The 72,089-nt window shown below is 44.9% G+C and overlaps 1 non-coding gene across 1 annotated transcript; it reads right to left on the bottom strand.

Moving 5' to 3' along the window:
- Nucleotides 1-35,620: 35,620 nt before the first annotated feature.
- On the bottom strand, nucleotides 35,621-35,819 carry LOC145351406 (U2 spliceosomal RNA). Its single transcript, XR_013888395.1, has one exon. It is a non-coding gene; the product is annotated as a U2 spliceosomal RNA (small nuclear RNA).
- Nucleotides 35,820-72,089: the final 36,270 nt, after the last annotated feature.

The raw sequence follows: 72,089 nt of genomic DNA, 5'->3' as shown, positions 1-72,089 counted from the left end.
CAGCAATAGATATCTACCAATATCCATTACAAGCCCACTGACTCCCACAGCTATCTGGACTACAAATCTTCACACCCTACATCCCGTAAGGACTCAATCCCTTTCTCTCAGCTTCTTCACCTCGTCACATTTGATCTGAAGTTGCCATTTTCCAAAGTGGGGCTTCTAATATGTTCTTCTTTATCCTCAACCATGGATTCCCATCTACAGCTGTCAACAGGGCCCTCAACAGTGTGTGGTCCATCTCCCACGCCACGACCCTCACGCCCTCCCATCCCTTCTAGAACAAGGAAAGAGCCCCCCTTGTTCTCACATTTCACCCCACCAGCCTCCGCATGCAAAGCTTAATCCTCTGCCATTTCGCCAACTCCAGCGTGATACTACACAAAACACATCTGCCCTTCACTCCTTCTATCAGCATTCCGCAGAGACAGTTCCCTCCAGGATAACCTAGTCCATTCCTCCATTATACCCAACACCTTTCCTGTCACTCATGGCACCTTCCAATGCAATCGCAGAAGGTGTAACACCTCTTCTATGCTCACCATCTTAGGTCCAAACCATTCATTCCAGGTTAAGCAGTGTTTCACTTGCACCTTTCACTTTGGTGTATTGCATTCACTGCTCCCAATGTGGTCTCCTCTATATCGGAGAGACCACTTTGCTGAACACCGTCGGTCTGTGCGTAATCAGGGCCCTGACCTTGCAATTGCTTGCCATTTTAACACACAATCCTGCTCCCATGCCCATGTGTCTATCCTTGGCTTGCTGCAACGTTCCAGTGAAGCTCAAAGCAAACTGGAAGAACAGCATCTCATCTTCCAGCTCGGCACTTTATAGCCTTCCGGTCTCAACATCAAATTCAACAGCTTCGGATGATTTGCTTGATCCTACCTCAGCCCTCTTTGTTTTCATTCTATTTTATTTAATTTTCTTTACCTTTTACTCCTTTATTGTCTTTCTTCATTTTTCTTCTGCCCCCACTCTTTCCCCCTACTTCATCCCCCTTCCCTTACCTTTCCTCCCCCTGCTTCCCCTTTTCTACATTCTACCTTTGTCCCATTCCCACCACCCCACTCCCCCAACCAACATCTTCATCTGTCACAGCTTACAGCTTCTCTGATGTTTGGCCAGTCACACCCTTTATTCTCTCTGTGCTATTAGCAACCTTTTCCCCTGGTTTCTACGGCTATGACTCATCTTTTATTCCCTCCCCCTGCAGTATAAATATCTCTCACTTTTTATACCTTTTAGCTTTGACAAAGGGTCACCTGGACTCGAAGTATCAACTCTTTTTCCTCCTTACAGATGCTGCCAGACCCGCTGAGATTTTCCAGCATTTTATCTTTTGGTTTCAGATTCCAGCATCCGCAGTAATTTGCTTTAATTTTGTACAAGGATTGGAGCCAAGACTTCCAGAGCTTTGGGATGGAGAATACAGTGATGGTGGTATATGACAATAGGGAAATACAACCTTAAGATATTATCCAGTCAAATATTATCCAGATATTATGCTGACGAATTTATTGGAGTTCTATGAGGATGTGTCTAGGGCGGTGGATAGAGGGGAGCTGGTGGATGTGGTGTTTCTTGATTTTCAGAAGGCGTTTGACGAGGTGCCTCACGAGGTTATTACAGAAGGTCAGGGGACATGGAGTTGGGGGTAGGGTGTTAGCGTGGATAGAGGATTGGTTGTCAAATAGGAGGCAGAGAGTGGGGGTTAATGGGTGCTATTCGGATTGGCGGTTGGTGACTAGTGGAGTGCCCCAGGGGCCGGTGCTGGGGCCTCAGCTATTTACCATTTATATAGATGATCTGGAGGAGGGGGCCGAGTGTATGGTGTCGAAATTTGCTGATGACACCAAGATTGGTGGAACGGCAAATTGTGCGGAGGATTTGGAGAGTCTGCAGAAGGATCTAGATAGGCTGGGCGAATGGGCCAGGAAATGGCAAATGGAATTTAATGTTGGCAAGTGCGAGGTGGTCCACTTTGGTAGGAATAATGGTAGGAAGGACTATTATTTACGTGGCGAAAAACTGCAGCAGGCGACGGTGCAGAGGGACCTCGGGGTCCTTGTGCATGAGTCGCAAAAACCCAGCCTGCAGGTGCAGCAGGTGGTCAGGAAGGCAAATGGGATGCTGGCCTTCATAGCGAGGGGGATTGAATATAAAAGTAGGGAGGTCTTGCTGCAGCTGTATAGGGCACTGGTGAGGCCGCAGCTGGAGTACTGTGTGCAGTTTTGGTCGCCGTACTTACACAAGGATATTTTGGCCTTGGAGGGAGTGCAGAGGAGGTTTACTAGGCTGATACCGGAGTTGAGGGGGTTGAGCTATGAGGAGAGGCTGAATAAACTAGGCTTGTACTCGTTAGAGTTTAGAAGAATGAGGGGAGATCTCATTGAGACATAAAAGATGATGAATGGGATGGATAGGATAGAGGTGGAGAGGCTCTTCCCGCTCAGAAAGGACAGTAGGACTAGAGGGCACAGCCTCAAGATAAAGGGGGGACGGTTTAGAACAGAGTTGAGGAGGAACTTCTTCACTCAAAGTGTGGTGAATCTCTGAAATTCTCTGCCCGTTGAAGTGGTGGAGGTTGCCTCGCTAAATATTTTTAAGACGCGGGTTGGTAGGTTTTTGGTAGGCAAGGGGATTAAGGGTTATGGGGAGAGGGCGGGAATGTGGAACTGAGCCACGACAGATCAGCCATGATCTTATTGAATGGCGGGGCAGGCTCGAGGGGCTAGATGGCCTACTCCTGCTCCTATTTCTTATGTTCTTATGTTCTTATGTTCAGTCTCTGAACTGTGAGAATTTACTGGTAAGGTTGAACAATACACACTTCCAAGGATATATTCTTCCTCCCTTCAAGAAAGGCCAGCCTCTAGCCAACAATCATTGGTTAAGTTACCTGAAACTACTTCCTGTGGTTATTGGACTCCCTTGATCATTGACTGAAACTGGTCATTGGGACCTCTGGTCAAGCTGTAGGCTGCAGGTTGACTGTGGTTTGACCACTTTTTTCTTAGCGGGATCTAGGCCAGCATCGAGGAGATATACTGTGCCATCTGTTGTAAAGACGTTTGTTGCTGACATACACAATGGATTGGCATAAATCAGCTGCAGCCTCAGCCTGTCTCCACCACTTTTGAGCCCTACTTCAATGCAATGCTACATGGCCGCAATGAACTGGCAAACTTCGACACCCTTGTCACAACATTCAAATGTAGCACCAGCTGAATGCCAGCAGCTATCAATCTGGGACAGGAAGGTTGACAGGAGAGGCGGAGAGAGGAATAGGGCCATTGCTGGCCTGCTACCTCACATTGCTTTGAACATATGCCTGTATTTAAAGTTTCCGTTTCTTTCTCTGCTTTCAGCTTGTCGAAGACTACCAAATGCATTGAGCTGTGATGTTGAGATTTTCCAATTATTTTTGTTTTTCTATTCTGCTACCTCCCTTTAATTCTCCATGGAGTCAGTTTTACTACATCTGATCACACTGGGTGAGAGACCAATGCAGTGAGATCACTGACTGTTTAATAGAAACAGTCAAAGTCCCATACTATATTCATTTTCCACTTCAAACCACCCACCCTCCACCCACACCTAAATCCACATAAAATCCCTACTCCTTGGTTGCAGTGTGCAGAACATGTACAAACTCTGAAATTACAGGTTGTGGGTGGGAAATGCATCATGTGAATCTAATTTCCTGCTGTTTGTACTGGCGTAGCATGGGAGGCTATGACCTTGATGCTATGACCTTGAGGATTAGTTTAGTATGTGAGTAAACTGGTGCAAGATTCACAATCCCCCTGGCACATCAGGAAATATCAACTTTGAACTTCTCATGTAGAGATTGAGCCTTCTGAAGCTGAAGTCCACCTGCATCATGTCTGTCCATTACTCACCACAGCTTCTTTCTCCAGACTGTGTGCACCAGCTTGTTCAAATCAAGATGTGAGCTAAGAACACATTTTTCAAAGACTGTTTCAGTTTCCATATTGCCCAGGGGTTGATCAGAATCATTTAAGGCCCTGCATGATTCTAGTTGCTATCTATTGATGAACAGGCCCCAGACAGATGAAAGTAAAACATTTCAAAGCTAAATAGCCTAGAGTGGGAAAGAAATGAACTGATGGACTGCAAACAGAGAAAAACAAATACTCAAATGATCTGTGTGCAGAGACAAGAAAAGTAATTAAATATTAATGATGTTTAAGTATCTAAAATAAAGCAGTAGCTGATTGATGGATATCCAAGCATATGCTATACGTTTCACACTTCTCAATCTTTAGGTTTGTGAGCTTTTTGAAGGAAGTATATACTTCAGTGAAGGACTTACAGACAATAGGTAGCCTTTCAACTATGGACACAGAACAAAGTGCACTATTCCATCTTTCCCCCTACCCCTGGTTTCCAGGAAAATTCAGTTCCTGGAAGATGATGCTACAGAGAAATTCTTGACACGAACGGTAGAAATAAAATGTTATTTTGATAGCACTGACCTCCTTTAACCATACGAAACATATTTCATGCAATGCAAATAGTAAATATTGATCTGGAAGTTTAAACCAAAATCATCTGTCAAAAAGACAAAATAATGGCTTAACCTTGTCTTGTTGTTGTGGTGGGCTCATTAAAAATCAACTATTAACAATTCACACTGACAAAAAATGGATTTGCAATTCCAGTGATAAAGACAGAACTTACTGATGACCTCTGGTGCTGAATCCATTAGAGTTTTTGGGGACAGTGGGAGTTTGCTTCATTTAGAATGGCCCCTATTGATGCATTTGCCACTTAAGGCGAACCTCCAGTGCCTACTTTGCTCCACACACGGGAAGTCTGGTAAAAGTTGCTTGCTACAAAGTTGGGTAGAAGTTAATAACATACCCCGTCCCCCAAATAAAACACAAAATCTACAGTACTCCAGCAGACCAATACTTTCAGGGCTGCTGTTATATAATAATAAATTAAACTTTCAAACTTTTAGTGGATAATGGTCTGGACCAGTTGGAGCTATTTCCCTTTTTGGTTGGTTAGTACTCCTGACAATCAACCTTCTTCCCTGGGTTTATCTGGGGACCAAGAGTACTAGAACTCCCCTGGTTGGGGGAGCTGGTATCAATAGCCTTGTAATGTATGGAGAGATTGGGAGATCCTTACATGGGGAGAACTGAGAGGAATTGTTATGCCAATAGGTGGAATTGTGGGGGAGAGAAGTGCTGTCTAGAATTTGCAGTGGGAAGCAGAAAGGGAACCTGAACAAGTGAATGAATGTTCATTACTTTCAACTAGATTGGAGGGAAAGAAAATGGCAGATTGAATTGAGGGAAATTTCCAGTTTCAGTTTAATTGCACAGGAAGGGGTGATAAGTGTTAGTCCAAGCTGGTAGAGGTGAAGAAGAAAAGTGTGGCCAGTTGGACTGGGGACATTGACACTAGATACTAAACCCAGAGAAGATGAGCTGCCTGTATGAACTTGGGGTTGATGGAGCTGAGATTGGATGTGAGAGCTACTATTGAGTAAGTGATTGTTCAGTTGGCCTTTTGAAAATACAAATAACAATTTTATTAGTTTTGTGATGTGGGAAAAATAAAAAAAATAAATTTTGAAGTCTAAAGTTCTTTGTGTTAACTAGAATGGGGTATACCTTTGATACTGCTGACAATACAATTCTAATTTCACACTTTCAATACTTCTAAGGAGGCTGCAGTGAATAATTAGGGCTGTTCTTGTGGTGTCAAATTTCGAAACTGTTTTCAACTTTTGTTAGTTTTCTCAATTGCAATATATATGTGTAGGTGCAAATCAAGGAGCTTTTCATTCCATATAGAAAGTTTAAATCAATGTACCCACTTATATCTAAGATGGTGATACTAACAGATCCTGGTGCTTTGATTAAAAATTCATCAACCGCCAAGACAACAGGTGTAGTAGGATCCGGCTTTTCAAAACTTTCACAAAGTTCCAAATAAGACCAACCAGTGTAAAAGCAATGTAAGTGCAAGTAGAATACGATCTTGAAGTTAGTGGATTTGGTATTGTGTAGGCCATGATCCCAGTGTTTATACCAGGATAGCACACACAGTGCCCTCCATCACTGTCCTGCTGGAATGTTAGGGTCAATGAGAGGGCACTTCATTTCAGCCAGTGCTCAGTGTACCATTCCCAACTTACTCACATTGAAACCCCCTGGTATAAGACAGTTGACAATAAAATATACATTTTTATGTATATTTTATACGTGATTCGGAGCAATTCAACTTTCTGACCAGGGCATCTTTTGCCCAGCAGTTTGGCTCACTGGTGTTGTTCAACAGGTCCATACATCTCATGTGCACCAGACTCCAACATTACAACAGCTTCCACTCAGGTAAGAAGTAAGAAATCCCAAGTGTGGGAGTGTTCATTTCCTCTAATGCTGGTGGCATTTCTGGGGAGGACTAACGTTCTGTCTAGACAAAGTTACTTAAAATCCTTTCACCTGATTCTGTGACTTGACCTTCCCAATCCCTGGCCCGGACTGTTCCTCTTTTTCCCACTGAGGAGGCAGTGGGAATGTGCTGAAATGCACATCCAGTTTCCAGACCATTATGTGGTATTATGATTCAAGTGTTAAATGTGCTTGTCTCAAATTCTTCTCTCTGACATTTTAACAGTTGTGCAAATCAATTCATTTTAAACTCCTAATCTATAATATTCCACACAGTTACTTCCAGTTTATTGCCCAAAATTGCCCAGAATATTCAAATTTCTGCTGGGCAATTGTCCTGCAATTGGAACCATCTGCAGATAAGATTTAAATGATAATCTTCAGATGGCTCTGATTGTCTTCCAGTAATAATTACCAGGAAAAATGAGAGGAATTAAAACCATTATAATTCCTGGGTAACCATAACACTGATCCCCTCCAACCACCCAACCCCCACTCTGAACACCTGAACCCCCCCAAACTGACTACTCCCTTATTGACCAATCCCTTAACCACCCAGTCCCCACCCACTCAATGACCACCTGACCACCCTACTCACCACCTAACCATCCCCAAGGACAGCCCAAGCATTCCAGAACACATGAGTACATGGGATTTAATGGGATTGAGAGTTATAGATAGGCCTGGTAGACATGGATATGATCAGCGCAACTTGTGGACCAAAGGGCCTGTTTGTGCTGTAGTGTTTTATGTTCTAACACCTGATCCCCCCCTCACTGACCACTCAATCCCCACCTACTTGAACAATTGACCCTTTTAACACCTACGCCACCAACTGACGCCCCAATGACCACGCAACCATGCATGACAAAATGTCTTGATGATTCCCAAACCCATTCCCAACTTTGGGAGGACATGAACACCCAGGTCATTGGACAGGATTTACTGCACAACCCGCTGTGTGTTTTGCGGCAGCGATAGGTGGCCCACTATTATATGGCGGCAGGATTCTCTGGTCCCACCGTTATCAATGGGGTTTCCTGTTGAATGTAAAGCTTGCTGCCAGGAAACCCGTGGCAGGGATGTGTCGTCAGCAGGGTCAGAAGATCATGTGGCATGAACGGCCAGAAAGCTCCAGCCATTAGTTATGTTATTTAGAAACAGTGGTGACCCCAACACCATGCACTGGGTTATCCCACTTGGTAATTGCCCACATACAGTCACAATTCATTTTAGTACCTGCTTAGTAATATTTCCTATTAATATCCATCAGGCAGTTTCTTACCCATTCCCAATATTGAATACGTCCCACTGTTCTGTCACTGATTTAGCTAAAAGAAAGCAAGTAATAGAAGCAGGAGTATGCTGCCAGGCGTTTCATATCTCCTCTATGCTAGCCTCAATTCCTTTTCTGTTCCATTTCCCCATAGTCTTCTATTCCTTAACCTATCAAATATTAATCAAATTTTGCTTTGAATACTCCTAATGATCCAACCTCTTTCACCCTTTGGGACAGAGATTTCTAGAGATTACCACTCTTTACGAGAAGAAATTTCTACACACCTCAGTTTTATCTTTACCTTATAGCTATGTCCCTTTGTTTCCCATTAGGGATACTACCTCACCATCTACCCCATCAAAGCCACCTCAGGATTTTATATATTTGAATCAGATTACTCTTCACCCTTCTAAACTCCTAGGAATACAGACTAGACTATTTAGTATCCCATGATAGGAGAACAATCTCATCCCAGGAATTAGCCTGGTGAATTTCCTTTGGGCTTCTCCAATGTTACTGTATGCTTTTTCAGGTAAGGGGACCAAAACTGTGCACAGTATTCCAGGTAAGGTTCACCAGCACCCTGTACAATTGCAACAAAATCTTCCCATTCCCAAACCCATTCCCAACTTCGGGAGGACATGAACACCCAGCTCTCTGAATCCAAGTCAGGATTTACCGCTCAACGTGTTTTGTGGCAGTGACAGGTGGCCCACCATTACATGGCGGTGTGACTCTCTGGTCCCACTGTTGTCAATGGGTTGCCTGTTGAATGCAATGCTTGCTGCCAGGAAACCTGTGGCAGGAGTGTGCTGTCAGCGGGGCCAGGAGATCATGCTGGCATGAACGGCCAGAAAGTTCCAGCCGTTGATTATGTTATTTACTCACTCCAATCTCTTTGCAAAGCCAAAATGCTGTTTGCCTCCTTAAGTACTTGTTGGACCTGCCTACTAGCTTTTTCATGCACTAGAACACCTAGATCCATCTGTACTTTACTCACCAGCCGTCTCTCTCTCTCCATTTAGATAATAATCTACCTTTTGTTTCTCCTATGGAAGTGCATCACCTCACGGGTTGCCATATTAAATTCTATTTGCCAGGTTTTCACCCAGTCATCCAATCTCTCTGTATCCCATTGCAGAATCATGATATCCTCATCACAACCGGTCCTTCTACCTAACATTGTATAATCAACAAAGTGTCTGCTCCCAGTCCATTCTGGCCAAATCATTTCTGATCTTATTAAATTCAGCCTACCCCAGTTATGTATGGATCTAAATAATAATTATTAAAAGACCACAAAGTGGATCGGTATAATTCAAACAAAAAGCATTTTATTGAATGTCTTAACAGATGCGCAGTCAGCCTAAGACTGACTCCCACAAGCTTCATCCTGGTTGTTCCCCAGGTCACCTGAACCACTCTCTTAAAGGGACCACTCTCTTAAATGCCCCAACTACATACATAATTATTATTTATTTCAAAACTCCCATTAATAACATATACACATACTTTAAATAACATTGAACCCAACATACATACAATGTCAGAACTATACACATAAAAACATGGAAACATGGAAAAACATGGGAATCACAAAAAACATTCAATCTGTGTTTATATTGATGTGATCGGTCTATTCAGGGGATGATGGTTTCTAAACAATCATCTCCTCATCCGAGGAGCCTACTCAGATATCATCTCCCAACTTTCCAGATGCTCCTGCTGTTCAACAGTTGCTTCTTCCTCAGGTTGATTTCCATTGTCCTGGGACGTTGCCACCATCTTCTCCCTGGGTAAGACCACCACTGGCTCGGGGACACTTGGCTCAGTCAATTCCCCTGGCTCCATCCGAAATGATTCGGAATCTTGGAGAACTTACCTCCTTTGATGAGGTGACCAGTTGGTCTGTGCGTTTTCTCCAGACCAGCTCCCTGGTCTGCACCATATACAATGATGATCCTGTTTGGGCCATCATCCTCATTGGGATCCATTGTTCTCCAAGCATGTAATTCCTGGCCAAGCTGGTTTCTCCCTTCTGGAACATTCTCAATTTGGGAATTTCCTGCCTTTCTGGCCATCTGTCTTTCCTGATTTCTCTCCACCACCTCTCTGATCTCTCTGGGCCACAGTAGGTCAAATGTTGTCCTCAACTAGCAATTAAACGTTAAAGATGCTGGCGAACACTGGGTTGTTGTGCGTGGCGTATCATGGTACATACTGAGGAACCCGTTTATTCATCGTCCTAGTGAACCCATACCTTGTGAAACTTTCAATGCCTGCTTCAAGGTTTAGATTAATCTCTCTGCTTGGCCATTTGTCGCAGGATGATACAGAGCTGACCTCACCTGGCTGACTCCATGGTGGTCAAGGAAGACCCCAAACTCTTTTGCCACAGGCAGTGCCCCATTGTCATTCATAACTTGTTCAGGGTTCCTGAATCTGGTGAATATTTCTAGTTGGTCTATCATTCCTTCCTCTGGCACTGACTTCATGACTGCCACCTTAGGGCACTGTCCTTCAACTAGACCTGCAAAATCAACATGGATCTGTTGCCATGAGATTGAGGCTATTTCCATGGGCGAAGGGGCGATAAGAGTAGTGCCTTCCTTACTAATACATAGGACTCACAAGATACTGCCTACTCCGCAATTTGGGAGTTTACATTTAGCCACCAAAAGTAGCTCCTGGCTAGCTCCTTAATTCGCACCTTGCCAAGGTGTCCTTGTTGTATTTGTTACAGTGCCTTCCCTCTTAACGGGGGGAGGAATAACAACTCTCATCCTCCACGATAGATATCCATCTGATTTGGACAACTTCCATCTCCTGACAGGTAGGGTCGTAAATCTGACTGGTTTTTATGACTCCTCACTCTCAGGACTAAGTCCACTACTTGGCATAAAACTAGGTTATTCTGGGTAGCATTCCGCACCCAGGTCATGGACACTGTTACCCCTATCTCCATGTAAGAAATACATGATTTTTAGCTTCCAATCGAGAACATTTTTCTCCCCCTGTACAGTCAGCTTTGGCAGGGCATCTACATTGCCAGCTTCTCAGATTGTCAGTATTTTATCTCATAACAGCAAGCAGATAAAGCCAGTGCCAATCTCTACTAGGCGTGCTGCTGCCATTGATGGTATCCCTGTATACTGCCCTAAAATGGTGATTCGTGGCCTGTGATCATCAGCAGCACAAAATGCTTGCTGTAAAGGAAATGTGTGAACTTCTTTACACCAAACACAACATTCAATCCTTTTCAACTTGGGCATTGTTTTCCTCCATCATCATCAAGGACCTCAAAGTGATGGCAATGGGCCTTTCCTCTCCAGGTAGGTCAGTATAATTCAAACAAGTCTTAACAAGAGCACTGTCTGACTAAGACTAAGACTGCCTCCCCCCAGGTTCCACCTAGGTTACCTGACCCACCCTCTTAAAGGGGCATAACACCCCAATTAAATACATAACGCTACCAGCAATGTGATTGCTCCTTTTTCGTTTTTAAGTCCTACCCATATGACTTCATTTAAAGAACCTTCTAAGATGTCTTCCCTCCTTACTGCTGTAATTGATTCCCTGATCAACATTAAGATACCCCGTCCTCTTTTACCTTCCTTCCTGCCTCGCCTGGAGATCCTATATCCTGGAATATTGAGCTGCCAATCCTGACCCTCTCTCAACCATGTCTCAGTGACAGCAATGACATCATATCCCCATATTTTAATCTGTGCCCTCAGCTCATCTGCCTTGTTCATCATTAAAATAAATACCATCCAATCTTGCCAATCTCCCTTATGCCTTAACTGGCATATAATTTCTATACCTTCCTGATGCACTAGCTGTCACTTCAAATTTTGACTGTTCATAGTCCCCCTGCTGAACCTTCTCTTAGGACCCACCCCCCCCGACAATTAGGTAAACCAACCCCAACAGCACTATAAACCTCCTTGAGTAGGCACTGCACTGATTCAGAGGAAAGAGTGATACCAACAAAGTTGGGATAACATGCTGACACTTGATTCTCCCACTGGAGGTGTTTGTTATAAATTCCTCACTGCAGGTGACTTCCTACTTGGTATTGCGTCATATCATTGTCTACCTTGCTAATGATGTGATCTTAACCTTGTTGCGTATCTAATTTATTTACAAAGAAATTTCAGTTATTACACTTAAATTAAATATTAAAATATGAACCTACAACAAGCCTTGTTTTACCATATCATCACATCTAATATTCAAGCCTGTGACATACATTAGCTTCCTGCTAATCACTTCTTTAATCTAACTGTTGCAGCCTTTGTCTAGAACTGAAATCATAAATTAAGCTGATTTCCAGCTAAGAAAATATTTTTGAGCCAGAAGTCTGGAGATAAAAGCTGAATATTGTCTGATCTGGAGGAAGAACTTTCTTCCTGTTCGAACAATTCTCTCTGTCTGACACCCAGCTTGAATCATTGGAATTATCTATATATCAATTGGAGGGGAAATAGCCAGATGCAGAGAGCCCTTGCTATCAGATGAATACTGATGAATCTCTCTAGCAAAGTTATTGATCAGCTCCATTACTTTCATCTATTATCTTTCTGTTTGAAAGCCAAAGTAAGGAAAGTATAAATATTGGAAATCTGAAATAAAGACAGAAAGCACAGGTGACCCATCAGATTCACATTTTGTCTCAAGATATCATTTGCTTCTTGTTTATTCACAGAATTTCTTATTTTCCTATTTTAATGCTTTAATACTTAAAATAGTGATTACATTGTGCTTTTCTGTGAAGATTTCAAAAGCACAGTTCCCATTTGCAAATCTTCCCATGCTCTGGTCCCACCTCAGCTCTGGAATCTCTGCTGGCTTTCATTCCTCACTCACAGCTCCACCATCCCCAATCAGAACGATTTTTTTGTCTCCTGTCCCTCAGCTCCATTTTTGATACCAAAGTTTAAAACCAGTACTTTCTATACTTTGCTGAAACTCCTCTACTTTACAACATCTTGCACACCTGGATGCAGGACTACCTTTGTGGAACCAAAGCAGATTGTGCCAAGACTCCTCTCAATCTGAACCAACTGATTAACGTTGAAAGTGTTGAGGGAAATGATAATATAATCTATGGGCAGAATGCTCTGAAGAATAAGTGTGGCGACGGATGGGATTAAATTTAGAAACATAGAAAATAGGAGCAGGAAGAGGCCATTTGGCCCTTTGAGCCTGCACCATCATTCATTATGATCGTGGCTAATCATCCAAATCAATAGCGTGATCCCATATTCCCCCCATATCCTTTGATCCCTTCACCCCAAGAGCTGTATCTAACTGTTTCTTGAAAACGTACAATGTTTTGGCCTCAACTACTTTCTGTGGCAGTGAATTCCACCAGCTTACCGCTCCCTGGGTGAAGAAATTTCTTATTACCTCTATCCTGATAAGATTCCCACTAATCAGTGGGTCAGGAAATTGTGCATAATCTTACAGGTAGAAGCTCATGTCTTATGTATTGGTGAGTAGCTCTCCAAATCACATGGTAGGTAGCCAATGATTTATCTACTACCTCCTAATAGGGTCGAAGTTCCCGGCATCATTTATAAACACCAGCTGAATGCACACATCACTCTCTGTAACCCCACCATGCAGACGACCAAGGTTGAGATGGCTCCAAGGAAAAAGAAGGCAATGCCAAGATTCAGCAATAAATCCCTTGAAACCCTTATTCATGCTGTGTACCAGAACTGGGATGTCCTCCACCACGGGATGGTTCCAGAAGGTCCACTGACTTCATCTCACCATCCTGGGAGATGGTTGCAAGGAAGATCAGCTCATCAGGCATCCACATAAGAAATGTCATCCAGTGCAAGAGGAGGATGGACAATCTCATTTGCACCACCAGGGTAAATCATTCATCTGACTCCAAACACATGCCCTCATCATGGCATTATACACTGAGAGCGTCACTCAACACAGGGATCTCATAAAATATTAGCAGGGTAGATATCAGCATTAAAAACCTACTCGCCAGCATCTCATCTATTCTTCTGCACTAACAGCATCTTCAGCCTTACTGGGGAGAGCTCAGCGTACACAGTCTGCTTTCCAATCTCTGCTCCATCCCTTCTCATCACATTCCATCCCTCTGTCTTTGTGCAGGCCAAGCTTATCCACAACAAGAGGGAGAGATCCCAGACTGGAGGGAGGATAGCAGAGAGCAAGGATCTTTCCATGTTTGAGGAGGATGTTGCCAAATTGACGGGCATGGACAGCAATTGTTCTTGTGGGGAAGGAGAGGTCAACCTTTCCCAGAAAGATAGTAAGGATGAGCCCTCTATGAGTCGTTCACACCCTGACATTCACAGTGAGGGAAATGCAATGTTGTATTCAGTCTGTTAATAACCTAAGCCTATCTTCTCTCTATCACAGGCAACAGCAGGTCCAGATAGATCCAAGATTGTGAGTACCTCGGCAGCATTTTCATGTACCTCTGAGTCAACACCCCAGCCGAAAAATCAATATTGCTCAAGGTTGAAGACACATTGTGGAAACCACTGAGGTGTTCCTGCATTAAAACACCAAGCCTTTTGAGCTCTGCTGCTTCAAGGAGACTAGGAAGCTGTCTCTATGCCTGTATACCCTGTGCTGAGGGCACTGCCTTCCTCTAATGCCTGGCCCTCAGCCATCCAGCTGCATGTTGGGGTCTAACATGCTGCAGCTTTTTGGTGCTGCCTTCCCCCAGAGATTTCTGAGGTGGCTCATGCTCAAGTTTTCCTTGATGAGCCTCAGAACAGGTGAACATCATTGTACAACCCCAATGGCACACTGTCTTTATTCCAATGGGGATGATAGATTATTCTGCAAGGGGTAAGGGGTTTGATAAATCTTTTTCTCCACAATAGTTATAGTAGCAGCAGTCTCACTATGCTTTCGATCTAATAAAATGGTTCTTAATTGTATCTTTAATGACTTCAATTGCTTTCCTGCCACTTGTTTATTCTTTACATGTACATAGGCATCACTGGGAGACCAGTGGCAGGACCAGATCAGCAAAAAACCCAAAACACTTTCATTTTGTTTGTCCCCTCTCCTCCAAATCTGTTTCCAAGGGTCTGAGGAATTGTCCCCAAGGTGGTTCATAGTAAATTCTAAATTTTATTTAGTTCATAGGGTAAATAAATAACAATTTATATACCAGTAGAAAGAAAATAATGATAACTTCATTAATGTATGGGCCATTTTTCAAAATATATTTGAGATGGAATTTTAGAAGATGGGTGCCCATCAGAACCCTCTACATCTGTATCGTCTGTTGTAAGAACTTGTCCCATTAGTGCTGTTTAGCTGCCTATTGTATGTATTATGGAGGAATGGATAGATTCATAGATTCATCGACATTTACAGCAAAGAAGGAGGCCATTCAGCCTGACTACACCAATTTTCCAGCGCTTGATTCATAGCTCTGGAAATTATGGCAGTGTAAGTGAATACCTAAACACTTCTCAAATGTTAGGGGAGTTTTTGACTCAACTATCCTTTCAGGCAGTGAGTTTCAGACTCCCATCATGCTCTGGATAAAAGTTTCCCTTCAATCCCCCTCTTAGTTTTCTACTTCTTACCTTTTGATTATTAATCCCTCTTCTAATGGAAAAAGTGCCTGCCTATCCAGCCTATCTATGGTCCTCATAATCGTATTGTCGAGCAGTGTTCATTCATCCGTTGTCGTAATGTCTGCATAGTCTTCCAATGTACCATGCCTCAGGACATCCTTTCCTGCAGCGCATCAGGCAGACAACGGATGACAGAAATACGACAATGGATGAATGAACACAGCTTGACAATCACTAGGCAAGACTGTGCTTATCCTGTTGGCGAACGCTTCAGCAGTCAAGGGCATTCGGCCTCTGATCTTCGGGTAAACGTTCTCCAAGGTGGCCTTCACGACATACGACAGCGCAGAGTCGCTGAGCAGAGACTGATAGCCAAATTCCGCACACATGAGGACAGCCTCAACTGGGATCTTGGTTCATGTCACACTATTTGTAATCCCCATGACTTGCTTGGGCTTGCAAAATCTCACTTACTGTCCTGTCTGGAGACAATACACATCTCTTTAACCTATGCTTAATGCTATCTCCACACCCATTGTCTGCACCTTTAAGATTCAATTAGCTGTAAAGACTCACATTTAATCAGTATTCTGTAAACTGTGTGTGTGCTTTTATCTGCCCTGTTTGTGATCAGAACTCTCCACTCACCTGAAGAAGGGACAAAGCCCTGAAAGCTAGTGGTGTTTGCTACCAAATAAACCTATTGGACTTTAGCCTGGTGCTGTGAGACTTCTTACTGTGTTTACCCCAGTCCAACACCAGCATCTCCACATTATCTCACCTGACGCCAGAGAGAATTTGAAAATGACTGGTATCTTTGATACCTCCTCCCTTGCCTCCCTCAACAGCCTGGGATACATGGCACCCAGGCTGTTTAATCCACTTTTAAGACTATTGGACCTGCCAGTACTTCCTCTCTCAATGATAATTTTCTCTAATAATCCAGTCCTCTATCCTGATGTTGACACTGGTGTTGTCCTTTTCCATTGTGAAGACTGATGCAGAGTATTCATTGAGGTCTGTACCCACATTTTCTGGATCCAAGCTATTCAGCCAAGTATATCCAGCCAGCCCGTTTACTGTAATGTAATAATACTATTGATATAGAACATTGAACATTACAGCACAGTACAGGCCCTTTGGCCCTCAATGTTGTGCCAAGCTATGTCCAATCCCAAGATCAAGCTACCCACTCCCTATAATTCTGGAGTGCTCCATGTGCCTATCCAATAACCGCTTGAAAGTTCCTAAAGTGTCCGACTCCACTATCACAGCAGGCAGCCTATTCCACACTCCAACCACTCTCTGGGTGAAGAATCTACCTCGGACATCCCTCCTATATCTCCCACCATGAACCTTATAGTTATGCCCCCTAGTAACAGCTACATCCACCCGAGGAAATAGTCTCTGCACCTCCACTCTATCAATCCCTGTCATCATCTTATAAACCTCTAATAAGTCGCCTCTCATCCTCTTCTGCTCCAAAGAGAAAAGCCCCATATCCCTCAATCTTTCCTCATAAGACCTACCCTCCAAACCAGGCAGCATCCTGGTAAATCTCCTCTGCACTCTCTCCAATGCTTCCACATCCTTCTTATAGTGAGGTGACCAGAATTGAACACAATATTCCAAATGTATATAATTAATGGAAAGCAGTTTGGAACATTTCCTAATTTTTGCTTTCCAAAACTGTGAGGAAAGGGCGAGAGGTAAAACTCCTTACCTCTATGCTGGATGGACCCCATTGTATTACAGATCATGAGATATGTCAGTTTGTTTTATTTTGCATTTTATTTCAATGGTTCGATTGGACCATTTGTAAAAGTATTTTATTAATGGTGCTCTCAGTTAGATTGAGAGGTTTTGTTAATTTCCAAGTTGGGGCCATTGGGTCAACCATTGTCATTTGGAGAAATTAACACAATCCTGACCTATTTGGCTGTAATGTCTGCAAGTCACAAAAAAAAACTTTGCCCCACAGTAAGGGTTGTTGATGCATGGTGGCATGATGGAAAAAATCCATGGGTAGACTTTCCTGTTCCTGCACCCAGACACTTTGAATCATCCGGGTGCCATATTTTGGGGAAGGAGGGGTGTATATACTCAAAAGCAATTTACAAAACATCCCATCCGCTTATATCAGTGAAATTGGCAAGCTCCCTTCCCAACCTCTGCCACCACCACCACCCCTGCCAATTTCCCTCAATTCCTGCATCTAGCTAGTGACTCATGAAGAAGTAAGGTTTAGAGACAGGGGAATTTTAAAAAAGAAGATTTGAACAAACTACTTGGACAACAAGTTTGCGTCTTGTTGGCAGATCTCAATGTCCTGGATTCTCACTATTCTCCTCTCAGTCTCTTGAGCCCCTCTTTCGCTGAGAATAACTAAGTCATTTTGCAATCCACTGGTTCTAATGCATTCCTTGGCAGCCTAATCCATATGTCAATTCATTTTTAAAGGAACTGCCAAAATTACAATTTCTTCCCAATTTACTCATTTTGCTTTATGTAATTTAGTATTTTTATGTTTTATGCACACCCATATTCTCCCATCATCATTCACAACTGTTACTGATTTTTTTTCTGGTCTGCTTCTCTAAAGATCTCACATCACAAATTGGACCATGAATTATCCCGAAAATGAAATGGTGAGAAAGCTGAACCTTCGTCTCAACAACGCCTTGTTTTCCACGCTTAGGGTAGAATTTTCCCATCCTATCCATGGTGAGTTTCTTGGCAGGTGGAAATGGTAAGATAGGAATGGGACCAGGTTGCTTTTTGGCTTGGGTCACTGTGCAGAGTTCGCACATTCCCCCCTTGTCTGTGTGGGTTTCCTCCAGATGCACTGGTTTCCTTCCACAGTCTGAAAAAGTTTATTAATTAGTCACAAGTAGGCTTATATGAAGTTACTGTGAAAATCCCCAATCGCCACATTCTGGCACCTATTCAGTACATTGAGGAGGAATTTAGCACGGCCAATGCATCTAACCAGCATATTTTTTGGACTGTGGGAGGAAACCAGAGCAGCCAGAGGAAACTCATGCAGACACGGGGGGGGATGTGCAGACTCCACACAGATAGTGACCCAAGCCAGGAATCCACCCTGGGTCCCTGGTGCTATGAAACAGCAGTGCTAACCACTGTGCTGTCTCTGTGCTGGCTAGATGCACTGGCCATGCTAAATTCTCAAATAGGCTCTGGAGTGTGGTGGCTAGGGGATTTTCACAGTAACTTCATTGCAGTGTTAATGTAAACCTACTTGCAACAGTAATAAATAAACTTTAAACTTTAAAATACTTTAAAGTGGAGACTAACAGGAATTGGAAAAAGAATCAGTTTCCTACCAACATGAAAAGAATTTGCAATTCTCTTGATGATAGGTTCATGGTTGATCGGGTATCCCACTGGTGAGTGACACAAATTGTATTTGCATTCATTACCGTCTCATGAATGCATATTAAACACGGTTCTCATCAAATTATGTGGCACCTTCCAATCTTTAGTCACATCAACTGACACACACAGAGGGGCAAAGGAGCAGGGAGGAATAAAAGGGGCTGGAGGGGAACAATGACAGGCAAATGGGAATTCAGGAGTTGGAAAGTTGGAGCCTGACCAGGAAAACTGAAATGCTGACAAACAAGGGGGTAGATGGTATAGCAGGATAGTGCATGTATCACTGGAAGTGGATGCACACAGACACCAAGCAGGAATGGTGGGGGGGGGACGGGGAGGGCTGTATTAGTGTGGCGCTGGATTGATGTGTCATACTGAGCCTCATGAAGGGGTGGAGGATGGGGTGTGAAGGGAGACAGTGCAGTGTTCAGTTATGAGAACAATGGGGAACTCATTGAAGGCTGGAGTGATAGAGTAGAGACACTCTTTGGGCAGACTGCCCTTTGACTCACAGTCAGACTGAGGGAGTGGAGCCCTTAGGCTCTGTGGAATCTCAGTCAAGAGTGAGAGAGTTCAAACAGTCCAGGGTGGCACAGTAGTTAGCACTGTGGCCTCACTGTGCCAGGGACCCGGGTTCAAATGCCGGCTTGGGTCACTGTCTGTGTGGAATTTGCACATTCTCCCCATGTTTGCATGGGTTTCCTCTAGGTGCTCCAATTTCCTCCCACAGATGTGCTAGTTAGGTGCACTGGCTATGCTAAATTTGCCTTCAGAGTACCCGAACAGGTGCCGGAGTGTGGCGACTTGGGGACTAGTAACTTCATTGCAGTGTGAACGTAAGCCTACTTGTAACTAATAAATAAACTTTGACTTTAAGTGCTGTCGGCCATGCCACAGAGCTGCACATGGTACACACATTGCAATCCCATTGCAGGGAGGGGCTGTACGCTCATATGGGGCAGCCTGATGCACAGGGCATTTTCACAGTTCATATCCATTGGCTTGTCTGTGCACATCAATAGTAATGGGCTCAGGGAAGAGAGTAGGAACATTGAACACAACAGCAATGGGATTCAGTATTGCTGGGAACACTAGGGAAAAAAGGGAGGGAAATCTATTTGTATTTTGTGAGTACAGTAAATCTGAGAATGGAGAACTGAGCAAAGTGAGGTCGCACATGTCATTTAATCTTTCTCCAACAACTTCAGGATTGAGTTGTTAATTGTCAGGGATGGCATCATGGACACCTCAATGTTCAAGACTGTGAGTGTCACTATTTTCATCTATTATTCTTTGATGTATTCAATCATTTCAGAGGAGGAGCCCACAGCTCACCCACGCAGTTTCAATCTGCTATGCCAACATTGAGCACTCCTCAACCCACTGGCCAAGGCCTTAGTGCCAAAAATTGGCACAATTGCTGCCTTGCAGGGAACCTGGACTGCAGCTGTGGTGCATTCCAATCAATGAGTCACATCATCGAAAACTGTCCCCCTGACAGAATTCAGCAGAAGGTCCCAGGAGCTCCATTTAACCACTGTGGGAGCTATCGTCTGGTTTAGTGATTAATGCATCTGCTAAAAAAAAAAGGACTCAATAATATTGGTTCCAGGGGTCAGTGATGCCTTCTTGAGGATTCTAATAGAAGAAGGGACAAGCGACACTGAGCATAGATTCAGGAGGGGGTCCTGCCTGAGGCCTAGGGTTCAGAGGAGTCACAACAAGAACATGAGGATCAAGAAAATAGACCCAGACCACAAAAGCAACTCACTAAGACAAGGGTCTGCTGAACACTCTCTTTTTTACAGATGAGTGAGAGACAATTCCGCACACATTTGCACTTGTCCTGAGCTCTGGTAGATCACATCTGCCACTATGTTCAGGAGGCACTAACACTCCAAAGATTGGGAACCTATCCATTGCTAGTGGCCTTAAAGGTGACCACTGTGCTCAATTTCTTTGCATGTGGTTCCAGGGATCCACAGGGGCCCTGTATGACATCTTGCAGTCCTTGTATGGTGATACATTCATGCATCAAAGAAGTGACAGGTCCCGTCTACATCAAGACACATTACTATGTGAGATGCACACTCAATGAAAATAGCCAGGCTGAGAGATTCAATGGGTTTGCAGCTATTCCAGTCTTCCCAAGTGTGCAAGCTACATCCAACTGCACCTTTGTGGCTTTAAGGACTCCATGACAGCAGTCTCTAATGTTTATCAACCGTAAAGGCTTTCATTCCATCAATGTACAACTGCTGTGAGATCAGTTTGAGCCAGGTACCCTGGGAATTCCCATGACTCATACATTCTGAATCATTCCCAGATCCCTCAGAAATTTGAAGGGTCTGAATGACTGCAGAGTTGGCTGCTTGGAGATAAGGAGTACCCACTGAAATTCTGCCCCATGGTATGTGTGCATCAGCCTCAGAGTGCCTCAAAGGAGAGGTACATCGCAGATCACGGCTCCACACAGTTCCTATTTGTGTACATCATAGGCATTCTGATGTTTGGATCACTCAGATGGGGCTTTGCAGTGCATTCTAGATAGGGTCTCCTGCTTCATCATTGTGTGTTTCCCTTTCATGACCTGACACTGCAAAGGGGAGATCCCTTTATATAGAGGAGAGTAAGAGCTCCTCGGAGGATGATGAGCAGGAGGGTGAGGAAGAAAGAGATGAGGGTCAGCTTCCAGTGGACGACACCAATGAGGAAACACAATGTGGAAGACATGTCCGTGTCACATTAATTGCTACCAGATTCCAGGAGGAGGAAAGTGAAGGCAGTGGGCAATGGCCACATTCCCCCGGTCCTGAATACTGTTCCATACATTAAAAGGAATATCAACATTGAGAACAAATTCAGCATTCAGACTTGCACATTCCAAATTCACCGGGCCATGATCTCTAAGGATGTCTGTGGTGTTGCATGTGCTCAGTCTGGAAAGTGAGAGTTAACACAACAGCGAGAACACTGCATCAACTTTCTTGGTGCAGCCATTGGCACATTAATGAGAATCTACAGTAATCAGAGAGATGAGGACAGGGTTGGGGAAATCATTCTCACATCCAGCTCTTGTCTTTTGGCACTAGCACTGAGGGGATACAGCTGCTGCTAACATCATGAGGTTGCTGAGCTGCTCTCACACAATGATGTATTGTGAGGAAGAAGGATTAGAAAAGCACTAAACATAAAGAATATAACACAAGCATGCAGATATCACCCTTTACATCATATGAATGTGAACCTCACAGAGGGAGACTATCCCTGTCTGGGAAGATGGCCAAACCTCAAAGTAAGAGGATTCATATGTATATAATCATAACCCCTGCAGCTGTCCAAACCTGTCTTATAATCAAATGTATTAACAAAACTGCAATACTTTTACTCTGGTTGTACATCATCCAAAAAATAGTTCAACATTTCTTAATTTTCCTAACCTCACCATTACATCTGGGTGAAGCCCTGATATCAATAGCAGAGGCGGAGGCAGCCTGCCGACTGCTTCGTCCTGATATCTGGAGTATTGAGGACAGTATTGGTCTCCTTATTTAGGGAAGGCTGTAAATGCATTAGGAACAGTTCAAGGAACACTTACCATACTAATACCAGGAATGAGTGGATTGTCTTATGTGGAAAGGTTGGACAGGTTAGAATTGTATCCATTAGAGTTGAGAACAATAAGAGGTGTCTTGATCGAAACCTTTGAGACCCTGAGAGGTATTAACAGGGTGGATATGGAGAGGATGTTTCCACTTTTCGGAAAATCTAGAACTAGGGATCTGTGTTTACAAATAAGGGGTCACCCATTTTTCTCTCCAAGGGTTGTGATTCTCTGGAATTCTCTTCTTCAAAAGGCAGTGGACGCAGAGCCTTTGAATATTCTTAAGGCAGAGCTAGATAGATTCTTGATTAACAAGGGTGTGAAAGGTTATCGGGGTAAGCAGGAATATGGGGTTGAGGTTAAAATTCAATCTATGATGATTTTATTGAATGTGGAGCAGGCTCGAGGGTCCTATTCCTCCATCTAATTGGTATGTTTGTATAACTTTGACTGACATTCTTTGGTGGCCTAAAACCTGGAGGGCTCCATATTGTTCAGGGTCTCCTGCTCAGAGAATAGCTGGAGTGGATGGGGCCACTGCCAGTGGGGATTCTGAGTGGCTGCAACTCCCTTACAGTATCCTGAATGGAGGCTCCCGGGGTGTCTGGTTGGTGGGTTCTCCTCATCCTGGGTACCTGAGGGCCTCTCCCTGACTCCTTAAGAAGAGAAACGCCTGAAGAGATCATAAATACTTGGGTTGAATGGAGTTGATACCAACCAAAAAGGCATAATGGACTTTTCCCACTGTTGTTACAGTCCTAATGCACAACAAGGTTGATTTGAACGATAAGTGACTGTGTCTGTTGGGTGCGCCATCATTTTACTTTCTGTTGAAGTCAGATTCAGTTGGGGATATAATGCGCTGCCCATTCCACTATCATCTGTTTGTTATCATCGCCCAGAAGATAATCAGTGGAAATACACAGATAAAATAGACTTGATAATATGAGCCTCCAGCTCGGCAGTTTCAAATAATGCAAAGTCCAGATTTTTGTTAAGTCTCTGAAATATGAAATTAATACAATCATTTATCTCAAACAGCTGGTGGGAGTTTTGCTGCTTTCTTCTTTTCTGAAATCTTAAATATCAACATGTGAGGTCCTGTTTCTCTACCTCTGTGAACCTGGCAGTTGTTCAGAAAGCTTTTGCTGAGCAGACTCCTTGACATCCTGCCAACTTCTTTTTTGGGAGAGATTTTGTTCAATTGCTTTACAATGTCTTCCCACACTTTGGACTCTGGGCTTGGGGATTTGGAATGGTTCAAAGAGAGAGTTCCAGCTCTTCATCCTTTCATTACACCTCTGACCTGCTGTTCCTCTAGTCCTGCTTCTTCACTTCCTAAAGAGATATTTTGCAAAATATTGCAAGTGCTGCTTTGCATAACTTATACAATCATATACATTTACAGGACAGAAAGAGGCCATTCGGCCCATTGTGCCTGTGCTGTCTGAAAAAAGAGCCATTGAGCTAACTCCCACTCTCCAGCTCTTAATCTATTAGCCTTTTAGATTATGACACTTCAAGTCAATACCCCAAATTTTCTTTAAATGCAAAAAGAGGTTTCTGCTGTACACATCCATTTAGGCAGTGAGTGAAATAATTCGTCCCCAACTCACCTCTTAATGTTCTACTACTTACTTTAAATCCACGCCTCACTGCTTATTGACCTCTCCTCGGAACTCAATTAAATCTCCTTTTAGCCTCTTCTGTTCCCCAGAAAACAACTCCAGCCCATTCAACTTTCCCTAGAGCCAATATTTTCCATTCCTGGCAATATTCTTCTATAGTTCTTCTGTACCGCTCCTAATGTAATCATATCTTTGCTGTAATGTGTTTATTATAGCTTGCTTTCACTCTGGCCTAACTAAAGCTGCAAACAATTAAACATTACTGCTCTCAAATTCTATGGCCTTGGCTAATAAAGGAAAACATCCCATAATGCCTTATTGACTACATCATCTACCTATCCTGCTAATTTCCAGGATCTTTGGATGTATATGTCAAGGGCTGGGATTCTCCCAAAACTGCCGAATTCGCGGCAAAACTGGTCCAGATCACACTAGTTCTGACAGTTCAGCTTCTCACCTGAATCTCCGCACTCTGTGCAATACAGAGGGCCCAGTCATGAATCTCATTAAACGTTCGGGGGGACGGGGCCAAAGAGCCTGAAATTGGCAGGATGGAGTGGGAAACTGCGCATGCGCACATCGCCGGGATATTGCGGAAAAGACCTCCCAACATCCAAATCAGTGCCATCAAAATCCCACACACATCCCCGGCCTCATCACTGGCCCACACAAACCCCCCTCCCCACCACCCTACATCACTGGCCCACACAAACCCCCGTCCCCACCACCCTACATCACAGGCTCCCACAAACCGCCCCTCCCCACCACCCTACATCACAGGCTCCCACAAACCCCCCTCCCCACCACCCTACATCACAGGCTCCCACAAACCGCCCCTCCCCCCACCCCTCTCCCCGCCTCCCACCGCATCACTAGCCTCATTGCTGGCTCCCACAACCCCCCACAGAGACATCGCTGGCTTCATCACTGCCTCTCCTGCCCCCACCCCCACACCCACACTCACCTGACGAAAGGACAAACCCTGAAAGCTTGTGGGTTTACTATCAAATAAACTTGTTGGGCTTTAACCTGGTGTTGTGAGACTTCTTACTGTGTTTACCCCAGTCCAACGTCGGCATCTCCACATCATGTCTCCCCTAATAAACCAGGATTGTATATAAGCTGCAGGAATGGACACACAGCCAGTCACACCACAAAGATGTCTGCACAGAAACTGGCTCCCAGATTTTCGGAGACAGACCAGGAGCACCTGCTAGATGCCGCGGAGGAGAAGCGTGTTCATCTGTTCCATGGCCAGGGCCCTAACCCAAGGGGTGCATCTGCCACGGCATTGTGGGAGGAGGTGGCAGAAGTGGTGAACGCCAGGAGCCTGACACCGTGCTCTGACAGGCAGTGTCACAAAAAAAATGTATGACCTTCTTCGAGCAGCAAGGGCAAGTGAGCGTCCCACTTGGAACCCATGCTTGGCATGGATCTCCAACCCTACTTAGACACCTGAAAGGAATGCAACAAGTGACCCTTCCCCCAGGAACAGAATCTAACCCCTTCCCCTCACCTCTCAACAAGCACCCTTCAGTGGTAACCGCTTTCCCTGAAACCGTCAGCACAGCGCCTGAGACACAGGCACACATTGTGCACCATGCTCTGCAATATGTTAATGCTTATTATCCACCTTATGTTCCCACAGGAAAAAACATCCACAACTCACGGGAAACGACACAGACTGGTGGTGGTGTGCCTGGCATGTGGCAGCTCAGTAGCATGGAGGAGTGTGCCATGGAGCTGGCAGGGGGTGATGGGCCATCCTGAATGGTCACCAATAGCCAGGTCAGCATACAGCATGCAAATGAGCAGAACCTCAACCTCGGTCCTCCTCTAAGTGCAATGTGGCATGGAATGTTTTGCCTCCCTCCTCCTAATGCATGTTCTTTTTTACAATCTGGACCCAGAGGAACCGGGCCCTTCAGGTGCTGCTGCCGCCCCCACTGTTCTGGAGCAAACTGCCCACGACCCCCTGGATGACACCTCCATGGGAGGCGCTGAGGAATCCTCCGAGGACAGCGCCACCAAAGTTTCACCGGTATGTACCACACAACCCACCAACACAGAGACAAGCACCACAGTGGGTACCTTCAGTGTTAAGGCTTCTGGGTCACGATCTGGTGAGCACACCACAGCCGCTGATGCACATTAGCTGGAGGCGGGGCACATCCGAGGGCTCGGGCACAGGGAGGTCTGCCGGAGGCCAGGATTCAGCTGTCCCCAAGCCAGCTGCTGGGCCTCTGAGTTTGTTCCTCCCAAGGCTGGGGAAGATGCATCTGGAAATCCAGGGAGTTGTGGAAGGGCTGTCTTACAACCATGCTGCAACTGCAAGGCTGTTTAGGGGAGTCAAATAGTGTCCTGGTGCAGAGGGTGGTGCCGACAGCATAAGACCCAGGCAATCTCAGTGGAAAGTCTGGCTCAGGGTCTGTCCTCATGGGTGACAGGGTCCAGGCCATCCTGGAGACACTATGGGCCACAGGTGAGTGTGTTTCCGGTGGGTTTAAGACGCGGGTTGATGGGTTTTTGATAGGCAAGGGGATTAAGGGTTAAGGGGAGAAGGCGGGAAGGTGGAACTGAGACACGACAGATCAGCCATGATCTTATTGAATGGCGGGGCAGGCTCGAGGGGCTAGATGGCCTACTCCTGCTCCTATTTCTTATGTTCTTATGTCCTTATCCAGGTGGCACAGCATTTGATTGCCATGAGTGTCAGAGGCATGTGGGAGACACTGCTGGCCATGGCTGGGACTCTCACTGGCATCCTGGATACACAGCAGGCAGTGGCTATGAACCTTGACATCTAAGCCTAGGTTCAGAGGGCTACTGCTGAGGGGCTCCAGAGCCTGGCTTGCTCACAGAATGTTGTAGTGGAGAGGGGCCAGAACTTGGCCGAGTCTCAGAGGCCAGGGCTGATGGATGACACATTATGGGGCAAACGCATCTAGGCCTCCAGGACTGGCAGAACCAGGTGATGTTGTTGTTTTTGGAACTCATTCCAGCTATCCTGGCATCCCATAGAGTGCCCCGGGGCCTCTGGGTACCCCAAGGGAGGAGGAAGGGCTTGAGCCCACGCTGGAAGTTTTCACCCCGGAGATCCCAGACTCCCAGAGGCCTTCCGATTTCCCCCCTTTCACACAATGGGGCATCTCAGGGCCAGCGAGGTGAATAGGGCAGCACCGAAAGAGATGCCATCCACAAGTCAGCTGAGGCCCTCCAGGTCCTGGGCACCCAGGGAGGTTCGCCAATGGCATCACAGACAACGGGGCATGCATTACAGCTGGACACCTCCACCTCCGATCTGCATCCTGATGTAGAACCTAGAAGAAGCAGTAGACAGCACAAGGTTAGAAAGTTGTAGTTCACAAGAGGGCACGGGTGAAGGTCAGCATTAGTCAGGGTTTGGTAATCATTTATGTTAAGAGCGCAATAAGCTGTTAATTGCACATCATGTGGTGACTAACGTGTCTCTGATTCTCTCTCCTCCCCCCACAGTTCAGTGTTCCCGATTCCCAAACATAGAGGTGCTGTCTGTTGAGCCTTGCAGACTCATCCTATGTTTCAGAGTGCCTGCCCTACCTTCCCCATCCACCAGATCCTTCATCCCAGTGCCAAAGGAAAGCCGGGCAGCGTGCCTTAATGACTATCGTCTGATGGCTCTGACATCCATCATTATGAAGTCCTTCAAAAGTTCAGTCATGGCAAAACTGAATTCCTGCCTCCAAGACTGCCTGAATCCATTATAGTTCACTTATCTCCACAACAGGTCCATAGCAGTCATCATCTCCTTGGCCACACTCAACCCTGGAACACCTAGATTACAAAGACATCTTTGTCAGACTCCTATTCATAGACTACAGCTCAGCCTTTAACATCATTATTCTCACCTCCAAACTCCGTGGCCTCCTCCCTCTGCGACTGGATCCTAGACTTCCTATCCCACAGACCGCAGTCAGTGAGGATAGGCAACAACATCTCCTCCATGACCATCGTCAATACCAGTGCACCACAAGGCTGTGTCCTCAGCCCCCTTACTATACTCCTTACACACCTCTGACTGTGTGGACACATTCCCCTCAAACTTAATGTTCAAGTTTGCTGATGACACCACTGTTGGATTTCAAACAATGATAAGACACAGTACAGGAAAGAGATAGAGAATCTGATGAACTGGTGCGATGAAAATAATCTTTCCCTTAATGTCAACAAAACAAAAGAGATAGTCATCGACTCCTGGAAGCGTAGTGGAGGACATGTCCCTGTCTACATCAATGGGAGCGAAGTAGAAATGGTTGAGAGCTTCAAATTTCGAGGTGCCCAGATCATCAACAACCTGTCCTGGTCCCTCCATTGGGACATTATAATTAAGAGAGCTCACCAATGCCTCTACATTCTCAGGAGACTAAGGAAATTTAGCATGTCTGCTACAACTCTCACCAACGTCTATAGACGCACCATAGAAAACATTCTTTCTGGTTGTATCACAGTTTGGTATGCCTCTTGCTCTGTCTTAGACCGCAATAAACTACAAAGTGTCATGAACGAAGCACAGGCTATCACTCAAACCAGCCTCCCATCCATTGACACTGTCTACATTTCCCACTGCTTTGGGAAAGCAGTCAGCATAATCAAGGACCCCGTGTGCGCCGGACATTCTCTCTTCCACATTCTTCCATTGAGAAAAAGATACTAAAGTCTGAGGTCTCGTACCAACCGACTCGAACAGCTTCCTCTGTGCTGCCATCAGACTTTTGATCAGACTCTCGCATTAAGTTGGTCTGTCTCTACACTCTAACTATGACTGTGAGAGTTCATCTTGCACTCTCTCCTTTCCTTCCCTATATACGGTATGCTTTGACTGTATATCATGCAAGAAATAATACTTTTCGCTGTATACTAATGTATGTGACAATAATAAATCAAATCAAATTAAAGGTATGTGCAGTAGATTTCCTTCCCTAAATGGCATTAGTGAATCAGGTGGATCCTTGTAACAATCAACAATGGTTTCACGGTCATCATTACACTTTTAATTCCAGATTTTGATTGATTGACATCAAATTTCATCAGCAGCTATGGAGGGATTTGAACCCTGGGCCCCAGAGCTTAACTAATCCAGTGGCAATGCCAAGTAATTATCCTGCCAAGTCTTAAATTAGTTTATGATAAAATATAAATGAGGTCCAGTGGTGCTACAGTTTGCATGCAATTGTTTCACAGCCACAATGCACTGGGAATAAATAAGGACCGGAATACAAGGTACGGCATTAGCAGGCATCAGGTAAGGGTTTCTGAACTTAACTACCAACCTCAGTAACACTAATAACCTGCCTTGGCTCCAAATCTCATAGAAACATACTTCCAAAAGTGCTGAATTGGTGAGAAAGTTGGTCTAGATCACAACTGTTTCCTCAGTTCAGCTTCACACTTGAATCTCCCCACTCTGTGCACTGCAGGGATTACAATCGTGGATCTCATTATAAACCCAGGCAGGGAGGGGCCGATTTACACCAGAGTCTGACAGTTCCAAAACTCTGTGCATGAGCAGTGGTCCCAATCTGGCCGTCTCCCCGTTTGCTGGCCAGCTCAATCGCTGGTGTGCCCGGGACCCTCTCAGTGCTGCCCCTCCAGCTCCCCACCCCCCCCCCATCCGATCGTGGCCCCCACGACCATTCCTGAGCCAGACCCGACCCCGCCCCTCCTGGAGCGCCCCAATGTCCAGCCCACCATGCCCTCAGCAGCGGCAATTTCCCCTATCCCCGTCACTCCAGCAGAACCACAACCCCCCAGCTACTTCCCTGGGGTCAGACCACCCTCCAGGAGACAGACACCCCCAACAGACCTCAATCATTGGCTTCCTTCCAGTCCCAACCGATTCCCATGCAGACTGGCAACGGGACCCTCCCACCCCCATCAATTACCCCCTAGACCCCACCCACAATAGACCCCACCCTCTTGGCACTACCAAATGCCTGGTGGGCAGTACCAAAGTGCCCCAGACATGGGCACTTTGCCCCTTGGTCAGTGCCAAGGGGCATAGACTGGCATTGCTAGGGTGCCCATGTCCAGGGAGCACCACTCCCACCGCCCAACCTCCTAAGGGGCCCTGATTGCCCCCCTTCACTCCAGCAGAGTCTCCCACTAGTTCTCCGAATGTGGTGAGTTACTCCAACTTCCCCTGGGTGAAGAAATTTCCCCTCACTTCATTTCTAAAAGGTTTATCCCTTATTCTGAAACTATGACCCCTAGTTCTAGATTCCCCCACCATTGGGAACATTGGCTGAGATTCTCCCATCACAACCCGCAGCTTTTCTGACGGGTTAAGGTGGGAGATGCGCACCGCTGACCTTGTACTGGGATTTGTGCATGCACCGGGAATGCAAGCACATCTCCCCGAGCCAGCAGTCACCAGTCAGATCATGCTGGAAAGCAGGTAAGTAATTTAAATCTTTTAAAAATGTATTTTAAACATGTTTATCAGTTAATTATTGGGAACTTTCAGGTCCTGATTGAAGCTCCCATCCCGCCAGGAGTACTTCATTCTGGCAGGGTTCATTCGAGGAACTAGGAGGAGGCCCCATTGGAATGAAGCAGGGGTAATCGGGGTGCTCCAAGGGTCGGGCAGTGGAGAGATGGTGCCCTCTGGGCATGGGCACCCTGGTAGTGCCCAAGGGGCAAAATGCCCTGGCCCAGGGGGCAGCTTGGCACTGCCCTTCAGGTATCGGGCAGTTCCAAGAGGCAGGGCCTATTGTGGGTGGGCCCCAGGGGTAATGGGTGAAGGTGGCAGTCCCACTGCCACTCTGCAGACAGGATCAGTCTTGGATGGAAGGAGGGCAGCGATTGGGGCAGACTGGAGGGGATGGGGTGGTCTGCCTGGTGGCGGCAGTGGGGGGGGGGGGGGGGGGGGGGTGGGGGCGGTGGGGGGTGGTGTTGGTTGGGGGGGAGGTGAGGGTTTGCCTCCAGTGCTGGCCTGACCCGGGGGGGGGGTGGCGGTGGGGGGGAGTCTGCCAGGGTGAGAGAGGTTAGGGGATCGCCACTAGTGGGGGGGTTGGCTGTGCATCGAGGCGCTCCAGGGTGAAGGAGGGTCAGAGCTGGTTCGGGAATTGTTGTGGGGGCCACAATCGAGTCATGGAGGTGGCGGGAGGGTTCGCTGGAGGGGCAGTACTGTGGGTGTCCTGGGCTGGCCAGCGATTGAACTGGCCAGCAAATGGGGAGTTTGACAGATTGGGACCACTGCGCATGTGCAGAGTTCCAGAAGTGTCAAACTCCAGCCCAGGTCCCCTGGGTTTTTAATTATATTCAGGATGGGGACCTCTGCAGTGTGCAGACTGCAGAGATTCAGGTGAGAAGCTGAACAGACAAAACAGTCGGGATTTAAAACAATTTTCCTGCCAATTCAGCATTTTTAGGAGAAGCTCTCCCATTCTTTCTGAATCTACTCTGTCGAACCTTGTTAATATTTTAAGAGTTTCTATGAGATCCCCTCTCACTCTTCTAAACTCCATGAATATAATCCTTACTGACTGAGTCTCTCCTCATATGACAATCCTGCCATTCTAGGAATCAGCCTGGTAAACCTTCGCTGTACTCCATCTATAGCAAGGACAACCTTCCTTAGTTAAGGACATCAAAAGTGCAGACATTACTCCAGGTGTGGCCTCACCAACGCCCAATACAATGGCAGCAAAACATCCCTATCCCTACATTCAAATCCTCTCATTATAAGACCAACATGCCATTTGCCTTCTTTACTGCCTGCTATACCTACCGCACTTACCTTCAGCAACTGGTGCATGAGGATGCATGAGGACACCAACGACTCGTTGAGTATTCACCTCTCTCAACTTACACCCATTCAAGTAATAATCTGTCTTCTTATTATTGCTACCAAAGTGGATAACCACACATTTATCCACAATATACTGCATCTGCCATACACATGCCCACACACTCAGCCTGTCCAAATCACACTGCCGCAGGGATCAGTGCTGGAGCTTGAACTGTTTACCATATACATAGGTGACCTGGAGGAGGAGACCAAGTGTAGGGTAACAAAGTTTGCAGATGACACAAAGATGAGTGGGAAAGTAAATTGCATGAAGGACACAGAAAGTCTGCAGAGAGATTTGGATAGGCTGAGTGAGTGGACAAGGATCTAGCAGATGGAGTTTAACGTTGGCAAGTGTGATGTTATCCACTTTGGAAGGAATAATAGTAAAATGGACTATTACTTAAATGATGAAAAATTACAACATGCTACCATGCAGAGGGACCTGCGGTCCTTGTGCACGCTTCACAAAAACTCAATTTGCAGGTGCAGCAGGAGATCAAAAAGGCAAGGAGGGGGATGGAATATAAAAGCAGGGAGATCTTGCTGCAATTGTACAAGGAACGGATGAGGCTGCACGTAGAGTACTGTGTGCAATTTTGGTCCCCTTATTTAAGAAAGGATATATTAACTTTGGAGGGAGGGCAGAGAAGGTTCACCAGGTTGATTCTGGAGATGAGGGGGTTAGATTATGAGGAGAGATTGAGTAGATTGGGCCTGTACTCATTGGAGTTTAGAAGGCTGAGGGGAGATCTTATAGAGACATATAAGATAATGAAGGGGCTACACAGGGTAGAAGCAGAGAGATTATTTCCACTTAGAATGGAAACAAGAACTAGAGGGCACAGCCTCAAAATAAGGGGGAGTCAATTTAGAACAGAGTTGAGGAGGAACTTCTTCTCCCAAAGGGTAGTGAATCTTTGGAATTCTCTGCCCATTGAAGCAATGGAGGCTACCTTGTTAAATGTGTTTAAGTCACAGGTAGATAGGTTTCTGATAGACAAGGGAATTAAGGGTTATGGGGAGAAAGCGGGAAAGTGGAACTGAACCACTATCAGATCAGCCATGATCTTATTGAATGGCGGGGCAGGCTCGAGGGGCTAGATGGCCTACTCCTGCTCCTATTTCTTTTGTTCTACTAATGCTGATTTCCTTCAGCTCCTCACTAAAACATGTTTCTTCCAGCACTTCTAGTACATTATTCATGTCTTCTTTTGTGAAGACTGAAGCAAGGTACAAATTTATTTCCTCAGCCATTTCTTTATTCCCCATTATGAATTCTCCCATTCCTGTAAGGGGCCTATATTGTTTTTGTCAATCTTTTTCTCTTTACATATCTATAGAAACTTTTACTGTCAGTTTTTATGCTCCTCCCTATCTTACTTTCATACTCTATTTTTCCCTTCTTAATCAATCCCTTGGTCCCCCATGCGGAATTTTACACTACTCCCAACTCTCAGCCTGTTGCTTTTTCTTGCCAATTTGTATGCTTTCTCCTTGAATCTGATACTATGTCTAATTTCCCTTATAAGTCATGGTTTGGCCACAATTCCCTTGCCATCCTTGTGCCAAATGGGAATAAACAACTTCTGGAGTTCTCCTTTTCGCTCTTGAAATGACTGCCATTACCTGCCCACTGTCGTCCCTTTCAGTAAGGTTTCCCAGTCCATCATATCTCATACCATCATAGTTATCTTTATCGAGATTCGGGACCTTGGTCTCAGAATCAATTATATCATTATTCACCTTGACAAAGAATTCTACCATATAATGGTTACTCATCCACACGGGTTCTCTCACAACTAGATTGCCAACTAATCCTTTTTCATTGCACAATACTCGGTCTAAGCTGGCCTGCTCCCTTGTTGGTTCCTCAAGGTATTGCTCCAGAAAACCATTCCGTATGCACTTCAGAAATTCCTCCTTGCAATATGCTTGGCATAAAAAAAATCCAACATTTTCAAATTTAGAATTAATTAAGCTAACATTTTGTATTTTGATAGATGTGCTGTAAGTAGAGTTTATATGGCTGACGTAAATCTTCTTCCTCTTTATATTTTAGCTCTCTAGTAATAATCAGTCTTTTTTTTAACCTAATTGCATCATTTTTAGTGATCTTTATTCACGGATTCCGAATATGAATGTCCCTCTTCTAGGGCCCCTAATAATTTTTAGTCCATGCATTTCCCATCTGTAAAATGGACAGTCAATGGTTTTCATCCACGCATTTCGTTTTAAAGATTCTTTCTTTCTGGCATTTGTTTCAAGAAGCAAGCTCAATCCATAACTGTTCTCACTAAAATTTTTTGGAGAATGTCCATTATCTCACAGTGAAAAATTATCCACATAAATTCAATGGCTATATCACATGCCCACTGTACAGAATATCACTGAAAAGATTTGTTAAATATATCCCATACACACAGTCTCCACAAGAGCATACGGTTCAGCGACTAAAGTACTTTTTGGCCGAATTCTCAGGCCTTGTCTGCAGCTGGGATTCTCCAGTCCTGCTGCTGTGATAGAGATTTGGCTCAGCACCAAATTCTCTGTTCTCACTGGCAGCAGCAGTGGGGTGTGTGAGGCTAGGGAATTCTGCTCTTTGTTTCCTTAGTTTCCCAAGCTAAATGGCAACATTTCCTGTTCTCACTCGAAGAAATATTACTTGCACTGGGAGATCCATCTGGAAAATTAGCATCTGAAACATGTCCCAATCTCTGTAGAGACTGAGAACGTCTTAAAAATAAAAGGAACTGACACAATGTCAACAGAAAGAAAACTGCTGGACAAGATTTCACTTTTAAAACATTCACTGTAACAAACCAATTAACATAGATCAAACATTGATCAACAAGTGAAAGATATTTCACAAAGGTAAATCTTGCTTTAAATAGTTAACATAATAAAGATTACCTCCCATAGTTACAAGCATTAGTTCTGATACTAATATGGGATAGTGTGCAATCTCAGTCTTTGTAACTCAACTTCTGTTTGCGGGAGTTTTCACTTTGCATCCAATCAATTTGGTTCTTGAGTCATATTCATCAGAACCATATTCCATGTGAAGCCCAAGACAAGGTGCGTGTCTATGAACCCTTGGTCCCTTACATCAGATGGCACAGAATCCCAAGGGTACTCCTTTCTCTCAATTCTTTAAATGGTCTGGTGGACTCCGTCATCACTTCAACAGCAACAAACAATGTTGTCCAATCCAAAAGCCCTCACTCTTATCGGCAGTGTTTTGTCCTCTCCAAATGTAAAAACATACAGTAACATTTTCTGCTCTATTCTCAGAGACCTGGGCCTGGATTTTATCTGTTCCCTCCTAGCATGTTTTTGACAGGTGGGGTGGTGGGGGCAAGCTGCCTTCCCATTGCCCCCGAGCTTACCTCCATGATAGGTGGGCACTGAAATAGGCAACCTCCTTTTTTTTAATCCAATTCAATTGAATCAAGTCCAATTCAGAGTCTCCACAAGTTGGAGACATTCCTGATCCAAGCTGGCAAGACAGGGCTCTCACCTCCTGTCCTGTGCTTGATCTACATGGTGTAAGCTGATTGGAGTAGGCATAGGTACTCCTCCAAGGCTTAATCTCATTTGCATCTCAGCCAAAAGGCCGAGGTGTCACTTTTAAAAATTGCTTCAAATGAAGCTGAAATGTAATGACTTCAACCAAGCACGACATGTCGATGCTACTTTAATTTTAGCCAAAAGGCCGAGGAGCGAAATCGACAACCTGTTTTTTTTTGTTTTATTCCAATTCAGTCCAATTAAATCCAATTCAGAGTCCCAACAAGTTGGGACATTCCCAATCCAAGCTGACAAGACAGGGCTCTCACCTCCTGTCTTGTCCTTGATCTACCTGACCCAAGCTGATTGGAGTAGGCATAACTCCTCCTCCAAGGCTTGATCTCATTTGCATCCTAGCCAAAAGGCTGAGATGCTGTTTCTAAAAATTGCTTCAAATGATGCTAAAATGTAACCTAATGACTTCGACCAAGTACAGCACGTCGATACTACACTTGATCTTAGCCAAAAGGCCGAGAAGCGATAAGAATATTTAAATAAATAACTAAGAGTAGATTAAGCTTGTCAACAAGCCAATTTACAGTGATAATAAACTGCCTATACCATAATATTGTTAGCATGGCCAAGCAGATGTTATTGGGCAGGTCTTTTCTTCAAAGAATTTTAAAAGGGGTGGGAAGGAAGGGGATACTATCCTCAGGAGGTGCTGCTTACTCACCAGGGAACAGCCCACATCAGATGATATCCCCTCTTTCTTCCTATCTGCTGCTCTGTATAATGACTTAACTACACCCACCACCCTCGTTCCCCACCCATTTTTTAAGCAGCCTGTCTGTAGTGCATTATGGCTGTGAGATGAGCTGATATAGAACAAACCAGCTTCCAGCTAACTTTCCTCCCAGAGGGAGAGCCGTCCACCAACTGTAATATGCAACAGCACCAGGATCTGTTTAGAAAGATTGCCAAAAAGAAAACTTCAGTTTGGAGAGAGAACTACTTGTTTACTCTCTACACAAATTCCCAGCGATCTGAACTGCTGAGCAAAAAGAAATTGGTTTAAAATACTCTCTGCCGGCTTTGTTCTTAAAGTGACATCATACAAAATAATATAGAGGCTTTTCCCAGGACATGAGTCATCTCAAACGTCACTAAAAATGACTAATTTCATGTTCTTTGAGTCACTGAACGATGGGAAATTAATTATGCAATTCTCCAGATTAATTTCTTAATGTTATATTTGCCCATAAAATACTTTCTACTACATGACATTTCCTCAGAGTCCTTGACACTAATGCATCAAAACTAGCATCTGGACTAGTCTGAGTGTCAAACTGACCAATCAAGCTGCACAGTCACTGTCTTTTCTTGAGATAGAAGATCATAGGGGTGATTCTCCCATCCCACTGCACTAAAAAATTAGCGCAGCAAGCCGGGAGAATCCCACAGTGGGCAATGCGCAGGATTCGCACATGCATTCCTGCCATGATAGCGTCTCCCAGCACCAGATTTTTCGCAGCGTCTGCTCCACACTGGAAATTGGCAGTGAGGCAGGGTTTAGTATTTTAAATCTATTTTTAATATAATTTAAATGCAATTAGTAGGCCCGGGACTAATGTTTCTGGGCCCATCAGCCTCTCCCCATCTGCCAGGAGTATTTCACTCCAGCAGAGTTTATAGTAGCTCCTCACTTTCGGGGAACTAGCAGCCTGACTCCGCTAGAGCGAAGAGGGTAATTGGGGGTCCCCCAGAGAGTCAGGTGGTGAGGGGTTGCTCCATGGGCACTGGCATCCTGGCAGTGCCAGCCTAGGCCCTGGCACTGCTCAAAGGGCTGGTGGGGGTGGGGCCTGATGGAGCAGGGCCTAGGAGACAACAGTGGGTGGGGTTCCACTGCCAGTTGGGATCAGTGGAGGAAGGAGGGAGGCCAGCAATTGGGGCAGGCTGGGAGGTGGAGGGCTAGCTGGGGCAGGTGGTCAGCCTGCTGGAGGAGAGTGGAGGGGGGTGGTCAGCAGATTGGGACTGCAGGGGAGGGTTACTGTAGGGGAAGGTGCGGCTGGAGACCATGGCAGGCTGGGAGGGGGTTTGGGGACAGGGCCAGCAATTGGGCTGGTGTTGCGGGGGTCATGAGGCTGGCCAGCAATCATGAAGCCGGAGGTACGGGACCCCTACACATGCACCGATCTCGGTGCTGACAGATCAGCGCATGCACAGTGGTCCGCTCCGCACACTAATTTCAGCCTCTCCAACGGGAATACTGTATGCAATTCTGGTCACCCTATTATAGAAAGGATATTATTAAACTAGAAAGAGTGCAGAAAAGATTTACTAGTATGCTACGAGGACTTGAGGGATTGGGTTATAAAGAGAGGTTGGATAGACTGGGGCTTTTTTCTCTGGAGTGTAGGAGGCTGAAGGGTGATCTTACAGAAGTCTATAAAATAATGAGGGACATGGATTGGATAGATAGTCATTATCTTTGCCCAAAGGTAGGGGAGTCTAAAACTAGAGGGCATCGGCTTAAGGTGAGAGGGGAGAGATACAAAAGGGTCCAGAGGGGCAATTGTTTCACACAGAGGGTGGTGAGTGTCTGGAACAAGCTGACAGAGATAGTAGTAGAGGCGGGTACAATTTTGTCTTTTAAAAAGCATTTAGATAGTTACACGGGTACAATGGCTACAGAGGGATATGGGCCAAATGCGGGCAATTGGGATTAGCTTAGGGGTTTAAAAAAAGAGCGACATGGACTAGTTGGGCCAAAGGGCCTGTTTCCATGCTATAAACTTCTATGACTCTAATAGGCCCCGCCCCCTGAAATTTAATGATATTCACGCTGGTGCCTCTGCAGTGCACAGAGTGTAGGAGATTCTTCTCTGAACTCCCACCGAAAAAACAACATGAATTACTCCAGCTTTCACGCAAATTCAACACCTAGACCTAGAATGATTAGACAGTGGGTGGGATTTTCCTGCACTCCAAGATGAGAAATCCTAGCCTGAGGTCAACAGGCCTTTAAATGGACAATCGTATTGTCTGTCCTGCCCGCTATGATTCCTGTGGTGGGCGGGATGGGAAAATTCCAGTGTTTTGTCCATCCCGATTTAAGAGGAATGTTAATTTTGTGTTATTCAGAGTTGTCCTGCTTAATATCCAATTCAATACATTTAAAGTCCCCACATACCAAACTCCCGATTTCAAATTCTCTCTTAATCTGATTAATCGCATATTTCTCAAATTCCACACTGCCACCCCATAAAAAAGTCATCACCATAAATCACAAAAATGCCTTTATGATACCAATAAAGCACTTCAGGATCTACTTTTAGTTGAACACAAACTGCTTTCAGCAAAACAAATCTCACTGAAAAATACCACACCCTGGATCATCATTCAAGTCAAAGACATATTTGTTTCATTTCCATAATTTTCTTTCTATATCTGCTGCTTCATTGGGCAGTTACAGAAACACTTTCCTGTAAAGTATCTCCCAAGAGAAAATGCTGCTTTTCTACCAACTAATTTACTCTCCTATGAATATGGGCCAAAATAGTTCAAATGATTTTCAAGATTATTTTTCCAGCTATGTGAGATTCTACTCTGATATCTGTATCATCCAATTGTTCCTCAAATCTGTTAGCAACTAGTTTTCCTTTAAGTCGCATCTGCAAGGCCCTCTCCGTATAAATACACAAATGTGACTGCAGTAGCTGGTTGCTTTAAAAGCCGTCTAGCAGGAGGGTCATGTGATCCAATTGTCCAATGGGAATGAGTGCAGGGATCTCGGTGCAGAGCACAGACTTTGGAGTGGATCTTTAAGACAAAAGTGAGAATATAGTGTAAGGGCTCTGGGTATATATGTGCATGTAAATAAACTGTTATAGTCCATCATACTAATTGGTGGTCCCCAATCCTTGCAGTTACTACATTGGCGATGAGGAAAATCACACAACTCCTTTTGCAGCAAGGGATTCAAAGAGAACATTGTTGCAAAAGTGCAGAGTGAGTGAGGTCAATTCAAGCCTGAAAAAACAGGGAGCAGCCAAGCCCCTCTTTGGGAAGTTAAAAGTCTTCAATGCTGCCACAATAAACAGTATGTGGAGGGTTTGTGATATTCTTTCCTGGGCTAATAGAATAGAGGGGGAAGATAAGAGGGAAGTTATATTACTCCCTGAATGTGGAATCCAGACGTATAACTTGATCCAAAGTTTAATGTCCTTGGATACACCTGACACAAAGACATTTGCAGAACTCATTGAGCTAGCAAAAGAGCATTATCATCCAAAAGCCTCGGTAACACTGCAAACGTACGTGTTTAACTTCATGGTGAGACAAATGCAATTTTGGTGACAAGCTAAAGCAAATTGCAGAGCATTGCAATTTTGGGTCGCCAGTTAGGGGGAGAAGTTGCAAGCAGTAGTCGCACCAGAAACGAGGGTGCTAGAAGCTCAAGCAGTGAGATGAGTGGAGAAACAAGAATTATCATAAAATACCAAACACTTAAAACAACAGCCTGGGAATGATGCACAGTGCTTTTGATATGGGGGAGGTCACTCTCCAAAAGTGTGTCTAGTTGGAGGAGCAGAGTGCTTCATGTGTGAAAGAAAAGATCACTTGAGGCATAATTGTAAAAACAAACAGGCTTTCCCAATACATGATATGGGGATGCCAGCATTGGACTGGGGTAACACAGTAAGAAGTCTCACAATATCAGGTTAAAGTTCAACAGGTTATTTGATAGCTCAAGCTTTCAGAGTGTCACTCCTGGTGTTGTGAGACTTCTTACTGTGCTTCCTGATACAAAGAGAGTAAATAATCCAACCCCAAGGCATAGTATGGAGGATTGTCCAGTGGGTGAATCAAATGTGAAGTTGATAAGCAACATGGAAGTAGGCAAGGTAGCTCCCATCATGTAATACTGTTAGTGAACAGCCGGACACTGAAGATAGACATGGGAGTATCAGCTACTGGGTGAGTAAACAAAAAAAAATAAAGTTAAAGTTCATTTATTAGTCATTAGTCAGCTTACATTAACACTCCAATGAAGTTACTGTGAAAATCCCCTAGTCACCACACTCCGATGCCTATTTGGGTACACTGAGGAAAAATTTGGCATGGCCAATGCACCTAACCAGCACATCATTCAGACTGTGGGAAGAAACCAGACCACCCGGAGGAAAGCCCACAGATGTGGGGAGAACGTGCAGACACCACACAGGCAATGACCCAAGCCGGGAATCAAACCCAGGTCCCTGGTGCTGTGAGGCAGCAGTGCTAGCCATTGTGCCACCGTACCATCCCTAGATCTATCTCAAATGAGGAGTTCAATCCCTGAATTTGAGGAGTACTGCAGGTAAACCAGCTATGTGTGCTGGCGAGGTCATAAAGATAGTAGGAATGATGTTGAGTACCATTGATGGTGGGGTCAGGCCAAGGGCTAAGTTTAATGGGGCATAACTGGCTCCAGGAAATTAAATTGAACTGGCCAGAGATCTTTAAAATAAAAGAGGAGGGCCTGCACAAAGTCATTAGTAACTACCAGGATGTGTTCCAGGAGGAACTGGGAGAAGCAACAATCTGAGGTCCCTATCTGCCTCAAGAAGATGACCATTATCCCGCTACCTAAGAGAAACCAAGCAGCATGCCTTAATGGCTATTGGCCAGTGGCTCTGACGTCCATCATTATGAACTGCTTCGAAAGGTTAGTCATGGCACGAATCAATTCCAGCCTCCCAGATTACAGTTTGCCTATCGCCACAACAGGTCCACAACAGATACCATTTCCCTGGCCTTGCACTCAATCCTGGAACACCTGGATAACAAGGACACCTGTATCAAACTCCTATTTGTTGACTACGCCTCAGCCTACAACACAATTATTCCCACGAAATTCATCCCTGAACTCTGTGGCCTCGGCTCCTCCGTCTGCGACTGGATCCTGGACTTCCTAACTCACGAATCACAATCAGTTGGGACGGGCAAAAACACCTCCTCCATGATCATCCTCAACAGCGGTGCCCCACAAGGCTATGTTCTCAGCCGCGTACTATACTCCTTCTCCACCCATGACTGCGGCCAAATTCCTCTCCAGTTCGATTTGCATGTTTGCTGATGACACCACCGTGGCGGATCAGCTCTCAAACAGTGACGAGACAGAGTACAGGAATGAGATAGACAATCTGGTGAACTGGTGCGGCAACAATAATCTCTCCCTCAATGATCACAAAATGAAGGAGATTGTCATCAACTTCAGGAAGTGTAAAGGAGAACATGCCCCTATCTACATCAGCAGGGACAAAGTAGAAAATGTCAAAAGCTTCAAGTTTTTAGGTGTCCAGATCACCAACAAACTGCCCCGGTCTTCCCATGCCAATACTATAGTTAAGAAAACTCACCAACCCCTCTACTTTCTCAGAAGACTAAGGAAATTTGACGTGTCAGCTACAGCTCTCATCAACTTTTACAGATGCACCATAGAAAGTAGCCTTTCTGGTTGTCTCACAGCTTGGTACGGCTCCTGCTCTGCCCAAGACCGTAAGGAACTACAAAAAGTCATGAATGTAGCCCAATCCATCACACAAAACAGCCTCCCATCCATTGACTCTGTCCACAGTCCCCGCTGCCTCGGGAAAGCAGCCACCATAATTAAGGACCCCACACACCCTGGACATTCTCTCTTCCACCTTCTTTCTTTGGGAAAAAGATACTAAATTCTGAGGTCACATACCAACCGACACAAGAACAGCTTCTTCCCTGCTGCTGTCAGACTTTTGAATGGACTGACCTTGCGTTAAGTTGATCTTTCTCTGCATCCTAGCTATAACTGTAGTAATACATTCTGCACTGTCTCATTTCCTTCGCTATGAGCAGTATGTTTTGTCTGTATAGCCCGCAAGAAACAATACATTTCACTGTATGTTCATACATGTGACAATTATAAATCAAACTAAGTCAAAGATCAAAGAATTGCAAGAAAAATCCATGCAAACCCAAGAGCCACCCCAAGATTTTTTAGAGCAAGGCCTCTACTCGACTCATGAGCAGAGAAGGTAGAGGCAGAGCTAAAATAACTGAAGACTTTGGCACCATCAAGCATGTACAATTTGCAGAGTGGGTAGCCAGTAGTTAAACCAGATGAGACCATTCATATCTGTGGGGCTACAAGCTGATGTTAAATTAGGCTGTGAAATTGAATATGTTAAATAAATGAAAATGCTCGTTTGAATAATTTATGCAGCTCCATGCTGATTTTCGGTGCTGAGCTGATGACGCCACAAATCCTGACCCCCGAAACCTGCAGAGGCCACGGCACAAAGTGGGGGACATGTTAAACAGCCTCTGCTAGAGTTTCCCGACTGGGAGAATCACTCCCATGATGCTGTATGGCTGGTGGAATGTGAGAGCTTCAGGGGAAATGAAACCTTATCAGCTCAGGAAGCGTGAGCGCAGTTGTGAGGGTAGTGTCATCATTTGGAGAATGAGAGTGGCCACCCTTATACCAGGAAGAGAGTTATTGCTGGAAGAATTGAATAATGTCCATCCGGGCATGTCAAAGATGAAAATGCTTGTGTGACGCTATGTTTGGTAGCCTGGCATCCATGCTGATACCGGAAAAATTGTCAAACAATGTGACCAATGCAATTACAGCAGAAGTTAATTCTACAGCACCTTTATACCCTTGGGAGTGGCCAGGTCAGCCATGGGTGAGAGTTCACTTAGACTATACTGGCCTGTTTATGGGCTCAATTCTCCTTTTACTAGTGGACGCCCATTTGAAATGGATGGAAGTATTCAAAATGAGTTCCACAACCTCACATGCCACATTCATGCACCAATGTTTCACCAGCCACGGCGTACCAGAAGTATTTATCTCTAGATTATGGAATGGCATTCACCAGTACCAAGTTCCAGAACTTTATAACATTTAATGGAATAAAACTGAACTGCACAATTTCATTCCTCATCCAATGGATTGGGAAGGTGCACAGTTCAGACTTTCAAAGCTGGTATGAAGAAACGATCACCTGTATCACTAGAAACTAAGATAGCGCAGTTCCTGTTAGTTTATAGAACCATCCAACATACCACTACTGGAAGAACTCCAGCTGAGCTGCTGATGGGTTGATGCTTGAGAACCAGGTTGAGCCTAGTAGTTGCAAAATTTTCAGTGAGGGTGGAGACAAGGCAGAGTTGCCAGAAAAGGGGCTATGATTCACCGGAAGTGGAAAAGAATTTGACACAGACGATCCAGTATTTGTAAAGAATTTTGGAAGTGGGCCAAGTTTGGGTCGTATGACTTGTTGTGGCTAGAATGGGGCCATTGTTCTATGGGGACAAGTAGGTGAAGAAACACTTAGATCATTGGAGGAGGTGGAAGACTTCCCAAGAGCCAGAGCTACTGCCTCATCTAATTGTGCCAGCAAGTGGTGCTGTTGTTTGTTCAAGGGATGAAGTGACTGATCAGCCAATGGAAGGCTGTTCCCAATGAAATTGAGGAAATAGTGGGGAGTGAGGAGCAGATTCCAGAAGTGAGTATCAGTGAAGCAAGATCAACCAAAACTAACACTACAGTTAAACTTCAACCACCTGAGCTCCATTGCTCCCAAAGAAAGTCCCCTGATAGTTTCCAATAAATTGTGTTAAAATTGTTCATTATTGCTAATGTTTTGAATATTGTATAAATTACAATATATATGTATGAAAGGTCCTTAAAGAGGAAGGGATGTAGTAGCGAGCCCTTTAAGAAGCATCTTTCGAAAGGGTAATGTGACCTGATCACCCAATGGGGAATGAGCACAGGGATCTCTATATACAACACAGGCTTTTGCAGCCAGAGTGGATTCCAGAGCTGGAAGTATTAACATGGTGAAAATATTCTGTGTATATATGCGTTTGTAAATAAACTGTCATATTTCATTGTACCAACTGGTGGCTTCCATTCCTTGCAATTACTACAGTGACAAAGTTTGTTGTTCCTTATCTGGTACCTCAGACTAAACTCCAAACTCTCTCCAACTCTTAAACCCCTTTGTTTTGACTCTGTCATTCATTTATCCCCATGTTTATTGATAATCACCAAACTTTTATGTCTATCAAGACCGTTACTGTCAAATCACCCTCTTGAACTATTGAAAGGTCTTCCTGCAGTATGTGGATGTTTCGACTTCTGGACCCACTGATCAGCATTTGCTCTGTTCATTGCATTCTGTAAATCCATGGACCTTGCTTCTTGATCATCAATCTGAACGTTCAGCCAATATGTAAACTTGCCAATAAGTTATCTGGCATATCCCACAATTGTTGCACCTCTCCATTCACTAGAACTGCTAGAATATATGTTATCTGAGTGGTAAGAATTCCCCACTGGGTAATCGACCTACGTATGTCATGACCATTTACATTACCATTATCCAATCTTTGATCTTCCATATTCTGGTCCTCTGGACTTTCATCACATGAGCTTTTGAAGTACAAGGTGCCTTGTTCCTTTTTTCCACCCATACAGACTGCGATTTTGTAATGAATTCCGATTAATCATGATAAAACTTAACAGTTTGATTGCAATATTTTATAAGTACTGTCCTACCATCATAATCCATTATCTTAGCAGAGTCCTTCTGTTCCTTAAGACCCTCTTTTTTATAACAAATCAAATTCCTTGAATTAAGTTATGTCTTGGATGGTCTTATGCAGTAGTTCAGGGCTATCTAGATTTACTCTGTGGTCTCAATTTTGATAAATGCCCATTTCCCTGTATGGAGAGCATTCTTATGCAGAAAACATGAACTAATTACAGCACCTCCTACATCAGGTATCGAAGGCAACCTGGCTTTCACCAAGAGAATGATTTGGGTGGCACAGTAGCACAGTGGTTAGCACTGCTGCTTCACAGCTCCAGGGACCTGGGTTTGATTCCTGGGTCACTGTCTGTGTGGAGTTTGCACATTCTCCTCATGTCTGCATGGGTTTCCTTCCGGGTGCTCCGGTTTCCTTCCACAGTCCAAAGATGTGCAGGTTAGGTTGATTGGCCATGCTAAAAATTGTCCTTAGTGTCTTGAGATGCATCAGTTAGAGGGATTAGTGGGTAAATATGTAGGGATATGGGGGTAGGGCCTGGGTGGGATTGTAGTCAGTACAGACTCAATGGGCTGAATGGCCTCTTTCTGTACTGTAGGGTTCCTATGGATTATTGGAGACCATACCTTATAACCACCTAGAGTGAACACTTTCCATGAACCACCAATGTCAGGTTGGTTGTTAACTTGTTGATCAGCTAAGATTTTATGAATATTTCCTTTCACAGAATCTATTGCTGAAAGGATCTTCAGCTGTGATATAGATGACCATTGTCGATTATTTTTTCAGTTGGAGTTCAGACTTGACTCTCCCACACTCTGTGCAATGTAAAGGTCATGATCATGAATATCATGAAAAGCTCGGGCGGAGTGGCTGGGGTCTGTTCACACCAAAGTCTGACAGTTCCAGAACTCTCTGCATGTGCAGTGGCCCCGAACTGTCAAATTGCACTTTGCGGGCCAGCTCAATCGCAACTCCCACAAACGTTCTCGGGCCACCCCATCCCGGAGCGCCCCGACATCCAGCCAAACCCCCAGCAGTGATGATCCCCCCCACATACCTCAAGCAGACTCATCCCCGCAGTCACCCCCTCAGGAGGCAGACCCCCCGCCCGGGAGACAGAACCCTCCAGCAGGCTCCTCCCCCCCAACCCACCCTGATTGCACACCGATGTGGGGGGAGGTGTGGAGGCAGGAGAAGGAGGGAGCAGAGACCCTGGCAGTTCTGTGTACGACTGTCATTTGAACAGATGTCATCTCATCACTTTGAAGTCAGGGGGGTGAGGGAGTGGTTGGAGATGGAGAGGAACACATGTAGAGGTTAAGGAACGCTGCTTGTCCCTAGCCCATCAACAGTCACTGTCCAATACTGCCCATTCCCCCAGCCACATATTCCCCACAATCACAGCCCCCCCAATTCCCCAGCCACATATTCCCCACAATCACAGCCCCCCCAATTCCCCCAGCCACATGCTCCCCACAATCACAGCCCCCCCAATTCCCCCAGCCACATATTCCCCACAATCACAGCCCCCCCAATTCCCCCAGCCACATCCTCCCCACAATCACAGCCCCCCAATTTCCCCAGCCACATGCTCCCCACAATCACAGCCCCCCCAATTCCCCCAGCCACATGCTCCCCACAATCACAGCCCCCCCAATTCCCCAGCCACACGCTCCCCACAATCACAGCCCCCCCAATTCCCCCAGCCACATACTCCCCACAATCACAGCCCCCCAATTTCCCCAGCCACATGCTCCCCACAATCACAGCCCCCCCAATTCCCCAGCCACACGCTCCCCACAATCACAGCCCCCCCCAATTCCCCAGCCACATGCCCCCCACAATCACAGCCCCCCCCCAATTCCCCAGCCACATGCTCCCCACAATCACAGCCCCCCCCCAATTCCCCCAGCCACATGCTCCCCACAATCACAGCCCCCCCAATTCCCCAGCCACATGCTCCCCACAATCACAGCCCCCCCAATTCCCCAGCCACATGCTCCCCACAATCACAGCCCCCCCAATTCCCCAGCCACATGCTCCCCACAATCACAGTCCCCCAATTCCCCCAGCCACATGCTCCCCACAATCACAGCCCCCCCAATTCCCCAGCCACATGCTCCCCACAATCACAGCCCCCCCAATTCCCCCAGCCACATGCTCCCCACAATCACAGCCCCCCCAATTCCCCCAGCCACATGTTCCCCACAGTCACAGCTCCTTGCAAAGTTGAGAGACTGCAGCAGTGCAATTTGCAAGAGCTTTGTGTACATTCTTCAGCTGCAAGTGAGCTGGGTGCACTCAGACCCAGCAGGACCGCAAGACCTGAGGTCAATGCTGAGACCCAGCTCCATGCTGCAAGTCAGACATCAGACATCCTGCTGAACAACAGCCCCCCCATTCTCTCCACACACTCGCAGAGCCACCACCAACCAGATAAAGAAAATGGCCACAACAAAAGGACAGCACACGCTGCCGTTGTCTCTGCCTCCAAAAGGAGACAGTGCAACACCTGTGCCACTTGTTGCAGGACCTGGCACCTGGGGGAGGGGGGGTGGACAAAGGGTGTGCCAACTACTCTCAATGGCTGTCAAATTGATGGCCATTCTGAACTTTTATGTGACTGGTCCCTTCCAGACCCGGAGCGGAGATGTCTGTGGCATCTCCCAATCACCTGTGCACACTTGTGTCAGGCAGGTCATGGAAGCCCTGTATGCCCGCACTGGGCAGTACATCAAATTTAACCTGAACCAGGCCCATCAGGAAGCCCGGGCTGCAGGGTTCGCAGCCATTGTGGGGATACCTAACGTATAGGGAGCCAACAACTGCACACACATCATCCTCTACAGAATCCAGAAAAATTCATCAACAGAAAGGGATTCCACTCCCTGAATGTTCAACTAGTGTGTGACCGTAACATGAACATTAACCATGTCTGTGTAAGTCACCCAGGTAGCATGAACAACAGTTTCATTGTCAGGAGCTCTGACATCCTGGAGGCATTTGAGGAGGAGCCCAGGCTGCAGGGGGTGACTCGTGGGTGATATGGGTTACTGGCTTTGAACATGGTTGATGACGCCTGTGCGGAGGCCTGTGATGGAGACCCGCTATAATGAGACCCATGTAGCCACTCGCATGATAATGGAGAGGTGTACTGGGCTCCTCAAAATGAGATTCCGGTGCCTGGACCCATCTAGCGGGGCCCTCCAATACAACCCAGTGATCTCTTCCCACATCGTGGTCGTGTGCTGTGCCTTGCACAACCTGATGACCTATTGGAGGAAGAGGAGGAGGAAGACATGGAGACTGACCAGCCAGGCATTGCTGGGGAGGAGGATGACCAGCAGGAGAAGGAGGAAGAGGAGGAGAAAAAGAAGAGGAAGAACTAGGAGCAGGCATAGGCCATCTGGCCCCTCGAGCCCGCTCCACCATTCAATAAGACCATGGCTGATCTTTTCGTGGACTCAGCTCCACTTACCCATCCACTCACCATAATGCTTAATTCCTTTACTGACCAAACATTTATCTACCCTTGCCTTAAAAACATGCAATGAGGCAGCCTCAACTGCTTCACTGGGCAGGGAAATCCTCAGATTCACAACCCTTTGTGTGAAGAAGTTCCTCCTCAAATCAGTCCTAAATCTGCTTCCCCTTACCTTGAGGCTATAGCCCCTAGTTCTAGTTTCACCCGCCAACGGAAACAACTTCCCTGCTTCTATCTTACCTATTCCCTTCATAATTTTATATGTTTCTATAAGATCTCCCCTCATTCTTCTGAATTCCAATGAGTATAGCCCCAGTCTACTCCGTCTCTCCTTATAAGCCAACCCTCTCAACTCTGAAATCAACCTAGTGAATCTCCTCTGCACCCCCTCCAGTGCCAATATATCCTTTCTCAAGTAAGGAGACCAAAACTGTACACGGTACTCCAGGTGTGGCCTCACCAGCACCTTATACAGCTGCAACATAACCTCCCTATTTTTAAACTCCATCTCTCTGGCAATACTTCGCTCTGCCACTCATCTTAGAGCCATCTGCAAATTTTGACACACTACACTTGGTCCCCAACTCCAAATCATCTATGTAAATCGTAAACATCTGTGGTCCCAATGCTGATCCCTGAGGCATACCACTAGTCACTGATTGCCAATCAGAAAAACACCCATTTACCCCCACTCTTTGCTTTCTGTTAGTTAACCAATCCTCTATTCATGCTAATACATTACCTGTAACACTGTGAACTTTTTATCTTGTGTAGCTTTCTTTGGTGCGGCACTTTGTCAAATGCCTTCTGGAAATCCAGATACACCACATCCACAGGTTCCCCATTGTACACTGCACATGTAATGTTCTCAAAGAATTCCACCAAATTAGTCAAACATGACCTTCCCTTCACGAACCCATGCTGCGTCTTACCAATGGGACAATTTATATCCAATGTCTCACTATTTCTTCCTTGATGATAGATTCAAGACATTTTCCTACTACAGAAGTTAGGTTAACTGGCCTATAGTTACCCGCCTTTTGTCTATTTCCTTTTTTAAACAGTGGCGTCACATTCGCTGTTTTCCAATCTGTGGGAACCACCCCAGAGTCCAGCGAATTTTGGTAAATTACCACTAGTGCATTTGCTATTTCTCCCCCATCTCTTTTAGTATCCTGGGATGCATTCCATCAGGACCAGGAGACTTGTCTACCTTTAGCCCCCCCCCCCATTAACTTGCCCAGTGCTACCGCTTTTGTGATAAAAGAACAAAGAACAAAGAAAGTTGCAGCATAGGAACAGGCCCTTCAGCCCTCCAAGCCTGCACCAACCACGCTGCCTAACTGTAAAGACGCCCCTTAAAGGCCATTCTCGTATCTGCCTCTGTGACCTCCTCCGGCAACAAGCAGGCATCCACCACCCTCTCTGTGCAAATAAACATACCTCATACATCTCCTTTAAATCTTACCCCTCGCACCCAAAACTCATGCCCCCGAGAAGTTGCCTCAAAGTGAGTGGAGTAATCACAGGTGCTGACATCTTGTCAGCAGCCTGACCATGCTGTTGCTGACAGCCCACATCTCCCCTTCCCTTGAGAGCTCCAATACCTGCTCCTCAAAGGGGATGGGGACCCGGAGGTCTGGATCACCATCCCCTGTCTTTGTCTTTTCTCTGCTGTTATAGTCAGTCTTCTTCTGAGGAGACAGAAGGTGCCATGAAAGAAATGATGGCATGACTCATGCGGAGTATCAGGTAGTGGTCCTTAGAGCACAAGAGCAATGGTATTTTTGTGGGGGATAGAAAGGAGGTGCTTGGGGATCAGGGGCTGGGAACATGCTGGGGATGGGAGGATCTGGGGAAGATTTGGAGGAAGATGCTAGATGGGGTTAACCACTTACCCTTGTTGCCCGGATGAGATCATTGACCTTTTTGTGGCACTGCTTCCCAGTTCTGGGGGCCAGTGTCCTGGCACTGACGAAGGCGCTGACATTTTCCCAGGCTGCATTGCCATCAGCCCCCCTGGGTCTACAACCTCCTGCAGGGAAGAGGGTGTCCCACCTCACCTCTGCTGCATCCAGTAGCCTCCCCAGGTCACCCTCAGAATATCAGGAGGCTGGTTGTGTACATATTGTCCTGTGCTGCTTGTCTGCCTTTCCATCCTTGAGTTTTTTATGGCGTTGCCCCTTGTTAGGGCAGATCAGCTGTAGACAGTTCGGCAGAGCATTCCAGCAAGTTACATACAGTTTGCTTGTTAGCATTGAGTGGAAAGCAAGTGAGCGCTTGTAGGTGTGCTGATAGGGAGGCTGGGGTGTGGGGGCTGAGGGGGTGTGGATCAGTGCTTCAATGATAGGGACTCGAGAGAGGAGGAGGTGTCACACAGCCGTTGGAGTCCAGAGGAGATAGCGTGAGGTGGTCCACTTTGGTAGGAAGAATGGTAGGAAGGACTATTACTTACGTGGCGAAAAACTGCAGCAGGCGACGGTGCAGAGGGACCTCGGGGTCCTTGTGCATGAGTCGCAAAAACCCAGCTTGCAGGTGCAGCAGGTGGTCAGGAAGGCGAATGGGATGCTGGCCTTCATAGCGAGGGGGATTGAATATAAAAGTAGGGAGGTCTTGCTGCAGCTGTATAGGGCATTGGTGAGACCGCAGCTGGAGTACTGTGTGCAGTTTTGGGCGCCGCACCTGCGCAAGGATATTTTGGCCCTGGAGGGAGTGCAGAGGAGGTTTACTAGGCTGATACCGGAGTTGAGGGGATTGAGCTATGAGGAGAGGCTGAATAAACTAGGCTTGTACTCGTTAGAGTTTAGAAGAATGAGGGGAGATCTCATTGAGACGTATAAGATGATGAATGGGATGGATAGGATAGAGGTGGAGAGACTCTTCCCGCTCAGAAAAGACAGTAGGACTAGGGGGCACAGCCTCAAGATAAAGGGGAGGCAGTTTAGAACGGAGTTGAGGAGGAACTTCTTCACTCAAAGGGTGGTGAATCTCTGGAATTCTCTGCCCGTTGAAGTGGTGGAGGCTGCCTCGCTAAATATTTTTAAGAAGCGGGTTGATGGGTTCTTGATAAGAGAGGGGATTAAGGGTTATGGGGAGAGGGCGGGAATGTGGAACTGAGCCACAACAGATCAGCCATGATCTTATTGAATGGCGGGGCAGGCTCGAAGGGCCAGATGGCCTACTCCTGCTCCTATTTCTTATGTTCTTATGTTCTTATGTTCTTGTGAGGAGGATCCGGGGTGGGACGGAAGGGAGATCACTTTGCCTCTTATTGGTAGGGTGGAAGGGGGAGGGCAGATTTCTCTGCCTGAGCTCAGTGGAGGAAGGCGGCCTGCTGCCACTCTGCCTGAGATCGGTGGGAGGAAGGTGGGGAGGAGGCCACGATCAGTCTGGGTGTTGGGGATGGGAGGATAAGGGAGTCAGTAAGGTAGTGGGGGTGGGCAGCGTCTGTGGGGGCCAGGAGGAGGCATTATCTGGCCCGAGAGGGATGTGGCAAGGGAGCATTATTCTATTTCTTTTTCTGCACGTGCACGGTTGGAGGTGCCGATCAGAGTTGCAGGGTTTTGACCTCCCCCCCCCCAGGGGGCCTCAGTGGCCTCCAGTTCCACCAACGAGACCAACACGACTGTTCCCCATTCATGGGAAGCAGGGCTTTTCCTTGCCAAAGAAAACTTCTCCCGACGAAGCCAGTGAGCCTAGGCTCAGTAATCGCATGCAAATTAGAACTTTAATATATTTGAATAAATTATTCAATCTCTTGCCCATTCCCATGAGAGGCTGATCATGCCAGAATTACGAGAGCCGAGAAATCGGGTGCAATGTTGATTTCTCGGTTCTCACATGATTTTAGTGGCTCACATCGCTTGGTGGAGCGAGCTGGTAAAATTCCACCCTTTCGGTCACTAATGATCAACAGGATGGCTGGTCTAAGAGCAGTGAGCATTAATAGACTTTATCCAGGCCACCAATGTTGATCCACCAGTATGTAATGTCTATTCTGCCCCTCAATGTTGCCTAGTTATCAGTCTGTGTTTCTGTGGAGGTAGAGGGATTACTGAATCTCTGCTGGCTTCTTAACTTGGGATCATATGTAAATTCCAATGTAGTTGCCATGCAACCAATTTTGTCTACATTGAAGAAAAAAAACTTGATTCTTACCAAAACTGAAAACTACAATTGCTGCACCTTCTCAGAGAGTTATCTTAAAAAGCCCGCATGTGATGCTCCTCAAGCATCCTTTTTTTCAGCTGAGTACCCAGGAGTTCTCAAAGCTCTGCTAATCTGAGGTTACCTGAGGGGAAAAATGAGAGAGTGCCTAGTGTGTTACTTTGCCTGCCCTGGTCAAGTCACTGAGCTTTTTGAGGCACTCATTTGCAAATCCAGCTCCCTGCACAAAAGATAAGAAAAACTTTGGAGGCTTCATCTCATACAGACCTATTTATCTGTCTTCCATAGAATCATACAGTGTAGAAGAAACCCTTCAGCCCATCTGCACCGCTTCAGCTCTCTTTATAGGTCCATCCATTGAAGTCTTGGGATCTTTTACACACTTATTCCAAGTCCTTCCCCTCATTGCAACACCAGCTGTTCCTGTGGTTGAAAAGTGGTACGATAATTCTTTTGGGATATTCAGTCAGGAACAATGAACTGAATGAGCCAAGCACACTGCTACACCAGCCTTTTGTTGCCATTTTCATACAGAAATATCAAGTTTTATTTCCAAGTCTACACTCTAATTTTCAAATACTCCAACATATTACTCCAATATCACATGAGATTTATGACCATGAATGCTCCAGTGGATACTCAAATGAGTTGACCTGCAGAACTCTGATGTAAACATCCAACTAGGCCATTGGAAAATGCATCTCCACAACTATAAGTTTGAAAGTGGGTGACTTGTCCATATCCTGGTGATCAGAATAAAAACAGCAATCCAAGGTATGCTCAAAACCCTCCTGCAGCTAGTTATGTGACTGCACGCAGTTGATTAAACTGTTCACTACCACAATATAAAAATGCACAAGTCAATAATTTACAAAGGGACTGAGCTATTTAGAAAAAAGAATGGGCTATGGAGTTGAGACTACCATTTAAGGAATGCATTCAATGCATAGCAGTGTCGATGTTAGCAATGATTCTTAAAATAAATTGCTGTCTTGCAAGATAACAGTCTCAAATGACAAAGCTATGATAAAGGTAGAAGTGAAACTTCTATTCTTAGTTTGCAGAAGGCATGTCCAAGGATGTGCTAGTAACCGTTTCCATAGAGAACAACCCATTGTGCATACATGGTTCAACGTAAGGTTCTTCTTTTGCAGATGTTGAAAATGTTGGAAAATCACATACAATAGAGAAAAAAGGTATTTGCATAGCAGGAAGCAAATAATTGAAGCTAATTTGAAGAGGATGTGAGGTTCTGCTTTTACAGGACATTTTGAATTGGAATCCAACGAGGTTACTTGTAATTGCTTCCTCCTGTTAAATTGCTACAAACCTACTAAAGCAGCCATGCTCCTTTCATGTTGATGTTTTTTCTTTGCCTGTTCAGATAGTCTTGATAATCACAGAGAAGCAACATAACCTACAGCTCAGTACAGTCAACTAACGAGTGTCAATTATTGTTCACAAGATAGCAAGCCAGGTTTGGTTTGTGTAAAGACATTAAAATGCATCTATTAATCTTATGATCTATATTTGTTGAGCCCTGAGCCATACGCATAATAGTAATAGGAGTTGTGATTATTTCTAATATGCCATGTAGCAAGCCAAAACCAACAAGGCAATTTTCATTTATTGTTTTTTGGCTCAGAAAAGGTAAATGCTTATAATCAAAGGTTGTGTTCATCTAGATATACATAGTAGTACCAAAATGGAGCAAAGCTTGATAAGAGATAGGCAAACATTTCATCAGCCCTGAAGTAATCCACTGCTGGTTGAAAGTCATGCCAAAAGTGTAGATTGAAGAGCTTTGTATAAAGTTATCTCATGGGATTAAGTGCAATTATATTAGATTATACTTTTAAAAAGCCACAGCTGTTAAAAGGGACAAAACAACTTTAAAAATTGTGGTTTGACACGCAGCGTTTTAATAGCTTGGTACATGAAGATCTATGGAAAAAATCTATGAAAATTGAGGCTGACAAAATCAGCAGCAACAACAAACTGCTGATTGAACAAGCTTTGAAAGAAACTTATACCAGAAAAGGGTTTTGCATGTGCAGGAGTTCTGTAGTTTGCACTGACCCTCAAGCTCCGTAGTGTTTTTTTTAAAGGATTTTTTACATTCAGTAGCCTGTACTGAGAGTCTTGTGCATCATTGCTTGTTTCCATCAATATGTTATCCATGTTAAAATACCTATATTACACATAATATCAGATCAATATTTTTCCTATCTTCAAGTGTGCCCTTTCAAATGACCACATTTGTGCAACTGTGTAAAAAATTTTGAAGGTTCTACGCACTTAAGTAAATCAGCATGCATGTCAGTAAAACTTAGAAGGAACATTATTTCAAGCAGTGAAATAGGAATAAATCTCAGTGCGGGTTAGGTTGATTGGCCATATTAAAAGTGCCCCTTAGTATCTTGAGATGCGTAGGTTAGAAGGATAAGTGAGTAAATATATAGGAATATGGGAAAAGGGCCTAAGTGGGACTGCGATCGGTGCATACTTGAGGGGCCAAATGGTCTCTTTCTGCACTGCAGGGTTTCTATGATTCTATGATTTCACTGCACATTCTGATTTGAAATTTATATTTGTCAACAGGCCCCCACTAAAGCATGCAAAAGTGAAATGTCCGAGAACTGTAATAGATCAATGTTATCACATTGATGAAGTTTATACGATTGTTAGGTTTTGGGACTGCGTCTGTCCAAAGCAGTGTCGATGTAAATGACCAACCCCACAGTACTGTGGGGAGGATATTCCATCTTCACACTGAGCACACCCCCATTATGTTGTGTGATGCTACCACCATGCTGAATGAGATAGATTCGTTACAGATCTAGGTCAATGTTAACATCCATGAAGTGACGTGGGTCATCTGCATCAGTAACCAGTAGATCTGTGAGGAAGGATCAAGTCGGTTTTTCCCTCATATTCCTTCACCATCTGTCATGGGCAGAGAATGGCAGATATACTCATCAGCACTCAATCAGCTGGTTAGGAATAGTGTTTCTAAGACAGTCTTGGCGATGGATATTGAATTTACTCACAAGGGGCTTGTTCTACGTCTTTGGTATCTTCTAAGTATTGTCCATTGTGGAGGAAGTCTGATTCATCAATTGAAAGAAGGTTGTGGTAACCATCAGGAGTTTTCTTTGTCCATGTCTAACCTGATGCCATTAACCTTTATGGGGCCTGCAGTCAATGTTGAAGTAGGTCGGTACACTCCCTCCCAACTGTATATCAGCGTGCTGTGACCTCTAGTGGGTCCATCCTACCAGTGAGATAGGACATATCCAAGGATGTCTTGGAGAATGATTGAAAGAGTCTGTCAGCCTGTTGCTTGACTAATCTGTGAGACAGCTCTACAAATTTTGTCCCAGGTTCCTAGATATTAGTGAGGCTGACTTCACAGGATTTATTAGACTACTTGTGCCTTTCTTACATCCAATGCCTAAATCAATGTTGGGTGCCACTTTAACATCTTAGAGGGCACTAAAGAGTCATTATTGAAGATCTAGAATCACACACAGACCAACCAAGCAAGGGCAATAGATTTTCTTCCGTAAAGGATGTTCAAACCAAATGGGTTTTATGACAATCCAATAGTTTTATGGTCACCATTACTGAGACTAACTTTTTATTTTATGTCTTGTGTACATTGTAGCTCACCTGGAATTCATGAGGGAAAAACAAGCTGGAATATTTCATGGAATCATAGAATCCCTACAGTGCAGAAGGAGGCCATTGCGTCTGGGCATCTTACCGAGGCCCACCCCGTCCCAACTTAACTCGGTAACCTTGTATATTTACCATGGATAATTAATCTAACCTACTCATCTTTGAGCACTAAGAGGCAATTGAACATGGCCAGTCAACCTGCATATCTTTGGACTGTAGGAGGAAATTGGAACTTCTGGAGGAAATCCACACAGACATAGAAAGAACATGCAAACTTCACACAGTCATCCAGGGCTGGAATTGAACCCGGGCCCTGGAACTGTGAGGCAGCATTACGAACTACTGTGCCACCGTGTCATCCCATGTGCTTACATAAGAACATAACATAAGAAATAGGAGCAGGAGTAGGCCATCTAGCCCTTCGAGCCTGCCCCGCCATTCAATGAGATCATGGCTGATTTGTCGTGGCTCAGTTCCACATTCCCGCCCTCTCCCCATAACCTTTAATCCCCTCGCTTATCAAAAACCCATCAACCCGCGTCTTAAAAATATTGAGCGAGGCAGCCTCCACCACTTCAACGGGCAGAGAATTCCAGCGATTCACCACCCTTTGAGTGAAGAAGTTCCTCCTCAACTCCGTTCTAAATCGCCCCCCCTTTATCTTGAGGCTATGCCCCCTAGTCCTACTGTCCTTTCTGAGCGGGAAGAGTCTCTCCACCTCTATCCTATCCATCCCATTCATCATCTTATACGTCTCAATGAGATCTCCCCTCATTCTTCTAAACTCTAACGAGTACAAGCCTAGTTTATTCAGCCTCTCCTCGTAGCTCAACCCCCTCAACTCTGGAGCTTGGAGCTAGAGTATAAAATCTACAGTGGCCTCCACAGTGAAAATCAGTTGACATTGAGGCAGAAAACAGTCAGCTTGGAGACAACTGTAAAGAAGCTATAGGTGCAGACTGAAAAAAACGTGGTCTGTCTGCCCACAGTCAGGGCAAGAAGGCAGTAAGACTAAAACTTGAACTGAGGAATCCACCGTCACAAGTTCTCAAAACTGGTTGGAGACCAGTAACTAGAAATATTTCCAGGAAATCTTGAACTTGGATGTGTAGCTGGAACATTGAGGAGAAATCAAAGTGAATTCTAAGGGGCTGTGGCACACATTTGGGTTGATGCCTGAAGAAATGAATGACCCATCAATATTTTGTAATTCAAGGGAACTTAGGGAGGGTGTGGGGGGGGGGGGGGGTGTAGTAGAAATAAAATTGGAATCATAGCACACATAGTGTTTTAATATTTTTATAAGTACAGTATAGTATGTTTTTGTTTTGAACATGAAATTATGTGGCATAGTTCCTTCAGTTAATTATTGGATGTTCAGATTTCTCTTTAGATGTTAACAGTACCAACTGGGATTGGAACAAGGGCTGGAGTTTTTCGGCCACTTACGATGGCAGGATCTTTTGGTTCCCACTGACGGCGCACCCACATCAAAGGTTTCCTAATGGAAAGGGGAGCATGGGGAACCCCAGAAGATTCTGCCACCAGCCAATGGCGGGTTGCATCTGCCGCCACGAAACACATGGCAGATTGCATGGTAAATCTTGCCCTTTACTTATTGGATTAACTAAATTAAATTAAATTCCCCTAGATGCCTGGGTGGGATTTGAACTTATATCTAAGTTTACTTAGGTAGATTGACCATGCAGAATTGCCCCTTAGTGTCCCAAGAAATACTGATTAGGGGTATTAGCAGAGTAAATACAGGATGTTATAAGAATAGAGCAGGGGCTGGGCCTGTGGCTCTGTGGGAGATAGAATTGGTGCAGACTCAATGGACTGAATGGCCTCCTCTGCACTGTAGGGATTCTATGATTCTACCACTACAGTAGCTGGAGTACTAGTCCAGAAATATTATCACTAGGTTACTATCTCCGCCTGTAATCAGAATGCTTAAAGCACAAGAGATTCTACCTGTATCACCTTATGTTCCATATTGCCCTCTCAACTGTTGCAAAATATTGTGCATTGTACCACCAGGTTGTAAATTCATAATTTTACTGACATTTGGAGGGCAAAGATGAAGACTTGATTAAACATCTTGAACCATGTAACATTATTTACTTCCTACTATTGCCCACTACTGTTAAACTATATTACAGATTTTCTTTATTTGCAGTTTGGAGTATGAAACTATGTACCACATTCTCAAATAGAATTTATTTTCAGTAGGGTTTCTGCAGAAATTTGTCCTTTACATTTCCAGTGTTGTAGTTAAAATATCCTCACTCTGCTGCAATTTCCATGTTTCATTCCTTTCTTGAGAAGCAAATGAGCTAGTTGTAACTGAAGTCTTGACTCAGCCTTATCTGTTCAAAATCATTTGAAATTCACATTTTTCATTCTTAGCTAACAGCCTGTTTGCTAACAGTATAAATGCTGCAGCAAACTCCTGCTCTCTGTAAGCACTCTTCTGGTTTGGCAGTGATGGATTTGTCATTACCGTTGTCTGCAATTATCAGCATTTCATACTTCCTTCACTTCCCCAATCATTTTTCAATTGTGAGTTTTATTTTTCTAGCCAAAACAAATGTTAATATGGATTCCTCTCCTTCTGCACCAAGGCAGGCTGCTTTCTCAACCAAGGTTCACTTCTGTTTTTAAACTCTCCTCAGTCACTATTCTATGAATTTAATGCAAATGCCCTTTACTCGGGAATGTCTAGACAGATTATCCCAGCATGTCTGAGGTGTTGATGCTTGGTTCCTACTTGTAAAGCCAATAACCTGTGGGAATCAGTGCCTCCCCCACACTTACTTCAAATAAATGGTTAGTATTTTAGTATTGACAGAGCTGTGGGCTGATAAACCCCATCAACCCCCCTTCCCCCTTTTACCCAACCAGAAACTGAAGCTAGACTATCTCAATGTAAGGAAACAGGGTAAAAGAACAGAAAGAGAAATGCTTTAACTCACACAATCACATTCTCTTCACTGAATTGACCACTGGCATTTTTTTTTTGAGTATATTTAAATAATAATGAAGAAGCACATGCACAATTTTGGGGAACAAAGATATTTACCAAAAAATTTGTTGTTTCTGGCAATCTGGATTTCTCTCCAGATCTTAAGACATTCTACCAAAAAAAGAGGCTCGATTCATGCTATCATATAGAGGAGGGGGGCCTCAACACACCAGCCAAAGCCCAGCTGCACAGAAAGCAACAATGAACCTTCCCCCTCCACCCCACGCACCCCCCCCCCCAAATCATAGAGGCCTGAGGGGCTTCCTCCCCTCCTCACCCTAAATCAGACCTAGTATGCACTCTGATCAGCTTCTCCGCCCCGCAATCATGGCTTCTTTCTCCCCCGCAAGGGATCATTGGCCTCTTCTCCCCCTCCCTGATCATCGACCCCTCCCACCACCCCCAAAACCAGAGCCAACACCTCCCCCTACAGCCCATGTTAGTAATTGCTGGCATCCCCTTCTCATCTGTCCACTCCTGGCCCATAGCCGCACGTACATGCATGAACTCCCCCTCCCTCCATGAGGCTCCCACGGTGGCTCGCTCTTTGCCACCAGTTGGCATTGTCATGATGGTATGATGCCAATCTGAAAGTGCCAACTATGCCAAAGGCAATGCTGGAATCATTGCCAGGGAACTGCCTGGCCATGTTCCTGAAACCCTGGCATATATACTCACCTTTACGCCACTCCTCCACTACTCCCTACACCCCCTCATCCCCAGCCCAGCCCTGGGGAGACCCACAACAGGTTAATGTCTGTATGAACTTGTTGTTAACTGCACCGATGTGAAGTCATGTGAACACAGTTTGAAGATATAGCGAGGGGATGTGTTAATTATATTAAAATCCATGCTTGCCAGCAAAAACTGCGACCTCCAGATCTTGAACCCTTGCCAGCAAACTTGCAGACAATGAATGTGGCCTCAAGATCAGAGAATCCCTACAGTGTAGGAGTCTGCACCAACCACAATCCCACCCAGGCCCTACTCCCATAACCCCACATGTTTACCTTGCTAATCTCCCTAACACTAGGGTCAATTCAGCGTGGCCAATCAACCTAACCCACACATTTTGGACTGTAGGAGGAAACTGGAGCACTCAGCGGAAACCCACACCTGGGAGAATGTGCGAACTCCACACAGACAGTGACCCGAGGCTGGAATTGAACCCGGGTCTCCGGCACTGTGAGACAGCAGTGCTAGCCACTGTGCCACCATATTGCATAATTATTGGATTCTGGATTCCAGTTTAACTTTAATCGGAGTATGAGACCACTCTGGGTATAAGTATGTTCAGAGTATGACTCATTAATTCATGAAGTTATGAATATTACTGCAGAAATAACACTTAACCAGATAATAGAAACAGCTGCCCCTCAGTGGAATATTGGATCTCAGTCGGCTGGGATGCTCTCTCTCGGAAATTCTTCTTTCTTTTAACTTCTAGCTTTTTTCTCTGTATGTGGTCTCACTGACAAGAGGCCCTATTAACCTATTCTAAATCACAGCCACAGCCTGACCACTGGGATCCCTGAACTATGGTTGCTGCATGTAGTAAATGATTAGATTCTGGTTGGCTAGGTGAGGTGTGTAAAGTTCATGGTCATCTCTTGATGTCCATTCTTCCTGAATAAAGTTTACTTATTATTTATTTGTCACAAGAAGGTTGCAATTACTGTGAAATTCCCCTAGTCGCCACACTCCAGTGCCTGTTTGGGTCAATGAATGTGATCTGCGCATCTTTCAGAATGCGGGAGGAAACCGGAGCACCCAGGGGAAATCCACGCAGACACGGGGAGAATGTGCAGATTCCACGCAGACAGTGACCCAAACTGGGAATCGGACTCATTGTCTCAAACTTTACATATTTAGTGTGAATTCTTAATTAAATCACACACTTATCTTGGGAGACAATGTTACTGGCTCGTCCCACTGGTCGATGGGTGAGGCTAGCTGGTAAGATCACACAAGAGGTGAGAAATTGGTTTCATGCCCGGTTTCTTGCCTCTCACAATCTTATTGGGCCCGTATTTCTGGCAAGATCAGCCTCACACCCCAGGATGTGGGGCTGATTATGATATTTAAATCTATTTAAATGTAAATTTAAATATTATTTGTGAGCCTGGGACACAATTGTCCAGGCAATGTCAAGGGGTCAGGATGGGACCACAATAGGGGCTGGGCCTAAGGGGAAATGAGTGGGGGGGGCAGCTGCACATTCTGCAACAGGGTTCAGCTGGGACAGGGGGATGAAGCTTTGCATGCTGCAACAGCGATCGGCTGGGGAGGGGTGATAGGAAGCTGCACACTGTGCAATCCACCGGGCATGGCGTCGGGGGCTAATCAGCTGGGCCAGGGAGGGGGGTGGTATGTGATCTGCCTGTGGTGGGTGTGGAGGGTGTGCGATATCCAGGAGGATAAGGGACCAATTGGCTGGGTAGGTCAGCGATCGTGGGATGGGAGTGTGGGGGGAAGGTGACTGATAGATCTTTCTGCTCTGTTGTAGAACAGAGATCTGCAATGCATAATTGCGCACTCTACTGTGAGCAGCTGGCTTTCTGGTAGTCTTAGGCCCCAACCCCACCCCCTACTGGTGGGAAACAGATTGTGCATCATTTTTTGCACAAAGTGGCATAAGATTTCATTGTGGCCTCCCTGAAAAAATGGATCTGAAACTGTCCTGTTTTCATGCTTGTTTGGCACTTAGTATTTATCTGGTAAGATCGCCCCATCAGAGTGTTTGTAAGTATTGTTGATTCGATCAGATTTTAAATGCCTGCTTTTTTGGAAGGTCTCCTGGTGGGTGATATATTTTACTGTGGCTGTTGCGTTCAGAGAGGCTATTTTAATTTTAAGGGAATTGTAAAGTTATTTATAATTTTAAACAAAACAATATCAACACAACACTGAGGATCACACAGTGGGTAACACTTCAAAATCTATACTGTGTGTAACATGAATGGATTACAATTGTCAACATTTACAAAACGGGCCAGATAAATTATTGTTACACATTCAGTTACAGTTGATACAAGGACAGTGATTAAAGTAAAAGTTAAACCCAATACAAAAAGTACATGTAGATCCTCTGATTTTGTATTATAACTAAACTAAACTGCTAATTCATACATAAACATTGGGGTATGAAACTTAAATAATATGTGCTGAAGCTCCTTATTTATTGCTCTGCTTTGCTGGTTGATCCTGGACTGAAATTCAAAATGGTAACACATGATCATCAAGTGTTATTGAGTATAATTTGTTTCAAACTAAAACCAGGAAATCTGAACTAATATTGAACTTAAAACCCTCATTCGCATCTCCAAATCCCTGCAAAACATCTCCTCACTTTTTCTCTGAAATCTCCTCCAGCCTCACATCCCCTCCCAGATCGTTTAGTCCTTTGATCGTGACCTTCTAAAGTCCCATTCCCTTCACATCCTTCCCCTGGGGCAGAAGCATGAGCTGCCTTTGCCATACTCTCAAGACACCCACCCCGCTGTCCCCGCCTCTCCCCCCAAGGCACCACCAACCACCCCCCACCCTTCCCCCACCCCCCACCCCCACACCCCCGCCCTGCTCTCTACTCCCTAAGCCACTCCAGCCTTTTGTTTCTCTTTATACTCCTAAAATCTTCCTGAATCTTTTCAATCAAGTTTTCAGCCACCTCTCCACATCTGTTCATTATCTATGTGTTTTGTTTCCTCCTCTGAATGCAATATATTGAATACATTTCATAAATGCAAATGATTTTGCAGCTTGTTTCTGTTAGTTGTTACAATGCCATTGCAGATGAAAACATCAAAGTAAAACAGTAAAAGTTATTTCAAATATTTTACAGTTTGTTGACAATACTGTTTTGCTGTTCAGGACAGCAATTATTTTTGATGAGCATGGATGCGGACAATAATAAAAAGTTAAAACTCCTCCATTTCTCAACATCTCTTGTTAAAATTCCCTGTTTCTTTTCCCAGCTTTGTGTTTTCCTTTATCTTTGTTTTGGAAATTCTATTGGTTTACTCATGTGAATTTTGCTCCAATGAAGAGAAATAAATCCTGCAGCTAGGAGCCCTCGGCAGCTCAACTGAGGCACAATTTTGCCAGAGGGGCAGAACAAGGAAATGCTGGATTCCTGCCCTGATGATAACAAGATGAAAAATTGTGTTCGAGAGAGGATGTTGCTTCTTAGACACATTCCCATAAAGTTACTCAAGACCTTCCGGGTACGTTTGGAGCCATTCCCAGGTTACCCTGGCAACCCTATTTAGCTTATCCTTAATAGGCCAAGTAGAACCCACTCCTACTAGAAGCAGGTTTACCTTCCATTGTGGGCTTACTGAAAACACTAATATGATTTTAAAAATACATTGAACCCAGAGGACCTGATACCATTAGTAAAGTTGTTCTTCTAAGGGAAATGTTAAAAATTTGTGGTCAAAATCAGGTGGATATCTGATTAAAGTGATTCAACCTTTGGGAATTGTGGAAAAAATTGACAATATGTTCAAGAACTTTGAAGAGAAAAGGGAACTTTGGAGATGGTGTTGTAGTTTGCAAAGACAGATGGATTAAAGGCTGGTATTTTGAGGAGGTAATGTCAGCTTTGAAGAGGAGGGATACAATACCTGACAACAGGGAACTGTTAACCATAGCACACTCGTTGTCAAAGTCACAAATTCCATCCTTTGCACTTGCCTTAAATACTTGAATGTCTCCACCTCTAGAATTTAGAATGCCATTGGGGGCACATCGAAGCAACAGATACAAGTCCCTCTTCACTGGAAAGTATTTTAAGGCTGAGATGTTTTCAGATCTGCAATAAACTTGAGCTTCCTTTATCTAGGTTTATAGTGTCCCGGGAACCTTCTTTGAAGTTTAGGAGCAGCAAGCAAATTTCTAAGCAGAGCTGGAACAATGGGAAGAATGAAGTTAAAAGTGGGAGCTGATTCAAACTTGCACCACGGATGGATAGAGGCAGAAAATTTGTAATTAACTTAAACTTGGGACTGAACTGGTGGCAGGAAACAGTGTTATCTGTTACTGAACAAAATAAATAAAGCAGAATGTGAAGAAGTTCATATCCTTGATCATGTGACACAGTGAGAGAATGCAACTGTGCAACATTCAATACAGACATAGATATCCACAGTGTGTGTTAGCAATTTTACTGGCCAATTTGACAAGGAAAAGGGATTTCTGAGGTGTCACATGGTGAGTTCCTTAAACAAACCAATGCAGCTTTATTTACAAGCTATTGCCAGAATGAAGTCCAACATGGTAGAGATATAAAAACCCACAGATGCTTCTGGTGATGTCACAGCACATCATGACTAATCACACAGAGATTCACTGTTTTACAATACATAACAACATTACAGTTAGATAAAAGCAAATTACTATGGATGCTGGAATCTGAAACCAAAAGAGAAAATCCTGGAAAATCTCAGCAGGTCTGGCAGCATCTGTAAGGAGAGAAAAGAGCTCATGTTTCGAGTCCAGATGATCCTCTGTCAAACCTAAAAGGCATAGAAAGTGGGAGAAATTTATACTGCAGAGTGAGGGAATGAAAGATGAGTCATAGCCACAGAAACCAGGGGAAAAAAATTGCTAATGGCTGTCCACAGATAGAATAAAGGGTATGAATAGCCAAACAGCAGAGAAGCTAAACTGAAGATGTGTGTGTGTGTGTGTGTGTGTGTGTGGTGGGGGGGTGGGGGGGAGGTGGCGGACAGAGGTAAGGTTTAGAAAGGAGAAGCAAAGGGGAAGAAAAGGTAAGGGAAGGGGGCTAAAGTAGGGGGAAAGAGTTGGGAGGAAAGAAAAATGAAGGAAGACAATAAAGAAACAAAAGGTAGAGAGCAGTGAAAAAAATTAAATAAAATATAATGAAAACCAAGGGAGTGACCCCCTTGATTTTCATTTCACACCTCCATTCTACACCTCCATCTCACACCAGGGCGGCCTGAGAGCTCTTCACTTCTTTCTTGAAAAGAGTCATGAAAAATTCCCATTCATGACACTCTCCTTCTCCTGTCTGAACTCATTCTATCACTCAACAACTTCCCCTTTAACTCATCCCACTTTCTCCAAATCAAAGGAGTAGTAATGGGTACCTGCATGGGTCCTAGCTACTCTTGTCTTTTTATGGGGTATGTGGAATATTCCTTGTTCCAAGCTTGCACAGGTCCCCGCCCACAACTTCTTTACCAGTACACTGATAATTATTTTGGTGCTGCTTTGTGCTCTCATCCAGACCTCGAAATTCATCAACTTCGCTTCCAGTTTCCACCCCTCCATCGCCTTCACCTGGTCCATCTCAGACCCTTCTCTTTCCTTCCTTTTCCTTTCTGTCTCCATTTCCAAAAAAAACTATCTAAAATATCCCATTACAAGCCCTCTGCCTCCCACAGCTATCTGGACTACAAATCTTCACACCCTACATCCTGTAAGGACTCAATCCCTTTCTCTCAGCTCTTTCGCCTCCATCACATTTGTTCTGAAGGTGCCACTTTCCAAAGTGGTGCTTCTAATATGTGCTCCTTTTTCCTCAACTATGGATTCCCATCGACAGTTGTCAACAGAGCCCTCAAAAGCTTGTGGTCCATCTCCTGGGCCGTGACTCTCACCCACTCCTGTCCCTCCTAGAACAAGGATAGAGTCCCCCTTGTTCTCACATTTCACCCCACCAGTGTCGGCATGCAAAGCATCATCCTCCACTATTTTCACCAACTCCAGCATGATGCTTCCCTTCACTCCCTCCGTCAGCATTATGCAGACACCATTCCCCCCAGGATAACCGAGTCCATTCCTCCATTATACCCAACACCTTTCCTGTCACTCACTGCACCTTCCAGTGCAATCGCAGAAGGTGTAACACCTGTCCCTTTACCTCGTCTATGCTCATAATCTAAGGTCCAAAACACTCATTCCAGGTTAAGCAGCATTTCACCTGCACCTTTCAATTTAGTGTATTGCATTCACTGCTCCCAATGTGGTCTCCTCTATATCGGAGAGACCAAATGTAGACTGGGTGATCACTTTGCTGAGCACCTTCGGTCTGTGCACAATCAGGACCCTGACCTTGCAATTTCTTGCCATTTTAACACATGATCCTGCTCCCATGCCCACATGCCTGTCCTTGGCTTGCTGCAATGTTCCAATGAAGCTCAACTCAAACTGAAGGAACAGCACCTCATCTTCCAGGTAGGGACTTTACAGCTTTCTGGTGTCAACATCAAATTCAACAACTTCAGATGATTTGCTCTACCCCACCTCGACCCCTTTGTTTTCATTCTATTTTATTTAATTTTTTACTGTTCTCTATCTTTTATTTCTTTATTGTCTTTCTTCATTTTTCTTTCCCCCAACTCTTTATCCCCCTTCCCTTACCTTTTCTCCCTCTTTGCTTCTCCTCTAAATCTTACCTCTGTCCATTCCCCGCACCCCCCTTCCCCCCAACATCTTCAGTTTAGCTTCCCTGCCAATTGGTCAGTCATATCCTTTATTCTCTCTATGGACTGCTATAGGCAGTCTTTTCCCCTGGTTTCCATGGCTATGACTCATCTTTCATTCCCTCACCCTGCAGTATAAGTATTTCCCACTTTCTATGTCTTTTAGTTTTGACAAAGGGTCATCTGGACTCGAAACGTCAGCTCTTTTCTCTTCTCAGAGATGTTGCCAGACTGCTGAGATTTTCCAGCATTTTCTCTTTTGGTAACATTGCATTTAGATCTTTGTTCATTCTTAAGAGAATAGCTGACATTGAATCATAGAATCCCACAGTGCAATAGAAGGCCATTTGGCCCATCAAGTCTGCACCAACCACAATCCCACTCAGGCTCTAACCCCAAAACCCCATGCATTTACTCTAGCTAGTCCCCCTGACACTAAAGGCCAATTTAGCATGGCCAATCCACTTGGCTCCACATGTTTGGACTGTGGGAGGAAACCGGAGCACCCTGAGGAAACCCAAGCAGACATGGTGAGATCGTGAAAATTTCACAGACAGTGACCCAAGCCAGGAATCAAATCCTGGGTCCCTGGCACTGTGCGGCAGCAGTGCTAACCACTGTGCCACCATGTCACTCTTTGCGACTGCAACCTTAAATTCTCATTCAAGATTCCACAGCTTCTGTGAACTGTAATTTAATATTTCCCAAGCTGTATCCTGGTTCAAAGATAATTCACTTTTTGTTGCTACAACATGAATCGTATTTGAGAATTGTGTACAAATTCTCCCCACAATAAATCTTTATGTTGTGAGCCTCATGGCAATAAAGCACTAACTTTCTTTCTGGATGATCCATTTTAAAGATGTTTGTTAATATGGAGTTGTAATGTGGCTCTAGTTCTTCCTTCTGCAAATGGAAAACAGATGTTTGTTCGAATAAAGTAAATAATTGATCTGAGAGATTGCAGAGTGAATGTCATTAGTTAGTAAATGGGTTTTGTCAAGAAGCCAGACCAAGCAGTATGTAAGCACTACCAAACACACCAAAGATTTGAGGAGAGTTGGGGAAAGGGTAGGAAAATGGAAGATTGGGAGCTGAAACCTGGATGGACAAGCAGAATATAAAAACTGCCACTGCTAAAAAATAGGCAGCAGCACCGGGCGAAACAGCAGTCAGTGTGAGAAGGATGCACACTGAGGTAAAGAGCAGCAAACTTCAGGAGGCAAGTCCACCCTGCTCTTTCAGAACAGTTGCAACAGATTACTTGGGCCAGGGACAAAAAAAACTGCAAAAAGTATAGTGTGCACTTAATGACGGGCAATGGTTATAGTACTGACTGCCACATCCTTGAATCCAAAATGCCTTTGTAGCTCAGGAATATGTTTAATAATCTGACTAGTGTAGCCAAGATAAGCATCCTGCTCCCTGGCAACATTACCCTGCATTCTCTTCATGTGTTGGCCATTCCTCCATCCCCTGGATGGAACCTTGTAGTCCAGTCAGCAGCAGGCAGCTTGCTGGGCAGGGTAACCTCATTTGGTACAAGGCAAAAATCAGTTTGTCAATAACACTGTAAACTTTGGGATTAAGTTCACAGGGCTTTTAAGGTAAGTTAAAGGCAGGTCATGCTTCCCGGCAAACAATATCAAAAAGCCCTTTTGCCTGCATTAGGAAGTTATCCATGATTTTTAAAGGGCCACCTCGCTACATCTAAGTTCACTTTCTAAATCAAGCTCCTCACCAGTGAGAAATTAGAACATTCACACTCCCAACTGCACATAAGTGTCAAGCACCTGACAAGATAGACTTCTTCCATTATTAATAGTAAGTTACTCCTACGTGATGCTCTTTGTGTGCATCTACAAATGTGCATTGTAAGTTGCATGGCAGGTGACCAAAAAAGGGAAGAAGGATTAGTGGGGGATGGTGGGCAAGGTGGAAGGGATAGTGCAGGCTATTGAGGAGCCTTTTAAATATGGCAACTGGACCTTCAACTCCATGAGGTAATGGTGAGGATGGCGACTTCCTGCCCACTCACGCTAGGAAAATTGGTGGGTTCCTCACAAATACATATTTAGTGAGCTGAACAGCACCCCCCCACAACCCCTCAGTGAAAATCACTCTCACCTCTGCATCCATCACTGAACTTAAACTCCAGAATGGCAGATTCTGGCCAATACTTAAAGTGTCAGAGCAGCCAGATGTGAAAGTAGTCTCTCACACTTGTTTTCCAAAGAGTATGTGGCTTCCTTATCCTTCCTATTTGAATGATCATTTACAGTAAAATCCTGATAAGGCAAATCCCTGGGGACCTGCCCACAAATCTGTGTTGAGCGGAGCTTGATGATAGCCGAGGATGTCCTATCCCCACATAATTGCATCTCTATGTAATCTGATAGGCCTACAGATGCAGGCTATGTCAGAAACAACAGATTCAAATGCCAAATGAAAACATATTAAAGCAGTAAATGTGTGAGAACTGTCTTTATTCAATTTGTTCACACTTTACAATGGCCTGACCTTGCATAACGCCAGGGCAGTGCATTGAAAAATCCATTTTGCTTAGCGTGCTGCCTCAGGTTCTGCGCAATACACTCCACCAGGTCATCAATATGGTCAAACATGTTTTCAGTGTTTTTCTGCATTGCAACCTACCAGGCATCTCTCAAGATTTAGTGCCATCGGTTAGGAAAAAGGCTGGCAAGTGGATGGGCATTCATGGGGCTTCTCAATTATACATGCTACATCTATGATGGCATCAGCTGTCAGTTTTGTTTCACAGCATTCAACAATGTCCAGCTCCTCGTATGTTTCCATGGTTGTTTCTGCTGGAATTTCCATGTCAGCCTCCCTCAGGTAAACAAAAAGTTCTTTATCACCGGGTTGCTTTTCCTTACCCTGCTCCTCCTCATTCTCCTGGTGGATTTTCTATTCCTTCACGATGCCTGCCTTCTGCTTTGCTCCAAGGTTTGCCTCTTACTGAATCAACAACATTTCTCACTGGGTTGGCCACACTTACAGTTACTGCGTGCCATTTCACAGGGAGGTCACAAAGTCAAACAATGGTTTGCCCAACACTATATGATTTAGCGGTTATGTCTGCTCTAGCTCTGCTTTAATTGGTCAACATGGTTGCTGGGAACTCGTTGTCGGGGGAGGTAGTGGAAGAGGATACAGTAGTGATTTCTAAGGGGCATCTTGACAAGTACATGAATAGGATGGGAATAGAGGGATATGGTCCCCTAGAAGGGTAGGGGGTTTTAGTTCAGTCGGGCAGCATGATCAGTGCAGGCTTGGAGGGCCAAAGGGCCTGTTCCTGTGTTGTAATTTTCTTTGTTCTTTGTTACCGTCATATGACAAGCTTAGACAAGTTTGTCCAATCTGGAATTACCAGAGTGCAATATTGGTTCATTACGGGCATCCGCCTGTGAGATTTTCTATTCTCTCTGCAGGATTGCTTGGTGACTTCAACGTAACTGGAACTTTCTGTCACCTGAGCTTGAATCATTGTAATTTCACTGTTAAAGTTCATTTGCCAATGGCTAGTTATATTGCAATTTTCACAACTAGCATCCAAAAGTAACTCATAGTCAATTAAGTATTTTTGAATTGTTGTAATGGTAGGAAACTGAGCAGCCAAAGTGTGTATAGCAAGATCTCACAAATGGCAATAAGGTCATTGGCAAGTAGCCTGTTTTAGTAGAGCTGGTTAAGGGACAGGACACCAAGAAAACTGCCCCAATTCTTTTGTCCCTCTAGATAGTAAAATAAAACACCCGCTGTAAATGTTTATTCATGCAGTAAAAGCAATTTATGATGTAAAATTGACAATATTTAAGTTAAAAGCTAGAAGTGTTTTATGCTTGTGTCTTTGAGAGGATGTTAGCAGTTCGGTTTGCAATGAGGAGCACAAATCCTCCTTTCCTGAGAGTCTGAGGAAATTTTCCAGCCTCCTAGCCCCATGTTTCTCAGCAGCGGGAGGTGGTATGGTATTCATTGGTGGTGGGATTCTCTGATCCTGCAGTTGTCAATAGGTTTTCACGCTGATGTCATCTCGTGCCACTGCGAAACTCATGGAGGGAGTGTGCTGCCAGTGTGACCAGAGAATCCCACCAGCGTGAATGGCCGGAGAATTCCCGTAAGAAGTCTCACAACACCAAGTTTACCCCAGTCTACAACAGAGAATCCTCCCCCATTGCTTCTTTAAGCAAGCCTTTCCTTATACACCAACAAGGGAATTATATGGAATGGCCATCTTGCATCCATGCTCTCTGCTTAACCAGAAAGCAAAAGTACACAAGACCGCGTTTTAAACTGAGGTGCCAGTGTGATGTCTGGGGACTGGGGTGGGTGGCTAATCACCTGGATCCCAGCAGCATTAGGCCCAGGAGATTTCAATTGGCATGAAAAGGCCTGCAGGCAGGACGGAGCAATCAGGAAACAAGAGACTGTAGTCACTGACCCTGGCAGTAAGGTCAATCAGAAAGTAAGGAGCTGGAGGCAATTGTGGCTGAGTGAGGAAGAGGAAAGCAGGGAGGGTCATTCCTGTCCTTTCTGATACTCAAGGGAACCTACAAAAAATTAAAATTGACCTGAATTTCCTCATTTCTCTCCTGCTGCCACACTTCCAGTGATTCAAGCACTGAATGCCATTCAGTCTTGACGTGTAAGTATTAACAAAGCCACTTGCTGCCTGCCTGAAGCAGGAGGCTCAGAAGCTGCTGGAAATGAGGCACATAAAGTCAGCCCTGCATTTATAACTGATGTGGCCCACTTCAGACAGTTAGATGAGAAAACAGTACAAAATAATCACCAACTGCAAAGCCTTCTTTAACTTACTCCAACCGGAAAGACAAGTCCATGGGTGAAAAACAAGGCGATGCTTTCAGGAAAATAGGGGAATAATTTCTGGAAATTGGGAAAATATATGGCAGGAAGCAACAATATTGAAAGACAGGATGGTCTGGCCTACCGTTTTCTTCTGGACAGCAGCTAAATTCTAAATCTGTGAGATGTTGCCTTTCTCTTTCCCAGTCACTGGATCAGGAACACATAGCAGAGTGGGTGTACCAACATAACATGGACTGCGGCATCCAAGAAGGTGGCTCACTGCCAGCTTCTCAAGGGCAATAAGAGACAGACAACAAGTATTAACCGAGCCAACAATCTTATATTCCATGAATGAATAAAAAGAATTGCCAGAATTTTCCATTGACCTCAGGTGGGATTTTACGAGCCTCACTCAAGCAAGCTCGTAAAATAGCGGCTAATATCCCTTGTCCACCAGGACAAGTGAAAGTTGCACACCAGATAACCATTCAGTGGAGACGTGGTGAAGTAGCACTAACCATTGTCCCTGTTTATTTACAATAAAAGAAGGAGATTTAGATGCAGCAGTAATGGTAAAGTGGAGAAAAGA

The sequence above is a fragment of the Carcharhinus amblyrhynchos genome, chromosome 1 (genome assembly GCF_965287045.1).
Source record: "Carcharhinus amblyrhynchos chromosome 1, sCarAmb.v2.hapA, whole genome shotgun sequence".
Taxonomy (NCBI): Eukaryota; Metazoa; Chordata; class Chondrichthyes; order Carcharhiniformes; family Carcharhinidae; genus Carcharhinus; species Carcharhinus amblyrhynchos.
Note: the sequence above shows the minus strand (reverse complement) of the source record. Positions and strands in the feature narration are given on the sequence as shown.